The sequence below is a fragment of the Vigna angularis genome, chromosome 8 (genome assembly GCF_016808095.1).
Source record: "Vigna angularis cultivar LongXiaoDou No.4 chromosome 8, ASM1680809v1, whole genome shotgun sequence".
In the NCBI taxonomy this organism is placed as follows: domain Eukaryota; kingdom Viridiplantae; phylum Streptophyta; class Magnoliopsida; order Fabales; family Fabaceae; genus Vigna; species Vigna angularis.
Window position 1 is genome coordinate 5,860,949 of NC_068977.1, and position 63,639 is coordinate 5,924,587.

General features: G+C 33.0%; 6 protein-coding genes and 1 non-coding gene across 19 annotated transcripts; 2 read left to right on the plus strand and 5 right to left on the minus strand.

The window, feature by feature from the left end:
- Positions 1-3,408: 3,408 nt before the first annotated feature.
- Positions 3,409-6,888, minus strand: LOC128193451 (uncharacterized). Its single transcript, XM_052866711.1, has 2 exons — positions 5,763-6,888; positions 3,409-3,525 (listed from the first exon to the last, which is right to left on the minus strand). The coding sequence occupies exons 1-2, from the start codon at positions 6,035-6,037 to the stop codon at positions 3,480-3,482; spliced, it is 321 nt and encodes a 106-aa protein (XP_052722671.1). The 5' UTR covers positions 6,038-6,888; the 3' UTR covers positions 3,409-3,479.
- A 2,548-nt stretch (positions 6,889-9,436) lies between these two features.
- On the minus strand, positions 9,437-12,279 carry LOC128193578 (uncharacterized). The gene is made up of 2 exons (XM_052867344.1): positions 11,770-12,279; positions 9,437-9,553 (listed from the first exon to the last, which is right to left on the minus strand). Exons 1-2 carry the CDS (start codon positions 12,042-12,044, stop codon positions 9,508-9,510), a joined length of 321 nt encoding a protein of 106 aa, XP_052723304.1. The 5' UTR covers positions 12,045-12,279; the 3' UTR covers positions 9,437-9,507.
- Positions 12,280-16,967: 4,688 nt separating this feature from the next.
- On the plus strand, positions 16,968-18,686 carry LOC108345208 (uncharacterized). The gene is made up of 5 exons (XM_017583787.2): positions 16,968-17,177; positions 17,410-17,499; positions 17,626-17,775; positions 18,082-18,282; positions 18,401-18,686. The coding sequence occupies exons 1-5, from the start codon at positions 17,010-17,012 to the stop codon at positions 18,503-18,505; spliced, it is 714 nt and encodes a 237-aa protein (XP_017439276.1). The 5' UTR covers positions 16,968-17,009; the 3' UTR covers positions 18,506-18,686.
- Positions 18,687-27,746: 9,060 nt separating this feature from the next.
- On the minus strand, positions 27,747-27,819 carry TRNAA-UGC (transfer RNA alanine (anticodon UGC)). Its single transcript has one exon. It is a non-coding gene; the product is annotated as a tRNA-Ala (tRNA).
- Positions 27,820-28,081: 262 nt separating this feature from the next.
- LOC108344814 (pentatricopeptide repeat-containing protein At5g15340, mitochondrial) lies at positions 28,082-30,597 on the minus strand. The gene has a single exon (XM_017583316.2). It carries the CDS (start codon positions 30,378-30,380, stop codon positions 28,179-28,181), a length of 2,202 nt encoding a protein of 733 aa, XP_017438805.1. The 5' UTR covers positions 30,381-30,597; the 3' UTR covers positions 28,082-28,178.
- A 430-nt stretch (positions 30,598-31,027) lies between these two features.
- Positions 31,028-35,023, minus strand: LOC108343772 (vesicle transport v-SNARE 13). 3 transcript variants are annotated; one of them, XM_017582147.2, is made up of 6 exons: positions 34,831-35,023; positions 34,491-34,606; positions 33,329-33,387; positions 33,055-33,243; positions 31,647-31,817; positions 31,028-31,438 (listed from the first exon to the last, which is right to left on the minus strand). In XM_017582147.2, the coding sequence occupies exons 2-6, from the start codon at positions 34,582-34,584 to the stop codon at positions 31,286-31,288; spliced, it is 666 nt and encodes a 221-aa protein (XP_017437636.1). In that variant the 5' UTR covers positions 34,585-34,606; positions 34,831-35,023; the 3' UTR covers positions 31,028-31,285. The 3 variants fall into 3 exon arrangements, with proteins under 3 accessions (XP_017437636.1, XP_052723039.1, XP_052723040.1); XM_052867079.1 differs by having other exon boundaries at positions 34,491-34,609; positions 34,831-35,020; XM_052867080.1 differs by having other exon boundaries at positions 34,704-34,835.
- Positions 35,024-49,198: 14,175 nt separating this feature from the next.
- On the plus strand, positions 49,199-59,809 carry LOC108345652 (CSC1-like protein HYP1). 11 transcript variants are annotated; one of them, XM_052866820.1, is made up of 13 exons: positions 49,261-49,349; positions 50,402-50,469; positions 50,567-50,948; positions 51,513-51,662; positions 52,701-52,764; positions 52,859-53,068; positions 54,197-54,385; positions 55,048-55,346; positions 57,223-57,499; positions 58,258-58,533; positions 58,725-58,760; positions 58,911-59,144; positions 59,417-59,809. In XM_052866820.1, exons 3-13 carry the CDS (start codon positions 50,668-50,670, stop codon positions 59,570-59,572), a joined length of 2,172 nt encoding a protein of 723 aa, XP_052722780.1. In that variant the 5' UTR covers positions 49,261-49,349; positions 50,402-50,469; positions 50,567-50,667; the 3' UTR covers positions 59,573-59,809. The 11 variants fall into 11 exon arrangements, with proteins under 11 accessions (XP_052722782.1, XP_052722785.1, XP_052722788.1 ...); XM_052866826.1 differs by having other exon boundaries at positions 58,258-58,449; XM_052866821.1 differs by having other exon boundaries at positions 49,272-49,349; positions 50,402-50,441.
- Positions 59,810-63,639: the final 3,830 nt, after the last annotated feature.

Below are 63,639 nucleotides of genomic sequence, written 5' to 3' on the forward strand. Positions count from 1 at the left end.
GCTAAACAAATTAAATTGAATACAGAAAGGAAAGAAGAAATTGCACAAAGAATTTTGCATTGGTTCAAACACAAACCGACAAAGAACACAGATATTGTATCTTACAAGATGAATACCTAACACCAATAATACCTTGTTATTGAACTACTACTATAAAAACTCTATCCAAAAATAACTACACAATACAAAAAGAAAATTTCAACGAACAAAATCACTTCATCAACAAATACAACCAATAACAACACAATCTTAAGTGAACAAAACTTGAGTTTCCCTTTTCGCAGCTAAATGATCTTCAAAACACCGACAAAATTACTCCAAGAACTTTGTTTTTTATCTAGTGTTACTCTCTCAAAAGTAAAAGTGACTCGAAAAAATCTGTTCAAAAACAGTATTTAAAGGAAGCCAAAACGAGAGAAATATAAAAATTTAAAAATTCAGTTTTAATAGATTAAAACTTTATTTTAATTTATTATTTTAACTTACTTGGGAAATTCATTAAATCTACATTTGAACAGATCATAATAAAGTATCCTAAAACCTTATGAAATCATATAAAAGTTTAATCTAATAAAAAATTGTTTTAACATATTACAAACTTTTATTTAGAACTAATCATGATTGTAAAAAGTAATTTTAATTGATTAAAAAATATTGAATTAATTAAAATATTCTTTATAATTATAATATATATATATATATATATATATATATATATATATATATATATATATGGATATAAGTAGCGGACCTTCAACAAAATTTTAAGAGTGTTAAAATATTTATATAGATAGATAAAAGATTTTGAGATACTGAATATATAAAATATATTAAAATTTTAAAAAAAATAGTTTAAATTATATATGAATTTATATAAATATAAATAAAAAAATTGGAGGGAGCGCCAAGGTCTTTCTATGTTATGAACATTTTAACAAATTAAAAAGATCTTTTAATTAAATAAAATTTTCTTAATACCATGTTAAGTTCTAAACCAAATTCAAGAAGTTTTCTAACAATAATGACAAGATCAAACTATGGAAAAAAAAAACTAATAAAAATACAATCTAATCAAAACACACTCCCTAATCAACCAAGTCTTTAGTCTTCGAGGTGAGATAACATGATTGGATTATCAAATCTATATGCAACACAACAAAAATATCAAGAGTACTCATCCCTATTTTAAAACACTAAAAACATCATTAATTTATTAGATAGGAAAACAACTATTTATACTATTTTCCTTAGTCCTTGTCTCATTTCAGTTTAATAGCATTTTTTATGTAATTTTTTATTTTCTACGATTAATGTATTCACAAAATTTACTTGTATCTAAAGGCAATTACATTTTTTTTTTCACATTTGTGTAATTTTGTTTAAATAATGTATTACATTTAAAAAAAATACAAATCTTTGATTAAATCATTTTTAAAACACACATTTAATCATTTGTTTTTATTTAAATATTTTTATTTATTATTTATTTTTGTCACAAGGAAATATCTTATTATTAAATTTAAGGATTCAATCGTGAAACTATTATTTAATACTTTATTTTAAAATTATACAATTATAATTTTTATCTTAAAATTTGAAATTAAAAAAAAATACAATAAATCCTTTTACATTAAATTTTTTGTAATATATATTTTTATTGTAATTTTTATTTTTTAAATAATTTAATTGATATCCAAAACAATACAAGAATATATATATATATATATATATATATATATATATATATATATATATATATATATTAAACGGAAAGAAGTTTGGGGATCTAACTTAGAATTATTTCTTATATTGCATAGTATGAGTGGTACGCTAATAATGATGACTTTTGTCTGCTTGTTAACACATGTGTGTCAGATCATACTTTACCATTTTCGTTGTTGCCAACTCGCAAGAACACGCCACACCTTATAAATAACCAAATTAGGGTTTCCCACAACACGTATTTCCACTGCTGTTTGTTTAATAAGAAAATTAGTTCTACCAATTTTAGATATAATCAATACAAAAACTGTTTCCTAACATTTAGGTAGGATATAGATATATGAATACGGAAACTTCCACATAACCTAGAGTGGTCACTTAGAGTGGTCATCACATTATAGTTTCAACTAGCTTACCCTTGTTTTTGTTTGTCTGTTTTTGTGTGTTTTCTCTTTTGCAATAATCGTCTTAATGGGTGTGAGCTTAAGGATGACATATTTCAGGGGATCCATCAGTTTATTGAGAGAGAAGCAACCAGATGGAGAGTTTTACTCTTCAAGGGTAGAATCTTCTACTCTTGTAGTTTGTAATTTTCTGATACGTTATCATCTATGTAATGTTTTATTTTGGTAGTTTTATTCTACTAAAATGGGATGGTACATAAAGTGGATCTTAAAATAAATTGGATAGTCTTAATCTCTCAATCTCATCGGATTTATATTTCTTAATGTTTTCCTTAGGATAACATGGTTTTTTTATTTTTTATTTTCACTACAAGATGAGAATAATTTTAAAATATAGGAAAATATTAGAAATCACTAGTATAAAAATAGCTTATAACGTCACGCGTTCAATGTCCAGCCATTGAATAGCCAACGTTAAAAATGACCGGTGACATTTTTGAAAATAAATGCAATTATTAAACGTCGTTTAGAATTGTAATTCGACGTAAAAGGATATAAAACGTCGAATGTTCTAGCGTTAGACATCAAAAGGTTAGTGAATTCAATAAAAATTTGTGCGGGAGATTGAAAATTCATTAACTTTATTTTAGCGCGCGAGACCCTCTTCTCCTCTCAAACTTTTCTCGAACGAAGTCTGACGACCATCACATGTAATATTTCTTTCATTTGATACAAATGTATGTTAATTAACTAATTTATGTATGATTTTAGTTTGTTTTAACCGATTATTTTCGTGCTCTTGTCCTTCATAGGCGCATTCTGCTTTCTCTCTCACATGTGATGACACTTTATTCCACGAACCCACCTTTTGAAGGTTAGTTTTCATTTTCGTTTTGAAGAACTTATTTGTTGAAATTGTTTGCTGTTTTTTTTTGTTGAACTTGTTTGTTGTTGTTGTTTGGTTGAAATTGTTTTTTGTTGTTGTTTGATTGAACTTGTTTGTTGTTGGTTATTGTTGTTTGTTGTTGATACTACACTATACATTCATAGTTCATGCTTTATAAAATATCAACAAATACTGAAATTTGTTGTTTTTCTGCTTTTCAGGTCTCGTAGAGTTGTAAAAAAGGATCACAATTTGTAACATCCCGATTATGTAATAGCCAATATTATATAATAAAGATGTTAACATCCAAATATAGAGAACAGTTGGAGTATGACGTGTAATTAAATATGAAATTACAGTCATTCAGAAATAAAAGAAACAAAAAAAAAATTTAAACTTGAACAGTTGAAAGGATTAAACACTACAAGTGTTCAATCAGGAAACTCTAAGAAGACTACTCTGCGATATCAGCAACCTCCAGCTCTTGCTCCAAGGGAAACTCCGCGACAACATCTGCTCCCATCCAAGTGGATGATCATCGCCAAAGAAACATACCCAAACAGCACATAACAAAAACAATGCAAGGGTGAGCTAGATATAAAAAAAAAACATGTTATACATATAGCATAGATAATTCATATAATCATACTTAGATTCGTATAAAAGAACAATTAGAGCATACTCATTAAACCACAATTCACCCACTTACACGACATGCAAAAGTCATTCAAACGTGGTAGACTAACATCACAATACTTGTTACTTTATACTCCGAAATGTTATTTTATAGACCGACTCGTCCGGACTAGAATGTATGTAGAGCTGGGGCGGGTTCTGCACTTGTGATGGACTCTACTGCTTTGCAAAGCCATTGCCGAGGGGTTTCACCCGACCATACACAAGGTTAGTCCGTTACCGCGGAATAGACCTCCAGTGATAGCGTCTACCCTGGGACCTCCCTCTACTCCCACCACACGCGTCAATCCTCTCTAAGTGAGAATGAAAGACCGTTGGAGTGTAGGGATAACCCCCCATATGGAAGCCTCTTACATTCATTCAATACACCAACTGATCCCACCGAGAGATCTAAATTTCCGATTCAATCCCACCATTTTAAATCTCATGATATTTCTTTTGGAACCATGTACCTCATAAACCACTTATATCCATACCCCAATTATGAATAATCAGATACCACCATATTATCCCAACAATTCCAACATATTTCATACACTCACATAATTCATGTCATAAATAATATTCCAAACATTTGTACACATAATTCAGTCCAAAAGCAAAGGAACTTAAAATTCAACATTATACAGAACACTATTCATCCGAACACTATTCACATACTTCCCACATAAATCATATCATATCATGCATTCCAAACATTCCTCATACCAGCAAACAACAATAATCAATCCAATACACCTTACCAGACAATAACAGTCCTAAAAGAACCACTGAACAACACAAAACCCCGTAACTCATACTTAGACAAAGAAAATGGCTTTGAAACCATCACCAACAGTTCCGGAAGGGTCCAAAACCTCCAAAACGACTTAAGAAACGTCCAAAACGGACACCCGGAACCCCAAAAACTATCAAACACAAATTCTGCAACTTGCTGCTGCGTTTGGGCGCGCTGGAGCGCGACCAAAGGGCGCTGGAGCACCGTATCAGCTGGCAGCAACTACGAAAATTGGACTTTTAAGCACCTAGGGTCTGTTCTAATGACTAAAAGGGTTCCATAGACCTTGGTATTGATAGAAAACCACATTTATAAGTTAAACCAACACCCATTTGATCACTAGATCCAAGACTAGGTGTATCAAACCACATTAAACTCCAAATTCACTTCTACAAGTTGCCCAATTTCATTTCTATCCTTTAAAACCCTCAAACCAGTTTGCAACCTACATCCACAAGTCTAATTGCACTTGCTAGTACTCTCTAAAACCATAGAATACTTCCAGTAGTCCTACTTCTCATTTTCACCCCTTAGAACCCCTAAAATGGGCTAAAAACTCAACCTATGAAGCCATTTTCTCTTTTAGAACAGATTTTATCAATTTAACCATCTGGACAAGTCCTAATAGGTGTGATAACATATTCCCAACTCTCCAAATCAATGCAGACCTCTTACCTCACCATTTCACTACTCCACTTCCTCTTTTTGACTAAAACCATGCACATAAACCCTCACAAGGCCTCTACTTCAATGTAGATTAAATCTTAATGTTTTAAGAGTTCCAACAAGTCTAATATAATTCAAAAACAGTCCCTAAACTGCCACTGTTATTAAACCATCATTCCCTCTAAAATTCACCTCTCAAAACCCCTCCAATTTCACTCTAAAACATCAATTTTCACAACTTAGGTGTCCAAATTCAATTCTACTACTTTGCAACTATTTTGATCAATTTAGTGACTCAAATAAGTCACAATACAGTGGCTAAGACTGTCCCAACAACCCAATTTCGTTTTAGGCCACAAATACCCAATTTCACTACTTCACTTCCTCCAATTTGTCCTAAAACACTATAATTTCACAAAATTTTTCCTTCATTCAAGATATGGCAAATTTATCACTTCAAGCACTTCCAACACACACAATTACAGCAGCTAGGTTCAACCAATTCAATTTACAAACCTCACTCTACAATTTCATACATCACACCCATCAAGAATTTAACATACCTACAATTAATGCAAACAAATTGAACACAATATCAAGCTCCCCTTACCTCTTGAAGACCTCCTTGAAATTCTTGAAATACAGTGTGCGGATCTCCTTCCAAATCCACGAGCTCTCCACTTCTCTGGATGCAGCATCCAACACCCCTCTTGAATCAACCTTCCCAAGGTTTGTAGCTGCAGCTCCGGACGCTCTCCGTTTCACCTCTCCCAGATCTTGCAGCAACTCTTCCAGATTTTTCCAGCAACTCTCTCCCTTTTTCTTCCATGGTTGTAATGGCTGGACTTCTTTTGTGGCAGCTACGTATGCTTGTTGGTCTCTCATGGTTGCCTTGGTGTCTTTACTTGAAGCTCATCAATAGAAAGGAAGAGAAGACACTTCGGTGCAGCTAGAGAGAAAAACCGTGAGGTGCTTCTCCAAGTGGGGTGGTGGTCCCTTCTCTTCATTATGTTGTCTCCACTTAAGAGAAATAATTGAAATGTGATTTCTCCATCTGCTGGATGCCGAGAGTTGTATGATGTGCTCCTTCCATCCACTTCTTTCAACACTTCCTTCAATCATAGCCAACAAAAGGAGGACCCTCCACTTTGATGTGTGCAGCCCAATAAATGAAAAATATGGTGCCCACCATGTCCCCACCATTCCCAAAATTTACGGGTCTTACATTCTCCCCAACAACAAAAATTTTCGTCCTCGAAAATTAAGGCTATCGAAACTAGTCAAGGTAAGTTTCTCTTTGTTCAAACCATCTGTTAACATAACTTTACCTCTAGATTGCCATTATAACTCAAAACCACAGCTCGAATAGTCTCCTTCGCCCATTGACCCACTCTTCCGATTCCAAAGCCATTAATACTTTCTCACTTTAAAGTTGACCCTGTAGCTTGCAACCGAAGGCTCACTTAACTTCCCTGCCTGATACATGTTTCTTTCACACCTAAACTCACTTCTGACTCTTGAAGATGACCAAACACTCCTAACTCATGCTCATATAACAACACCAATACTATTTCAAAGAACTCGTCCCTCACAAACCACCAATCCAGAATTTTGAAAGCTCTTTATGCATACCTATTACTGACAATAACATGCTCACCATCATCTGCTGCGCTACTCTGATCCTTATACTTCCTTACTCACCAATTTACTTAAAATAACACTTCTTTCATGACGACTGAAACCAGCAAAAGATCACCCTCGAAGAACCATTTCTCAAAACTTTTATGACCTTACAAAACTCTGAAAACTCTTCCCTTCATAATAGCCTTGTCATTCCATTTCCTCAACACTGTTTCTACTCCACAAAACGACCATGCCCGAAATCACTCCTGATTGTTAAGACTTATACTAGACTATGCCAACATGTCCTCTATTTCTCTTCTGCGATTCTTCAACCTTGTAGTTCTCCCTATGATTATACTGAGTCCAAATATTATTGCTCTAACTCAACCTCTGTCTTCCTCTTGCACTACACGACTTAAACAGGAACCACCCAAAAATTTTGGACGCTGGTGTTGCCTATGACCCCATTCCAAAGTGAATTCCACTTCTCCAAGTTATAAAATCTCATACTTGTTGCAGAAAACAAACCAAAACTTTTACACCATAAAGATTTATCTTCTCTTTTTCACATATTCATGCTAACCTCTTTTGATTCTCACTCCCCTTTTTCTTCACTTTCTAATTTGATCCACAATTGATATATATAACCGGTGACTTTTCTTCTTGAAATACGAAGCTTCTTTTAAAGACTATAAAGCACTAGAGAACTTGTTTGAAACAACAAACCTCCCTTGAATCACACCTCAAACTTACGAAAGAACAACGTCATCTCTTCTTCATTTGCAATTTACAGACATCTTGCATTCTCATAACACTTGCTTCCATCTTTCGCTCAACTATACTTGATGCACCACCTTCGTTCTCCTTCCCTGTCAAGAAACCACTCTAAATAAACTTCAAACTTGAGCCCTTAGATTAACTCCACAAACGCCACATCACTCATAATTCTTCTTGCACTCATCCCGTCCAGATTAACTTAAAACCTTCTTCTTCAAGAATTGCCCTCTTCAACTCGGAATCGTCAAAATACAAACCCTATCTTTAATCCTCTAAACCTCAACATACTCTCAACTAACAACACCAATCCTCTGACCTTATCTGAACTTACCAACTCACTGCCTTCTGCAATCCATCATTCAACATCCACTTCTCTCTTGATCAAACTCAGCCGAACACTGAACATCACCATAAAACCATACCCAAGAAAATTAACTTTATCACAACATGCGACTTCATAACTTTAAACATCTCAACCAATCCAAACTCCTCTGATCAATCTCGATACCCTCTTTAGCAATTTATACTACAGCCACCCTTTATCATCTGTTCTAAAACCCTTTTTCTCCTTTCTTCATCCACTATGCTCTTAATTCTCTGACCTTATACTTTCTCACCAAACTGGCATTCTGGTGTACTCCTTCCTTCAACATTTGAAATCTCTCATCTCAGCCAATGATCAAACCTTTATTTTATACGAACCACTAATCTTGAAACATTCTTCTGAACTTGACTATGCATTCTCCAATAGCAATTAATGCTTAACCACTCCATTTGGTTATTCAACTCACAGTCCTATAATACTTCAATTCTCCTCACACACTTTATGTTCTCTCAACTTGGAGATCAGGCTTCTATTACACCCTCCTTAGATCCGTTCTATGTTTTACACATTGTTCCTCAAACCCTTCTTCTTCTATTTCCTATCAAAATAACGATTTCCCGTGGTCCACTTATTTCTTTCTTAACTTAAGCTTCAAACCATCTATCAATTCCCTTATTCAGATTCCAACCATCACTGATATATTGGTCCATGTTACAAATCTCACCCAATGCTACTCCGTCGCTCACCAATACTTCCCTTTCTTCTAACCTCTGACGTTACTGATACACTGAACTAAATTGATCTCTCAAACTTTGTCACACCCGTGCTTACCCAAAGCTCATCTTATTATAACCTTTAAACCCAACTCTTCTGGTGGAATACACGGTATCTGACCTTCTGACTTTGTTTTCTTGAAATTTTCTTCATCCATAACATTACTTCTAAACTTCAATATCTTACCTCGACCTCCGAAGCTTAACTTTTAGTCTTCAATCTCCTATCTTCAAGGCAAGAACTTGTCTCAAAGGCTCAACCCAATTCTAAAAAAAATCATACAACTCAAGTTGTCCTTGAATATGCATTCCAATACTACTATAGAGCACATAACGCTACCACAAAACAAGAACAAGACAGGAATTTCTAAGGGAAACAACACTGAAACTCTAACTCTTTCTTACCTCAAACCTTCAGAATTAAGAAAGGAAAATCATCTACGGTAAAAGTCATGAGTGTGCACCCCCATTACTCTTATCAAGACGTTTTCTGTTCTCAAAACTTCTAGTTAGATACACACATTACTATATAGACTTGAAAGAAATGGTAAATCATACCATCTACACTCAAGTCTTCATAGAGAAGACACGGTAAACCCACAACACAAGGTCATCCTAAGGACGAACTGCTCTGATACCATTAATGTAACATCCCGATTATGTAATAGCCAATATTATATAATAAAGATGTTAACATCCAAATATAGAGAACAGTCGGAGTATGACGTGTAATTAAATATGAAATTACAGTCATTCAGAAATAACAGAAACAAAAAAAAATTTAAACTTGAACAGTTGAAAGGATTAAACACTACAAGTGTTCAATCAGGAAACTCTAAGAAGACTACTCTGCGATATCAGCAACCTCCAGCTCTTGCTCCAAGGGAAACTCCGCGACAACATCTGCTCCCATCCAAGTGGATGATCATCGCCAAAGAAACATACCCAAACAGCACATAACAAAAACAATGCAAGGGTGAGCTAGATATAAAAAAAAAACATGTTATACATATAGCATAGATAATTCATATAATCATACTTAGATTCGTATAAAAGAACAATTAGAGCATACTCATTAAACCACAATTCACCCACTTACACGACATGCAAAAGTCATTCAAACGTGGTAGACTAACATCACAATACTTGTTACTTTATACTCCGAAATGTTATTTTATAGACCGACTCGTCCGGACTAGAATGTATGTAGAGCTGGGGCGGGTTCTGCACTTGTGATGGACTCTACTGCTTTGCAAAGCCATTGCCGAGGGGTTTCACCCGACCATACACAAGGTTAGTCCGTTACCGCGGAATAGACCTCCAGTGATAGCGTCTACCCTGGGACCTCCCTCTACTCCCACCACACGCGTCAATCCTCTCTAAGTGAGAATGAAAGACCGTTGGAGTGTAGGGATAACCCCCCATATGGAAGCCTCTTACATTCATTCAATACACCAACTGATCCCACCGAGAGATCTAAATTTCCGATTCAATCCCACCATTTTAAATCTCATGATATTTCTTTTGGAACCATGTACCTCATAAACCACTTATATCCATACCCCAATTATGAATAATCAGATACCACCATATTATCCCAACAATTCCAACATATTTCATACACTCACATAATTCATGTCATAAATAATATTCCAAACATTTGTACACATAATTCAGTCCAAAAGCAAAGGAACTTAAAATTCAACATTATACAGAACATTATTCATCCGAACACTATTCACATACTTCCCACATAAATCATATCATATCATGCATTCCAAACATTCCTCATACCAGCAAACAACAATAATCAATCCAATACACCTTACCAGACAATAACAGTCCTAAAAGAACCACTGAACAACACAAAACCCCGTAACTCATACTTAGACAAAGAAAATGGCTTTGAAACCATCACCAACAGTTCCGGAAGGGTCCAAAACCTCCAAAACGACTTAAGAAACGTCCAAAACGGACACCCGGAACCCCAAAAACTATCAAACACAAATTCTGCAACTTGCTGCTGCGTTTGGGCGCGCTGGAGCGCCGTATCAGCTGGCAACAACTACGAAAATTGGACTTTTAAGCACCTAGGGTCTGTTCTAATGACTAAAAGGGTTCCATAGACCTTGGTATTGATAGAAAACCACATTTATAAGTTAAACCAACACCCATTTGATCACTAGATCCAAGACTAGGTGTATCAAACCACTTTAAACTCCAAATTCACTTCTACAAGTTGCCCAATTTCATTTCTATCCTTTAAAACCCTCAAACCAGTTTGCAACCTACATCTACAAGTCTAATTGCACTTGCTAGTACTCTCTAAAACCATAGAATACTTCCAGTAGTCCTACTTCTCATTTTCACCCCTTAGAACCCCTAAAATGGGCTAAAAACTCAACCTATGAAGCCATTTTCTCTTTTAGAACAGATTTTATCAATTTAACCATCTGGACAAGTCCTAATAGGTGTGATAACATATTCCCAACTCTCCAAATCAATGCAGACCTCTTACCTCACCATTTCACTACTCCACTTCCTCTTTTTGACTAAAACCATGCACATAAACCCTCACAAGGCCTCTACTTCAATGTAGATTAAATCTTAATGTTTTAAGAGTTCCAACAAGTCTAATATAATTCAAAAACAGTCCCTAAACTGCCACTGTTATTAAACCATCATTCCCTCTAAAATTCACCTCTCAAAACCCCTCCAATTTCACTCTAAAACATCAATTTTCACAACTTAGGTGTCCAAATTCAATTCTACTACTTTGCAACTATTTTGATCAATTTAGTGACTCAAATAAGTCACAATACAGTGGCTAAGACTGTCCCAACAACCCAATTTCGTTTTAGGCCACAAATACCCAATTTCACTACTTCACTTCCTCCAATTTGTCCTAAAACACTATAATTTCACAAAATTTTTCCTTCATTCAAGATATGGCAAATTTATCACTTCAAGCACTTCCAACACACACAATTACAGCAGCTAGGTTCAACCAATTCAATTTACAAACCTCACTCTACAATTTCATACATCACACCCATCAAGAATTTAACATACCTACAATTAATGCAAACAAATTGAACACAATATCAAGCTCCCCTTACCTCTTGAAGACCTCCTTGAAATTCTTGAAATACAGTGTGCGGATCTCCTTCCAAATCCACGAGCTCTCCACTTCTCTGGATGCAGCATCCAACACCCCTCTTGAATCAACCTTCCCAAGGTTTGTAGCTGCAGCTCCGGACGCTCTCCGTTTCACCTCTCCCAGATCTTGCAGCAACTCTTCCAGATTTTTCCAGCAACTCTCTCCCTTTTTCTTCCATGGTTGTAATGGCTGGACTTCTTTTGTGGCAGCTACGTATGCTTGTTGGTCTCTCATGGTTGCCTTGGTGTCTTTACTTGAAGCTCATCAATAGAAAGGAAGAGAAGACACTTCGGTGCAGCTAGAGAGAAAAACCGTGAGGTGCTTCTCCAAGTGGGGTGGTGGTCCCTTCTCTTCATTATGTTGTCTCCACTTAAGAGAAATAATTGAAATGTGATTTCTCCATCTGCTGGATGCCGAGAGTTGTATGATGTGCTCCTTCCATCCACTTCTTTCAACACTTCCTTCAATCATAGCCAACAAAAGGAGGACCCTCCACTTTGATGTGTGCAGCCCAATAAATGAAAAATATGGTGCCCACCATGTCCCCACCATTCCCAAAATTTACGGGTCTTACACAATTAATTTAAAAAAAGCAAAAAAAATTGATTAATGTTGTATATTGACAAAATTTGACGTTAAGTTAACGTCGTATATTGATAAAATTCAACGTTAATTTAAAGTCGAATTTTTTAAATTTGACGTCAATTTGACGTCAATTTAACGTCTCCTGATATGACGTCGTTCGCGAATTCGTCGTTAAAAGCCCAAAATATACAACGTTGTACGTGATTTTTGTACTAGTGAATGGGAGTTTGAATAATGTTTTAAAATTTTTTGCAAACTAATGTTTAATAACTATAGTAGGAGTTGGACAATCTGCAATAATTATTAGATGTATGTTTTAATAAAATATTTAGAAAAACGTTTTAAGCAAGAAAAACAATAGCATAATATTTTTGTACGAGTTTGTACAAAGATTATAACGAGTACATACCACTATTGGTATATACCGAGTATTATCAACCACTTATGGTTCCAACCCTAGTCAACCTAACTAGAACATATCCACACTAGACAACTCCATCTAGAACATTTAACTTCACTGAGTTAAACAATACAAGTATTTGAATTCACTTCTAAATATAACACAACAAGTGTTTTTAGTTTCCTTACAAGACAGAATACAACTCTCGTAGAGAGGATATATGAATAATACAATGAACTTCTAAAATCGTGTAAAAGTTCTTTCTCTTTAAACGAAGGTTTTAGACGATAGGAACTTAGAGATAGAGCAGTGTAATGATTCAAGGACTTGTTCTCTTTTCTTTCTTTTTCTTGTATTTCTTTCTCTTCTGCGAGTCCTCTTTATATAGTCTTTCTCGAGAGACGATCGTTACTCAGAACTTTGACTTTCTTCTAGGTATGTAGCCTTTATGATAGAGTCAAAAGCTATATTGTTTTCTTGTAGAGCAATTGTGCTATGTACGAATGAGATAGACAAAAGGCATGTATGAAAATTTCTTTGAATATACTTATGTCTCTAAACATTCTTTTGATTATGAGTAGGTTTTTGAATAAAGTTGATAATCTACACAGAAAAAGATAGCACAACACAACAAACAAAAAGTACTTGAACATACATGCATTCAAACTGTTAGTGTCTTCAGACGCTTTGTCTTTTTGTTCAGACATTATGGCAATTAGGTGTTCTGTTAGGAGCTTTATGTTGGGTCTTTCGAGAAGGAGGTTTCCTGTGGGTTACACAAACACCAATAACATCTAAGCCAACTATATAAGGGATCGACACCACTCTTTACCCAAAACCTTAAGGCAATGGGTCTTTCATCTTTATATACTACTGCTCTACTTTCTCATTTCTATCCAATGTGGGACTTGGACTCACACTTGGATACCCAACATCTCCCCCTCAAGGGTGAGTCCCTTCCACATAGGTACACTCCCCCTCCAGCGGAAGCATTCCCAATCAACCACAACCACGAGTAGCCCTTTCCAAGGGTCGTATCTTAACGGAACTTACTTACCTGAATACCCTTTGCCAGGAAGACTTTCGATATAGGGATCATTATACTCGTCTAAGCCGGTCACCAAGACAAACCATCGGTTTTGATACCATTGTTGGGTCTTTCAAGGAGGAGGGTTCTCGGTGGGTTACACAAACACCAATAACATCTAAGCCAACTATATAAAGGATCAACACCACTCTTTACCCAAAACCTTAAGACAATGAGTTAATGGGTCTTTCATCTTTATATACTGTTCTACTTTCTCATTTCTATCCAATGTGGGACTTGGACTTACACTTGGATACCCAACACTTTATAGCATTTAACGCTTTTTAAGTTAATGCATTAGATGTAGTTGTGATATCATATATTCATATATCATTTGATAGTTATAGTGATATCCTAAACGATTCATTCCATTTAGACGTTTATTTGGGCTTACTACTATTTGGATAATAAATCTTGATATTCAGTATTAAGTTAAATGTTTACTTAAATGTTTTCGTTATATCATTGTTTATAATTCATGTATGTTAAACAATATATATGCTAAAGTATTGTAAATTATTATTTCGTTCAAAACACTTTAAATAAACAATTGTATTGATAAATACTTTATTTACTATTATTCTTTAGCCAATACAATTTGTTAAATACTTTATTTAATAAATAATATTTCATTGAATTGTACGTTAAATTTTAAAATATAATTTAGTCTCGATTTTGTTTAACAAATTTAATATGTATATGAACATAAGAAGAAAAAAATTGTAGTTTTAATCTATTAGTTTCACGAATAAGTGAAAATAATAAATTAAAATGAAGTTTCAATTATACGTAACTTTTCATATATTTTTGTGGAGAAATTTTCAAGTGGATTAATGTTTTATTTTTATGAGTTATTTATATCTTTTCCTAATAAATATAGTTTACATATCTTTCACATGTAATTTTTTATATTAAAGGCTTGTTGTGATTTTCATGCTTTGTATTTATATTTTTATTTTAATAAATTTTTATATAAATAGATTTTAAAATATAAATATATCTCACACATCAAAATTTATTATAATGTTTAACAAAAATTTATCTGGAATGGTAAACATAATACTCTGTAATATGTGAAAAATAAATTCTAATGTATATAAATTTAACATTAAAATTATATTTACTTTTAAAATAATAGTATATTCATTTCAAAATTACTAATTAAAATTCGTCCATATCCTTAATAATATATATTACAATCAGAATTTTATAAAAATTATAATAATTTTGCTTATACAAAATAGGGTATGTGGTCCAAATTTGGGAAGATATTTGAAAGCGAACACGATCTACCAATCTTGCAAGCTTTTGTTACCATTCTAGCAAAGCTACGCGATCCCTTAACCAACCCGTAAGTAACTCTGAAAAGTCTTCGTTTTACATTTTATTTTCTAGTGTTCAAGTCACAAACTCTGAATATATATATATATATATATATATATATATATATATAACCATTTAATCTGTATGAAATAATATATACAAAAAAAAGTTTATTTCTCTAATTACATCTTATTATTTTGACAAATAAATTATTAATTTGGTCAATAAAATTGTATTTCTTTGTTATATTAAATTTTTAAACTAATAAAAAGGGTTATTAACTTTGTAAATTAATAAGAAGGTCTTTCGAGTCAGAAATCAAACATTGACAAATTTCATGAAATTATTGTTTTAGTTTTAAAGAAGAATAAGGTCAGTAGGATAAAGCTAATATTATTTTCAAAAACATGTTATTAGCACCAACTTGTTGAATCATTTTTAATAAATCAAAAAATTAAAAAAATCATATTAAATAAATCTTACAAGATCAAAATACCAATTAAATTTTAAATTATTATTTTATTTTAAAAGAGTTAATATATCTATTTTCATTTATTTTGTTTAATGTAATTATTTTTTAAATATTTAATATAGTTCTAATTTTGATAATTTATGTTTAATTTTATAATATTTATGGTAACAAAATTCAAGTAAGTAACCTGGTGATCAAAGCATAAAAGAGTTCTGGTAAAGAAAATTAAGAATGTTACTTGTTGAAGTGTAATGACCGACAATTATAACTAATTTCCGTATACCATCTATTATTAACAATTTAAATAACATAAAAATATTAAATTAAATATAAATTACCAAAATTAAACATTAAGAAAAATCTCGTCTTAAACAAAATTAAATAAAATATAAGTTAAATCTCTTTAATTATTTCTATTTATTTTAAATTTTTTATTTTGATTTCTGTTTTTTTTAATTTGACCTCCATAATTTTAAAATTTTCAATTGAGTTCTAAATAATGTTAATTGAACATTTGTAATGATTCAAATTAACACTGTTTAAAATTCAATTAAAGATTTTAAATTAATTAATATCAAACTGAAAAAACCTAACAAAGGACAATTAGTTTAACCTAAAATATATCCAATTATTTAATACCGTATATTAATATATGAGTGCAACTTGGCGGCACATGTTCCCAAAAAAGAAAAATTATCGTACTACGCCTGAGATAACACGTGATTTGTATGCAAGGAGGGTCAGTTTCACTTTTCTTTTTTTTGTTTTAAAGTAAAATTTCATAATAGTCCTTTTAATTATGAACAATAAATAAAGCTTCATATTTATTTTCATTTGGGTCTTATTTCAATTTTCTTGAATAGTGGTTATATTTATAGTTTGATCCTTATCCACTTAAACATTCATTAAATGATATTTAAAAGAACAACAAATAAATCTAATACTACCAAACGTTCAATATTAAAAAAATACGTCTCTTCTTCTCTAAACGTTAAATAATAATATGAAAGAATTATAATTATATAAACTTCAAAATAAAATATCAAAAATTAAAAATATGTTAATAACTTTAAAAAAAGCAAGATAAATATATAAATATCCATTCCTACTAAAGTTAGGTAGACAAATTGAAACCACTCCATGTACTTAAATACCATTATGTGTGTACACACATCAACAAAGGCAAAGAGTGTAAAATAGAGAATACTTTGCTGTGTTGAAGAGACATCATCTGATATATATATATATATATATATATATATATATATATATATATATATATATATATATAAAGCTTCATTTATTCATTCATTGTGTGAAGTCATCATTGTTATGGCAACCCTTTTCATGGTTCCTTGCCAGCATCAATTGCTGAAGAAGTTGCAGAGCCATTGCCATCCAAAGCCAGCAGCACCATCAAACTCCATTATTAGGAGTGAGAAAAGTTCTTCATTCAGTTTCAGAAGCAATGCCAATGTTCCTTTTCATGAACTTCCTGGGGTGACATATATATTCTCACAACTATATGAACATGAATTTTTAATTTTTTTTTGTTGGGTTTTTCTGTACTATGTTTCTCCTGTATCTTTAAAATATATTAATAGATACTGAATTTGGTATATATTTTAAAATAATATATCAGTATTTTTAATGTTCAGCTAGGACAACATTAAAAAATTCAACAAAAACTTTCATGAAGAATCTAACAGGAAAGTGGCAATGTTCTTTGCAGGCTTCCTTTGATCAATACATGGATGACAAGCACAGAGTTCTGAGAGCTGTGTTTTCTGGTGACAAAGGAACAACTATACAGATAAATGAGGTACTTGGACAAGTTTCATTTCAGATGAACTTTTGAAAAAACAATGTAAGAAACATGAATGAGATGGAAAAATGGATTTGAGTGATGATGATGAGAAAGTGTTTATGGTGTTATACATGTATGCAGGAAGAATGGAGGATAAACATGCCTACCATACAATGCCTATTTCTGAGTGTGAAACCAGTAGCAGATGTGAGATTAACATTCAAGTCTAAAGGGGAAGATTATCCCCCTCACATTCCTCATCATGTCACCAAAGTTCTTGAGCTTCACTTTGTAAGCCCTTTTCTAGATCAACTTCTTCTCAAAAAGTACTTACAAACAAAAGAAACAAGATTTAGATCAACTTTTCAATTAAGTTATAAACATTATTATTGTCGTTCGAAATTTCAAATGTACTAGAAAGAAGACTAATTTATAATATATAATACTGACTTTAACTTACAGGTTGAGTTAGGTTTAAAATCTACTTCTTTTGATTAAAAAGTTTCTGATAAACTAATTTTGGCTTGATTTATTCTTGTTAGATATTTTCTTGTTCTTCTTCTGTAAGTATTTATGTGGAAGTTTATTGAAATGCAGACAAGGTGGAAGCTAGAGGGTCTGAGTGCCCTTTACAAGGACCCTTACCAGATAAACCTTGATGTTAGAGGCACCATATACCCAGAAAGGAAGGGAAAATATAGTTGGCTCAAGAATCAGATGGACATGGAGATAGCATTTTGTGTTTCTCCAGCAACAGCTTTCATTCCTGAAAGCGTCTTGCATAATGCCATAGAGCTGGTTAGATTTACGTTTAAGATTTTGATCAATTAAGAAAATGATTCCAATCTTTAATATGAATTATGAATTGAATTAAATATTTTTAGGAGGTGTTGTTGATTAATCAATTGATTAACAGGTTTTCAAAACAGTGTGGGATGAAATGAAGAAGGAATTCCATGGTAGATTACTGCAAGATTATAACAAGTTCAAGATAAACAAGAACAAGAAGATTTCTGTATAAACTTAGTGTTCTATCTTTGTAATTCTGATAAACTGTCATGAATCTCTCTGTAAAGGAAAAAGAGAGATTCAGATTTCTCTGTCTAGCTTTCAACATTTTCAGTCTGCACTTTGTACATATGCATGGATTATTTTTTCCAAATCATTTTTCAATAAAATAAGTAAATATGCTATTAAAATTACTCTATTAAATTGAATTTCTTTTCTCATTTCTTATTTTAACAAATCAGAATACGATTATTTTGTTAGAACAACTTAAGAGTTCAAATGAAATGAAATACTTATTTAGTGATAGTCCTTTTGTTTTTCTTTCCCTCAAGTTCAAGCATACAAGCAACATATTTTGGTAGGTACTTTCAAAGAAAAATTGTCATATACTAAAATAATAAAATAATTTGGTATTATCATTTAATCATAATTTATTATGTATTAAGTTTTATAATAACTATTTTAAAAATTAAATAAAAAATTATATGTAATTAAATGAATATATATAATTGATTAACTCTGTTTTTTCTTACTTAATACAGTTTGGCAAGCAAGAAATTTAATTAGTTGATTTTGTCTAAATATTTGTGATATAATCGTTGGATAATAAACAAAGAACATGGATATATACCAAATGGTCCAAGACGTGTCGGCAGATACATAGATATTGCGTGTGGTTTTAACAAATCACATTCACAACGCGTTTTTGTTTTGTTTTGTTTTCTTCCTAACATGTTTTTGTTTTTATTTTCTATTTCGTATTAATTTTAATTTTGGCGTAAATACTTTTTGTTCGTGTGAACACGCAATTTTATCCCGTATAATACTTCAATTACATCTTTTATTTTCTAGCTTTTAAAATTATGAAACTTTAATCTTTTGCTAATATATCATTAGTATGGATATATATATATATATATATATATATATATATATATATATATATATATATATATATATATATATATTCGTCATATTGATTACTTAAATTAAAGAGACTAAAAAGTGAGTTTTCCGATTCCTTATGGATTGTGTAACATCTCAAAATATAGTATAAACTACATAATATAATATTTACATAAATTGATATGTTAGATCAGTTATTCACTTAGTAATAAAGAGTTACTAATACAGTTATCTCAAAATATCTATAAAATTTAAAACTTTGAATCAGAGACCTATTTTACTCAAAACTATATACAAGATCGAACGGTCTGTACTAAACTTCTGCTCACATCCATCGGATGATCATTGCAAAGGATAAACTAAACGGTAACCATGGCAAAAACATAAAAGTAGGGTAAGCTAGTGTAATTTAGCAATCAGGTTAACTTACAATTCAATAAACAATTCCAACACTTATACATATGCATAAAACACATACAAACATATTGACCGACCCCTCTACTTTAACTGTCCGAACTGGTATGAATATGTAGTTATGGCCGTTCGTGCACTCGTGGGTGTAATAACTGGAAACCCATCAGCTGCCACACGAGGTTAGCCCATTATACCTCACCTAAGGTCTTCTCCCTTAGACTAGAACCTCCTGCTAATCTCACGACCTGAATTACCCATCTCTACTTGAGATTTGGTAACCATTAGAATGTCAAGATGAACACCGTGGATTTCACTATCCATATTCATACCATACTATTACCTTGAAAAACCGACCACCGAGACATTCCTCCTTGGAATTCTCTTTCATATCTACCTTTAAAAATCTCATGCCAGATTACAATATCAACATTATTTCTCATGCATAATACATTTAAACACTGTAAACACTCACAATACAATATAACCATAATCCTTTACAGATCGAAAACTTATTATTAATATCAAACCGAACGATGACTACTACCACCCATGAATATGACCAAACGGTCAATTGAAAGCATAAGGCTTAACCTGAGCCAAATATGATTTGAGATGCAAACACTATGTTAAACGGACACTTAGAGGTTAGAACAAATGCTTATAACTAAAATCAAACACTTAGTGTAAGACCAAACGATCTTTCACTGTCTAGGACCTAACGGTCCATACTAGATAATGTTGAAGAAGTGGCCGAACATGCTTAGTGACCGACTACTAGAAGTGAGATATAATACTATACTATTCCAATTCTACACCAGGGCCAAAATAAATACTATTAAACCAAACACCCCCAACGAAAACCGAGTATTAATGTAGACCAAATTCTAAAAGGAAGTCGAGCTACACTAAGGGTCGAACTCTAGTGTAGAACCAAACGGTACAACAGTATAATCGAACGATATAGTAAGATGAACACCAACTCAAACCGAACGGTCATTAACTGGTACGGCCCATAAGAGACCGAACATAGTTAAGATCGAATACCCATATTGACACTAGACCAAACACTATTTTAAAATCAACTACCAGTACAAGACCGATCAGTCATTAACTGAAGTTTCACATAAGCAGAACTTAGTTAAGACCGAACACAAGGAGAAGGTCGAACGACCAACGAAGGACCCTCAGTGAACTGCATAATTCTGCAAAATAATTGCAGAATTATGATCAACACCAAATCTTTACCAATTTCTTTCATTCTTCTTAACTTCTAATCCTCCCAATTTATATATCCAAACCTATACACTTCTAAAGAATATCTAAACATTTCTCATACAGATCAAACTCATACTGAACACACAATCTCCATTTTTACTACGACACTTCCTCCCAATATCACTCGGCCACTGAACCAGACTTATGCAGAATCACAATCAACATAATTACAACACTTAATAGTCTTTAATAACAATACCGAACACATAATCATTCAGTTTCACACACATGCAGTACCATCAAACATCAATTTCATACATCGTAAATCAAGCAATTAAATTAACTAGCTTCCCTTACATTTTTTACCGAACCGAACTATAAACACAGCAGAACCCGATTACCACCAGAATTCCTAAGAACCTAAAATTTACCGATTCATAAGAATAAACCCACCAAAAGATCATATTTATGATCAAAAATGGGAAGAGGAAGTGGATGAATACATGCAACTAGAAAATTGACTTGCATGTGTCAAAAGTTTTGGAATTTCACAAGAACTCAAGAAATAGAAACTTACCAGCTCTAAACAGGACTTTGATTGGGTGAAAAGGTTGTTTTGGACTCCGAGATGACTTAAATTTGGTCTGATTAGAAAGTAGATGAAGTAAGATGAGAGATTTTTAGAGAGAAGGAGGAGAAAAGAAGATATCAGAACTTTTGGGAGAGAGATAGTGCATGCAGAGAATGGAGCAAAATTTTGAAACTTTCACTTATATACTACCGTCAAAAACCGATCCTTCATTCAAATGCATACACCTGTCTTTCCACTTTCTATGAATTTCTCAGTTGACCTATTAAACTAAAAATATATTATTTTTGACTTATTTTGTGTGAAACATAAATTTTATAATTCAGTTAGATTTATTGTGAGTTTGTGAATTAGTTAATTGAAGTACTTAAGGATATTTTGTTTTTACTTATTTTATATTTAGTATAATCAAAGTATATTTACTTTATTTATTATTTTATAGCATTACAAATCATTATCTATTTCATTAAATATTATTAAAAAATAGTAGTTAAAAACTAAAATATCAATTTACATAACTTATCTATGTAAAAATAAATAAATCAAATATCAAAATTATTTAAATATTATTAACAACATTCTACTGTTTAAAAATTTAATATTTATAATTATAATAAAAGACTTATAAAAAAAGTAAAACTTAGGAAAAGATGATAAAAAACTAATAGAGATGATTGTGGTTGGTGGATTACATATCAATACACCTTCAATCTTGTTCGAAATCGTTGCAGATTAAATAAATCGTGTTTAGTTTAACTCACATTTAAAGAATTTAATTTTTGTCAATTCAACTTTACTCAAATTCGTGTGGGAAGTTGAGTTAGCTCAAAGTTATCTCTATTTAAATGTTTAAAATTTATTAATTTTAATGTTTTTTCTACAATTAAAATTTAATAAATGATTAAATTCTACAAACCTATTAGAACTAGAAGTAGATATAAGAATTTAATTTTTTTCTCTCCTAAATATGAATTATATATAGAGAGAGATTTTGTTTGAAGAAAATTACCCGCACTAAAATTATATTGACTTTGTAAATTAATAAGAAGCTCTTTCGAGGCATAAATCAAACATTGACAAATTTCATGAAATTATTGTTTTAGTTTTAAAGAATAATAAGGTGAGTAGGATAAAACTAATATTACTTTCAAAAACATGTTAACACCAACTTACCAGGCATTGAATCAATTTTAATTAATAAATTGAAAAAAAATAAAAAAAATCATATTAAATAAATCTCCTAAGATCAAAATACCAATTAAATTTTAAATTAATTATTTTATTTTAAAAGTGTTAATATGTCACATGTTCCCACAAGAAAATGAATAATTATACTACATATGAGATTACACGTTATTAAAGTAAAATTTCCAAGGACAATTTTTTGTGTGGTAGTAGCCTATACCTTCCCACAACCCCGTACAATATAAGTGTTTCGGTAGAGATTTTATGGGATCGAGACACCAACCTTTCCAAAGCTTGAATCACGTGCTTCACCTACTCCTTCTGCCTAGACCGTTCGGCTTTCACAGTCTGACCGCTCGGTTGCTTCCTTGACAGAGGGGGAAGGTACCTGCAAAAGGCACTCTGACGCCCAAGTTAGGCGTGTGATTGAATAGCCTTGGCTCTTGATTGAATATTTAGTAAATGATTATCACTATTTGAATATTTGAGGATATGAGTTTAGTGTGAGTAGACCCTCAATGGAACGTACCTGACTTTTGGCCCTGTTGTATTTATAAGTACATAATCAAATAAAAACAAACTTACCTGAAGATTCGGTCAGTTCCTCATAAATGATTTTATCAATATCTTCAACCAGATATCTTTGGTTATGAATATCTCTAATGACATATCTTTGGTTATTTTAACCGTTTGCTAGACCTGTGGCCTAATAATAATATCTTAAATGTTGGCCCAATTATGACCCGACATTGATATAGCGATTTGGACCGAACGGTTCCCAGTGTTGACCGTTCGGACCTGGGCCTATACCATACATATGCCTCCCAAGTCCAAGTTAACCCTAGTTAACTATAGGACTTATGATGAGGTATTTGGGGAGGTTGTGTTCGATGCTCCTTAAGCTTTCATTTCTCCTTGGGTGATGGCAGACTCTAGGGGTTAACTTAGAAGATTTCGTAGATCAATGAAACTTGAGTGAGAGTTCACGGAGAACGTTCCTCACTGAGCAGTTGCTCAAAGTTTATAGTGGTTCGACCGTTTAGTTTGGCACTAGGAGTTCCTGGAGAACGTCCTAGTTAGAGGGCTTTACTTCTCGGCTTTGAGCTAGGAATTCTTCCTAGTGAACGGGCTTTACTGTTTAGTTTTACGACCTAGGAGTTACGGAGAACTTCCTAGTGGACGAGAGTGATCGTCCATCGGGGACTGCCTTCACCGCTCGGTTTTACGACCTAGGAGTTACGGAGAACTTCCTAGTGGATGAGAGTGATCATCCATCGGGAACTGCCTTCACCGCTCGGTTTTACGACCTAGGAGTTACGGAGAACATCCTAGTGGACGAGAGTGACTGCCCATCAGGGACTGCCTTCACCGCTCGGTTTTACGACCTAGAAGTTACGGAGAACTTCCTAGTGGACGAGAGTGACCGTCCATCGGGGACTGCCTTCACCACTCGGTTTTACGACCTAGGGGTTCCTAGAGAACATTCCCTAGAGTAGGGGTTCCTGGAGAATGTCCCTAGGTTTCTTTCGATGGTAAGCTCTCGTTTGATCAAGAAGTCAGTACATCGGATATTTGAGGCCGAATGGTTGAATGCCTATGAGACCCAATGGCAGAATACCTGTGAGGCCGATTGGCCAAGCATTTGTGAGGCCAAGTGACCGAATATCTATAAGACCGAATACTTGTGAGGCCGAATGGCCGAGCAGTTGAGGCCGAAGGGGCCGAACATTTGTGAGGCTAAGTGGCCGAGTACCTGTAAGGCCGAATGACCGAGCAGTTGAGGTCGAAGGTGTCGAACATCTAAGGCCGAGTGCCCGAGTACCTGTAAGGTCGAATGACCAGGTTCTTGATCACCTGATTAAACAAAAATTGTTCGATATTATTTATTCTAACAAAAGAATTTAAACAATAAAAGTCTATGTTTTAAAAAATTGAAATAAAACGTGATAATAATTGTTTCGACTGAAGTAAATTTTGAGATGAATCGTTTTCCGAGTGTTAGGGCCAGCTTTCCCATTAAGTAACTCAAGCCAATGAATTCCTTTGACAAGGTGTCGAGATTATCCTGTAGTTGTTTCTGCTTCTCTATTCTTTTCAGGGGGAATGAAAGGTATGACTTTTAAGCTATCGATGTAGCATTTTCGAGCTGTTCGTTGATCCGCCCGCACAATACATATGATTCCTTTGCCGGATGGAAACTTCATGGTCAAATGAGGAGTGGAAACCACATCTCCGAAGGCGTTCAAACAGGGTCGTAGCATTTCTGCTAATAAGAATCTTATTATGAGCTCTTTCACTTCTTCGCCCATTCCAAGCCGAGTCTTCAAATCTAAATATCCACGAGTATCGACTCTTTCCCCTGAAAAACTCATAGTTTGTTCATTAAATGGGGCTATTACATCCGCGGACAAATTCATTCTCAGGAATGTCTTCCAGTACAGGATATTGATCGAGCTGCCTTGGTTAATCAAGATCTTGGTGATACTGTACCGAGCTATCTCGGCTGTGATGACCATGGGATCATCCTGATCAAGGTCCGGAGTATGAAAGTCAGCATCAGTAAAGGTAATGGGTGGCCAGGATTGGGGCTTTCTCTCCACCACGTGCACTGTTTTCAAATTCCTTTGGTGTTTTTTGTGGACGGAGGATGATGCACCTGCTCCAGCAAAACCTCGAGAAATGGTATCTATACACCCACGGACCAAGAGGTCATGCTCATGACTGCGACTGTGGCTACGATAATGACTCTAACCTCGGTCGTCCCTCTGATATGACCGCCCGGGGCTTCTTATTCGGCCGCTCTCCTGTTTTACATATTTTTGGAGGTGGCCTGCTCGAACGAGTCTTTCTATTTCATCCTTCAATGCGTAGCACTCCTCTGTGGTGTGACCACGGTTCAGATGAAACCGGCAGGTATTTCTCTCATCGACATTCTTGGGAGTATGCTTTTTTCGTACGGTAAGAAGTTCGGTACTGAGGGCTTCCTCAAGAACCTTTGTCCTGGGTGCATTAAGGGTGGTGTAATGATCATACCTAGGCGTTCGGACGGAATCCCTCTAAGGAGGACCTTCACTTTTCTCGTTATTGTTGAACGGTTGTTTTCCTTCCTTTTTGTTCCCGTTCGCATTCCTCGAGCATCTTATATCTTCAATACGAATAAACTCAACCACCCTTTCTTGGAGCTCGTCCATAGTTTTAGGAGGACGTGCATATAAGTTTTCAACAAAGGATCTTAACCTCAGGCAGGAAGGCAAATTGCTGATGATGAAAGTATGATTGACATCCTTGACTCGTCGAGCGATATCGTTGTACCTCTTCATAAAGGCTTTCAAAGATTCATCTTTCTCATGTTTGGTATTTACCAGTTCCGCGGGCGTTAACTCCTCCTGTATTCGACTTGATGCATACTGCCTCCCAAAAAGGGTTTGTACAGTGGAAAAACAATCTACTGTATTTGGAGGAAGAGTGTTGTACCACGACAACGCCTCTCCCTTGAGTGACAATGAAAAGGCTCTACACAAGACTGGGTCATTGTTGGAGTAAAATGTCATTGCGTTGATGAATGCTCTCATGTGATCATCCAGATCAGTTGAGCCATCATACTTGTCAAATGTGGGTGGAGCTTTATCTGGAATGAGTGCCTACATGATTGCTGCCATGAAGGGCAGTAGACCGATCGGTCTTACGGTCTACAGAGGTGGTGGCTCTCTTCTTCCTTGGCTGCCGTTCGGATTCCCATTCAGATTACCGTTCGAATTGGTATTATTGTTCGGGTCGGTGTGGTGAGACTGCTCCTGGTTATGACGGGTTCCATGGTTATTTTCACCATTATGACCCCATTGGGCTAACGACGCCGAGTGTTGCTCGGATTGTACCCGACAATCCTGCTCAGTTCTTAGCATTGCGATCTCTTCTTCATGCTTTCGCTGCATCTCCTTCTGAGCTCGCGTTTGAGCTTGCAGTTGTTCTTGCATGGCTCGTGCTTGAGACTGCATCTGTTCTTGCATTTGTTCTATCAGATCTCTGGTATTCTGTTGCTCGTCCATACTCCTTGTGGTCACCATCTAGGCTTTGTCTGCTTGCTCTCGGTCTCACGGTGGACGCCAAAATGTTTCGGTAGGGATTTTATGGGACCAAGACACTAACCTTTCCAACGCTTGAATCACGTGCTCTATCTACTCCTTTTGCCTGGACCGCTCGACTTTCACAGTCTGACCGCTCGGTTGCCTCCTTGACAGAGGAGGGAGGTACATGCAAAAGGTACTCTGACGCCCAAGTTAGGCGTGTGATTGAAGAGCATTGGCTCTTGATTGAATATTTAGTGAATGCTTATCACTATTTGAATATTTGAGGATATGAGTTGAGTGTGAGTAGACCCTCAATGGAACGTACATGGCTTTTGGCCCTGCTGTTGTATTTATAAGTACATAATCGAATAAAAACAAACTTACCTGAAGATTCGGTCAGTTACTCATAAATGATTTTATCAATATCTTCAACCAGACATCTTTGGTTATAAATATCTCTAATGAAATATGGTTATAAATATCTCTAATGAGATATCTTTGGTTATTTTAACCGTTTGTTGGACTTGTGACCTAATAATAATATCTTAAATACTAGCTCAATTATGACCCGACATTGATATAGCAGTTTGGACCGAACGATTCCTAGTGTTGACCATTCGGACCTGGGCTATACCATACAATAAGTATTTAAATTAATTTTAGATTGTGAATAAACTCATTGTATTATTTCTTATTTATATTTAATATAAGTGTTTCAACATATGTATTATATACCAACTGCTGAAAGCTGCATGTTAATTAAGCGAAATTGAAGCTTTAAAATAAATTATATGTTTTGAAAAACATTGAACAAAAATATGATATACATTTGTCAAATTTTCAACACGTTGGTCTTGTTTATAATAATTACAAAAAATTGGAGATGCGGGGGATCGAACCCCGTGCCTCTCGCATGCAAAGCGAGCGCTCTACCATTTGAGCTACATCCCCAGTTGAATTTATCTTTACCCTACACTTAGTTGATATCAGTTTAAAGTTAATTATGAGAGATATTAAAATTTGAAAATGGATTTGATGTATGATTTCGAATCTGTTTCTTACCATCAACCTGTTTTGTTTTAATATTTTCTAAAAATTATAAGTTTGTTGAACTATTTTGTATTGATAAAAAATTATTCAATAAAAATATTTTATTCAAAGAAAGAAAGAAATAGAAAATTATAAAAATATGTATAACATATCATTGACAAAATTACAGAAAACATTGCCCAGAAACTGTCATTCTTAGTCCTGATCGATAAGACTTAAATTTCCTGATCCAAATGGTGGCTTCAAGTTAAAAGTGTAATTCACCAATAGTCAGAGCAAGAACAAGAGCCTTGCTTGAAACTATGAAAACGATAACGATCTCGAACAACAATTTCACGTTTATATACATGAGAAGCAATCTTAATAGCAGAATGACAGTCCTGGCATATCCTCAGGTTCTTGAAAATACAGAGGGGAGAACCGAGTGGTGTGGTCATTAGGCCAAAACAAAGTGCAAGCTTCTCACTATGAGTGAACAACACTTGTTCTACCTCCTCCAATGCTTCCATGCAATCATCCCCATTGGAACAACCAAACAACACTTGACAATTCGTGTTGGGAACATAGCCAGCCAACCTCAGCTTGCAAATCATGTCATCAAGCTTCATGTAAATATTTGCAGTTCTTGGGTGAGATTTATCCCCAGCAATGAACCGATGAAGTTGGCCATCAACATATATAGAACTCATTCCTGGCACCTTTTTGATACCCCTATTCTTAAGAACCTTTCTAAGGGAATTTGCCTTGTCTGCTTTCCCACTCAATGCAAACATGTTTGAAAGCAGGATATGATATTCTGTGTTGAGGGGATCCATCTGAACCAATTCCCTCATAATCTTCTCCCCCAGGTTCAACTTACCGTGTGCATAACAAGCACCCAAAAGGGACCCCAAAACAACTTCATTTGGAGGAATTGGCATCTTCCTCACGAAAACATGAGCTTCTTCCAACAGTCCAGCTCGACCAAGAAGATCTACCATGCAAGCATAATGCTCTATTTCCCGTCGCACCCGATAAACAGACTCCATATCATGAAAACACTGCCAACCCTGTTGAACGAGACCCGAATGGCTGCAAGCACATAACAAAGCCATGAAAGTCACAGCATCAGGCTTCACCTCTTCCACCATGAAATCGAACATCTCAACTACAACTTTCCCCATCCCATGCATGGCCAACCCACCAAGTATGGCATTCCATGCCACCACATTTCTCCGTGGCATGTGCCTAAACACCATCAACGCAGCACTTACCCTCCCACATTTGGCATACATGTCAACCAAACTTGTCCCCACCATAACACCCAAATCCCACCCCATAGCCTTAACAGCATAACAATGAACCCACCTTCCCACACTCACATCGCCAGACTGAGAGCAAGCAGATAAAACAGAACACAAAGTAACCCAATTCAACCCAAATCCACAACAATAACCCATCCCCTTTTCGTTTTGGTTTTCCATAAGTATCTTTCTACGAAAGCAATCATGTTCAACATATTGTCGAATACTACAAGTAGACATCTTTTCCCGCGAAAATTCAATTCTTGATTCGCTACATCGTAGGAGGCTAGCTCTTTCCACATGACAAAATGCATCTTGGTTATCAAAAACCCGCTCTTTATCTTCTTCAAGCCATTGCCTGGCACTATCTGTGGTTACCTCTCTCAAAGGAGATTTAAACTTCGGTTCACCACGTTGTGAGAGACTAGATCCTTCTGCTAGACCCAACCCATGTTGATTACCAAAAACCATTTCTCTGAGAAGCATAAAAGCTTCCTTTGTAAAGCCATTTCCAACATAACCCTTTATCATAACAGTCCAAGCAACCTCATTTCTCTCAGGCATTCCATCAAACACCACTCTCCCACTCTCCACGCCCTCCCATTTCACTACACCTCCCAACACCACAGTCCAAGAAACAATACTGGGTTCCTCAATCTCCTCAAACACCCTTCTAGCCTCACCCAAAAGTCCACATTTAACATAACCATCCATCACAGCATTGCACACCTTGGTGTGCCTCAAAAACCCGAATTTCACCACACCCACGTGCATCTGAGCCACGGGGTTGTCCTCCTCAAGCCTGGCACACGCGCCAAGAGCACAGATTAGCGTGACCCCATCCACGGGGAGGGCGCGTTGGCGCATTTCGAGGAAGAAACGGAGCGAATCTTGGGGGTAGGAGCAGCGGATGAGGGCGGTGTAGTCCACAGAGTCCTTGTGAGTTTGGGGAATTTGGTCGAACAGTTTCTGCGCGTGGAGGGGGAGAGAGCAAGCAGCATAGAGGTGCAGGAGGGCGTTAAGGAGGAAGTGGGAGGGGGAGGATAGGAGGCCGGCAACGGTGGCGGCAGCGTGGAGCTGCTTGCCGGGACGAAGGGCAGAGGCGCGGGCGCATCTCCGGAGAATAGAACGGAAGAAGACAGGACAGTGATGTCTGATGAGTGAGTGTGACCATCTCATACCATACTATTACAATGACCGGAGTTAAGGCAAAGGAAATTATATGCATACTCGCTCTCTCGTCAATTTCATTCAAAATATTTAGATTTTAAACCAAAATTAAGGAAATTCAGCCAACAAAATTAGGTGCAATAATTATAATAATGTATGGTTAAAACAGTTTTAATCGTATTCAATTCGATTAGAATAGTTTGGATTATATGGAATATATATCGTCATTTTACTGAATTTTAATCTAATCTATTGATTAAGTTAATGAATAGCAAAAAATAAAAATTGTTTTATTGTTTAAAGAATATTTCTTTTTCCCTTTACCAAAATATTTATTTTGATTAAATTATAGATGGGAACAAATTTAATTCTATCTTAAATTAAAAAGAAAATCTGATGCAAAAATAAGAAATTCATTTTGATAAATCAAATTAAGGGAGAACATATATCCTTTAGGCAATTAATACGCATGATGATTATTTAACATTGTTTCCATTCACATTTCACATCATCCTTCTAATTAAACTTCCGTAATAGTTCTGAAGTTTTTATTATACAGGATGGTAAAATTGTAGTTGCATACTTTACTCCAATGGATTAGAACCAAAATTAGTCTATATTTGAAGACCATAACCACACAAAATTTGGTTTCATGATTAAAATCATGCAACAACTGACCATAAAATAAATCAAAATCAATACTCCATACATGCCAAACCCATCATTAGAGAGATACATACATTGAAAGAAGCTAACACAGTATGAAGCTGTATGCAACACTGCACAATGCATCATCTTTGACCAAAAACACTCACAAATCACAATCAGACGAGGAGGGGGCACAATGGGAAATAATAGTAATCATTGTATCTTAGTGACCTTTATGACCATTACAAGGAAAAGTCTGTGATTGGCTATTTAGAAAGTTTGAAGTACAGGATCACGATGATCGCAATAACCAGAACCAAAACAATGCCACCAATAATCCATTTGTTCTTGCTCATCCTTCTTGACATGTTGGTCAAAATTTTCTTGCTCTTGCCTATGTTATCATCTACTCCATGGAGCTGCATGATGGAATACAACCATTAATAGATCAATGGATATGTACTTTTGTGGTCTTAACACTACTGTTACTACGCATTTGACTCAAGGAAAAGAACATTTTATATTTGACTTGAAATTCCTTTTAATAGAAAAGTAAAAATTCCATGTCACTAATAGTAAAACAATTATAAATATATGATCTTTTTAACAAGAATGAAAAAAGATTACCGTGTTATGTGCATGCAATAGAGATTGGCGCTGTGAATGCAAATCTTGAAGAATCGAGACACCAAGCTCTTCTGTTTCCAACATTGTTCTCCTACTATCCTTAACTCTATCACTGGTCTTATTCAACCTCTCAGTTGACACCATTAATCTTGTTCTCTGGTCAGCAGATGCCTAACGTATTTGCATTACAAGTTGATGTCAGCTTTAGGGTTGGTTCAGAAATGAAGATTGAATTCAAATCTGGAAATCAGAAAATAGGAATGCAATTTGGCCCTGGATGTAGCCCAGCAAATTTATAATCTAACATATATTAATCTTGGAGGTCCCACCACCAGTTCACCACAAATTTTATTAATATCAAAACATCTAGTAGAAGAAAAGTTAATTAGATTAAAAATCTATTTATCCATTAATGATCAGATTAAACCTTTAATGCTTAGCCTAATATAGTAATAAATCAGATAAATATGAATCTTATCAATAATTTAAATTGGTTTAAATTAGTTAAATATAATATCTAAAAAATACATTAACATTTCAAATTTTCAATTAGTATATAGTTATCTTAGTATTTCACGGGTAACAAACTAATATTGCCAAATGTTAATACACTAGTTTACACTGTACTTGAAAATGAACTAGATTGGTCATGGCAATGGAACAACCAATACTCAAAGAATCAATATGATAAAAATTGCTATGGTCATCCGATACTCAGAAAGAGTCAACTGGATACATATTGCTTGGCCGTTTCTTGATAATTAACCTTGTATTTAACCTTAAAAAGGTCTAATATTAAGGTTGTATTTGATATATAATAACTATCTGCCAACAAAATTATAACCTACTCTTCACAATTTATCTACCATTAAAGGTATAGTACTCTTCATGAAGTTTGAAAAGATACTGCCTAAACTTCATTCGCTTAGTTTGAAAATAAGATGGATGCATCTCATAAATGATGGGTTATTATCAAGTACATACATAATCAACCCAGTCAATGTATGGAATAATAATATAAACACTGTGTTGAAGAATAATGAATAAGGGTCATATACAATTTTGGTCTACATAATTTGTTCTTAATTGCATCGCTATCTCTAGTGTTCAAATAGCTTCAAAGAAGTCCGTCAATTGATAATTGGTGTAACAGATCCAGTGTAATCTAAACTCAACTTTTACTTGAATTGCCTAGAGAAACAAAAATGACTACTGAGGGAGGTACATGGCTTGCTTGAAAGGGAAAAGCAATATCACCAACAAGGCATTGCTTAACCCATTGATTTGACTAGAGAAGTATATATAAACAGAGGGAAAAGATAATGAAATTGCATACTTCTTATAGCTTCGTAACAAAATTAATCATCTTCAAGTATCAAAAGAGGATGCTAAAATAAATTAATCATACCGTCATAGCATCTGCCATGCCTGATTCCAACAATTCATCCCGTGCCGAAGGGTTTAAGTTACCAGATACAATTTTCTTCACTTCAGTTTTAAGATTGTTTAGATCTGATTTATACTCCCGCAACTTAGCAAGAAGCACACCCTTGACGTTTGGCTGCAAACTTCTTGCCTCGAGGTCCATTTTTCGAATCTACAGATTCATTAAATAAACCATATCTGAACCAGACTACAGAGAAAATAAATACAGCTTTCCAATGCAGAAGAAAAAGAAGTACCAAAGCTTCAGCTTCATCAATTCCAGTCTTTATGTCAGAAACTTTTTGTTTCTTTTGCTCTGAAAATAAACAGAAAGTTCAAAAAAATTATAATGAAATCTGCGTTGCTCCAAAATAAACATAAGATTCAACACTTCATCCTGATAAAAACTTTCAATAGTTTGACATTCCTATAGTTCATTACTCAAGAATTAAGATAATCTTCTATGAATATGTTAAGATCCATAAGAATTTATATTTATAGAGTAAAAAACTGTTAGCATACCAAATGTGTACAAGAATTCACTTTATTCTAATATGCATACTGTAGAATGCACTCCCCGCACCCATTCAACTGACAAAAAGTGCAAAAAAGAAATGCAGCAACAAACATAGAAGGGAGAAAACAAGTTCTGAAGTATCTGTTCCAAAACACAGCTTACATCATCAAGAAATGAAGAAATTGAAGATTGCAATTATGAAACGCTAGCAAGATCTTCGAAGTTGTCTCTCCAAAATTTATGAGACATTTCTAAAATGACATATAGAAGATACAAATAAAAGAGTGTCCCTAGTCATGACCAAAGGAAAACAATACTAGCTGTGACATCTTGGAAACTGTTGAGAGGAGAAATTTTCTGGACAGAATTTCAACTACCAGGAGAGAGCTACAACGAGTCCAAAGGAGCTATACACACCAATAAGTGAAACGATCCTAATTCATGATATGTGCCATCATCCAAATTCAATCAATGTAACTGAATTCAGTAATAAAGGAGGTTGGATCATATCTTTTTAGAAAAACTAAGATCTTGTAAATTTTTAGATCATATTCTAAAATAGAAAGAAAAACCTATAAACAAAATAAGCAAATGACCTAGACAAATTAACTGTACACACAACAATAAATTAAATGATCCTAATTCATGCTAAATGTCATTATCTAAATTAAAGCAATGTAACTGAATTCTACAATATATGAGTTTCAATCATATCTTAACAAATGCAAAATTAAGAACTCAAACTTTTGGACTATATCCTACAAAAGAAAGGAATACCAGTACACAAAAATACCCTTTAAAACCAAGCAAATTAACTAAATTTATACATTAAAAAAACAACAACACAAGACGGCTGGAAATTTTTAAAAAAAATGAAGAATCAAGTTAGAATTTTCCAGTACCTCCATTAAGAGCACCAGCAGCAGTGCACTTTTTCGTAAGATTCGCCGAGAGCTCGCAGTATTGGCGTTCGTATCCCTCGAACACGTTGCTCATCGTCCACGACCTTCTTCACTCGCTGCTTCAATTCACGATCAAGAAAACGACAGGTTATAAAACTGAGAGAACGTGGAAACGAAAATAGAGAAACGAAATTAGAGAAACGAAATCGGAACCCAGGGATCAAGAACCCGGCACCGAAACCCTATTCGAAGGCGTAAATGTAAGAAAATCGACGATGATCGGCGAAGCGAGAAGAGAAAAGCGTGTGTAGGAGCGTGAGATCCGAAGCGAAGGGGGTACCTGTGGTGGCCGGAGATAGCGTCCGAGGTTCGAAAACGCGAGAAATTGGGCGGAGAAAGGGTGGCGAAGTTTGGGGAAAAGGGGAGAAGGTGCGTTTTGTTTGAGGGAATGGTCAAAACGACAAGGTAGCGGAAAGTAGTGGAAGAGAATGATGAGAATTTGTCTGTCAGAGTCAGAGGGTTCAATTACTTTAGTATTAAACCAATTTTTGAGTTTAGCGAGAGAAATTGATTTATGGAGGATCATTAGGAGAAATTCTTGACTTTTTCTTATTATTTTATTAATTAATTTATTATTTAATCAGTAAATAGTGTGTAAAAGGTTTATATTTTCATTCTTAAAAATTCCTACAAAGTTATAAATATTGCGGTTGCAGTATTTTATTATTTAATAAAAAAATTAAATATATTTTTAATTCACAAATTTAACGCAAAATTATAATTTTTATGAAAGTTTAATACATTAATTTTCAAATTTTAGAAATAATTAAATATTTTTTTAAAATTTAACTTTAAATTAATTTTTTTAAATTAAAAACTATATTAAATTTTTTAAAATTTTGAAAATTAAAATATATTTAAAGTTTTGAACAAATACAAATTTTAAATTTGCACTAAAAATTTGGATTAAAGTTCAAACACTAAAATCATATTTAATCTGTACAAATATGATTTTATATTTATCATACATAAAAAAATATTTTTTTTCTTTATTATTATATTACTTTTGAAACTTTGAGATTCTTGAAAAAAAAAATCACTATATATTTATGCTTGAAAAAGATAGAAATCAAATTATTGTATTTTTTTACACTCGATACTTTTGGTTTTTTCCTGTCTTAAGAATACTTTTTATATTTGTATATTGATTTAATAGTTATATATTTATAAAGGTTTAATGTCTCAATAGGTTTTTATTTTCGTCCAGAATTTCAAATAGGACTCTTTCTTTTTTGGCGTCTCAATTGAGTCCTTATTTTTGCAAAATTGAATCAAATAGGGTCTTTCCGTCAAATTGATCAGACGGCGTGAAGTATTGTGTCACCTGGCATGTTGACAGTGTTGTTTTAACACACATGTCATTAAAAGAATGGATGAATCCTATTATTTTAAATTTTGAATTAAAAAATTAAATTAAAAGAGTGGAAATTCAATTACAGAATGGGCAAAATTGACAAAGTTGGAAATTCAATTACAGAGCCCCGTTCTCTCTGCAACTGCGATATGAAAATGAAATTGGGGAAAAGAGTGGAAATTTAATTACAGAAAGCCCGATTCAACTCCTCCTGGGTTCACTTTAAGCTCATGGACTGCATGGAGAAAGGTCCCTCTCCTATCAAACCCGAACACAATTTCGATAGTGACAACGATGACGACGACAATGACGATGATCAAGATCTGTACCAAGAGATCAACCAGAACGGCCACACTCGAAGCTTGAACAGGTTGTACAAGAATGGGTTTCCGGGTTCCTGGTGGGTTTAGGATTCGAATTCCCACCAGGATGCCCCCTACTCAACCCAAGTCTGGCTCCAAGATTTTTGGGAAGGTTGGGAATCAGAAATCCAGCCCTAATTTGAATCAAAACCCTAGCCCTAATTCTAATTTTGGGAAGAAGAGAGATGGTGGTTGCTATTAAGGTTTTAGGAGATGGATTTGTGAGGATGGAACATATGAAGATGGAGATGGCGAGGGATGGAAACTATGCACATGGAGATGGAAATGAAGCGCACTGAGATGATTCTAGAGAAGAAGAAAAAGGCGAGATGATTCATGGAGATGGAAATTAGGCCTTTGCCAAGGCAGTTTCAGAAAAGAAGAAGGCGAAGACTGTGTCTTCCCCTCAGCAGGTAAAAGAAGAAGGTCAAAATTTCCCCAAATTGTAGAGAGAATGGGGCTTTCTGGAATTGAATTTTCAACTTTGCCAATTTTGCCCATTCTGTAATTGAATTTCCACTCTTTTAATTTAATTTTTTAATTCAAAATTTAAAATAATAGGATTCACCCATTCTTTTAATGACACGTGTGTTAAAACAACACTCTCAGCATGTCAGGTGACACAATACTTAACGCCGTAAGTATATTATGTAGGTTTCTCATAATACAACAAGAACTTTTCATGAATTTTTTCAAAAACTTATGAGAAGTTTAGAATTAGAAAAAAAACTCAAAAGAGAGTAAAAGAATAAACTTATACTAAAAAAATGATAAGAAAAGAAATGAAGAAAAACTAATAACATGACTTGAGGAATAAAGTTTTGACTATTGGCATTTATAAACTTTAATGAGAGAAAAAAAATTGTTGGTCAACATTTAAAAAATTAGTGTTTCTTTTACAATTATTATTATTAAATAACATTAATTGCCAAATAAAAGTTTATTTAAAGATTCTCATTCATTAGTAAAGCTAAAGAACCTTTTTTCATCATTAAGTTTACAAGTTGAGTATTCAACAAATGAGATTATTGAGTAGAGAACTATTTTCTAAAGTATTATATTATGTAGCAATTAGACTATAGTCTTAATATGGATGCTTTAGAAATGAGTATTTACATAAGTCTTTAAATTTGAAATTTGAATTATTTCTATAGTATTGGTTGCACACTTCTTACTCTGTGATGTTTTGATCTTCACGTTGCTTCTAGTTTCTATTTGTTTAGTGTAAAGAATTTTCCAATCTTCTCAAATTGTTTGGGGTGTATATGTAGAAAATACTCTAATGCTTAAGTCGATAGATGTTAGAGTACAAGGTATATTATTATAACCCACCTACCTTACCTACTTTATATTCATATTATTTGTAACAAGTTTTTACTTACCATCGACTTAACCACACCCCAATCATGTCTTAATTACAATTATTTGGCTTATTTATGTTAAACTGCATTTAGATTAGTTGATTGTGATAAACATCTACCTATCGGAATAGGCTTATTTATGTTTTTAGGAATAGGTTTTTGTTATTTTAAAGTGATTTTGAGTATTAAGTATGAAATGAGAATTGATTGAGAGAATATTCTCATACACTTAAATTAACATATATTTTTTGAATTTTTGAATTAATAATATGGCTAAAAGAGAAATTAATATGTATTTTCCTTAGGTTTTGTTCGTTTTTGTAGATTCATTATTGGGAGAGATTACCAGAGACAAATATGTATGTAAATATTGTGTTCCTATCAAACGATTTCAAGAGAGTGAAAGGAAATATTTGTGAGATGGAGGAGGAATGAGATCTTCACATATAGGAGAGGATTTGAGGGTGAAACATTTGCGTTTACGTTTATACCCCACATACGAGTGAAGTTTGTATGGGAGAATGTTTTTCATTCTCAACAAATCATGACAAACAAGAAGGGTGAAATAAACATTATGAGGTTTTGGAACCAATTCCGTGAATTATGGAACCGATTATGTCATTTGATGTGTGAGGAATCAATTATCTTATGCATGGAACTGATTCCCATATACCTTATTATGTTTAAAATTTGAGATAGGTTCTTTAGATTAGTAGGATATTTACTTTGAAGTAAAAGTTTTCACTTTTTATTATTTAATAACTTTCCATTTTCATTCTATAGAATAATGCTTATAATACATGTTCTCTTTATTAGTACAATAGTAAGTGATAGCAACCTCCTTAAACTAGGTTGGGTCAAAGCCTAAAAGGATGCAAGGTGATGGTCCCTATGGTGGATATGATTGCGGAAAAGTGGTGGAATGAACTAATATGATGTGCAATGGTGGTAGTGGTGAAGATAGGTCAAGGTTTTGAGCTAGGTGGTGAAGATGAAGTGTAGTTTGATGGTTCAAAGAGAGGTTAGGCCAACTCCATGAGGTAGGTGACTAGAATGACCTTTATGGTTGTTCTAGTCTTGACCAAGGAAGTGTATCGCTACAATTTGGTAGCATAACATTACTTAAATCCAAGATAAAATACAAGGGTGGAGACACCTCTATTTATAGGTCAAGGATGTCTTCTTCTAATCCTAAAAGCATGATCTTCCACCTTTGCTCTCATTGGCCAAAAATGAAGCCTTTTAAGGAGTGGACAAATGTCTACGAATCCTCTCTAATGATGGGAGGACATGTCCAATGGCCAATTCCTAGAGTGTCATGTGGTCACTACTAAAAGCAATTCTTTTCCAATAGTGGAGAGACATGTGGCCACTACCAAAAAGAAATTCTCTCCACTCTTAGGGTGTCATGTGACCACTTCTAAAAAGTAATTTCTCTCCAATGGAAGCATGACACATGGAACACACTTTCCACTTGGTTTGAATGTCTAACTTAAGGAAAATTTTATTCTACTTAGGCCTTAATACAACCCTTAAACAAACCTACACTACATGGCCGAATACGATGGCCTAAATTCCTATACTACTCTTCAATCCATGCTTCATGATTGCTCCAATGGTAGTCCACAAGGTAGAGTTGACACCATCTTCGAGGATTACTTTCACTCTCTTGAAAATGTTTGACCATGGTTAAGGGATTTGCCATTAGTAAGACAGATTTTTTTTTTTTAACTTTTAGATTCAAAACTTGTATTTAAGACTATTTATTAAGTGAGAATAAATTAATAGATATTTACTCATTCAATGGTTTAAATTAATTAAGACAAAAGAGTGAAAATGAGCTTTTGTACATGTGCCTTGTCTTTTTCCTTCCTAATTAATTTTAATTAATTTCAACCTTTGTTAATGTCAATTTTAACTTTTTAATATTTATATAAACTATTCTTCAACGTTTTTTTAAAATTAATTTAAGCTATTCCAAAAGTAATTTTATATTACTTTTAGCAATAGGGGTAATTTTGTAATTTTCTTTTTTTATCGGTTAAAACTTTTTTGGTTTAATACGTATTTTGGTCCCTCTTTTTGTAGGGTCTGTTCAAAGTGGTCCTCCTTTTTTTCAAAAGTTCACTAACATCCTACTTTTCGCAAAAATGATGCACGTTAGTCCTTTTTGGTTACGGCGTTAAAAAGACTAACGGCACAGCTGCCCAGCTGGCACAAAACTGATGAGCTGTACATTTTTCGTTGAGGTGGCACTGTGAATTGTTGATTCATCCTGAAAGCAAAGGATTCATGGTTGTTTTTCCCAAATTAAAAAGCAAAGTTAGGGTTGTTGGTGATTCGTGCTACATTTGTTCTGAAATCTAAAAGCAAAGGTTAGGGTTGTTGGACATTCGTGGTACTGTTGTTCTAAAACTTAAAAGCACAGGTTTAAGGTTAGGGATGACTTCATCACAAAGTTGTTCTTCCTGTTCGAAGGCAACAACCAAAGGATTTTCGCAATCCTCACACGGTGTTGTTTCTAGGGGAGTTGGGATAACCCCTATTTGCCACTGTGGTGATATTGCTGTAATGAAAGTTGCTAGAACTTCAAGGAATGCTGGAAGGAAATTTTGGGGATGTCGTCATTACAAGGTGTTTTGAATACCGTAGTGACTTTTATGTGTTTTGGATTTGATTTGTTTTAACATTTTTGTGTTATTGGTGAATAATAGGGTGGAATTTCAAGTGGGATGTCATGTAATATTTTCAAGTGGTGTTCTAAGGACAATACTGATGATAGAGATGGTACAATTGTGAGACAAAGCAACAGGATATTTGATCTGGAAAATAATGTCAAAGAGTTGTAGAGAAGGATAAAGTTCTTAGTTGGAGTTGTGTTTGCTGTTATTGTGTTGAACATTATGACATTGTGGTTGTGTTTAGCTTGATCTTAGGTGTGCAATGTGCAATTTATGTTTTGTTCATGTAATGGCTCAAGTGTTTAGCATCATGTTTTGTTGATGTAATATTAGTTGTTGTAATATGAGTGAACAATCTGAGTTCGTGCAATAAAGTTCGTTTTAGTCCCCCCTTTGATTTAAAAATGTTAATTGTGGTCCCCTTTGCTTTTAAAATTGTTCACGATGGTCCCTTTTTCCTTTAAAAATTGTTCAAGGTGGTCCCTTACTATATTACTATAATACATATTAAGGATACCTAGCAAAAAACATATATAATTACATAATATCATTACTTCCAAATATCACAACATAATATCAGTACAACTATAATAAGATATTTAATTAAATTGCTTAATAAGAATTCAACATACACAATGAAAGTGTTTGATAAGAATTGAACACAGACAATGAAAGTGCTTAATAAGAGTACGTCATACATATTTATACATCCAAATTTTCATATAAATCTATGGATCTTTTCTTCTAATGTTTAACTTTTGCCTTTGTATTGGCTGACTTAAATCTCGGATGGAATCTTGACTTGGTTGTGGTGGTTGAGGAGATTGGGGACTTGATGGCTGTGAAGGTGCAATGGGTTGTGAACTTTGTGACTGTGTTGGTTCTGTTGGTTCGATGATGGCTGGACGTAAAGGGCACATTTTTTTGTTGTGCCCCAGTTCACGGCAGATACTACATCTCTTTCGCTGCCCACCAACACTCATCTGGGTCCCATCTTTCGTTAGCTCCCATGGCTCCATTCTTCTTTTTTTCTTGGGTCTCCCAGGCATGTTCCTCTTAGGTGGTGGCAGTACATCAGGAGAACTAGTTTTTTCCCATAGGAGGTGGTCATTCACAGGATAGATGATGGACGCATATGCTTCTTCATATGTGGATTTCCTGAAACAAATTGGTATAAAACTTTCTGGATCTACATTTGAATAGTTCATTGATGCAACTGCATGACAACATGGGATGCCACTGATCATCCACTTCCTGCAGCTGCATTCTTCATTGTCCAGGTCCACTGTGAACTTGTTCCCAATGATTGAAACATGCCTAACCTCAAAAATCCTTCTTGCAGACCAGCTGAATAAATGAACATAAATAAGGCACATCAACAGTTGGATATGAACATAAATAAGCCATAAGAACAACTGGATATGAACATAAATAAGGCATAAGAACAATATTACCTTGGGATCCAATATTTTGACAAATTACATTCCTTCATAAGTCTCTTTTTGATCTTTGGACAGACATTGAAATCCATACCTGCCACCTTCGTTCTGTTCGTGGCCCATCTTTTCATCAAATACAGTCTAATATCCTCCAGCATGGTTATTATGGGTTTTCCCCTAGACTGCACCAGAACACTGTTGAATCCTTCACTGATGTTGTTATCCAGAGTATCACACATTGCTTGAGTTCTGAACCTACTTCTTGACCAATACCTATTGCACGAGAATGAAGAAAATGAGTTACCAAACATGAGTAATGCAGAATCTTTGTGCATGTAATGGAAAGAATGTACCTTGGGGGAATGGCTATGAGGTATTTATATGCTTCTTCATATTCAACATCTCTCTCTCCCAAGCTTGGGGATATGTGCTTGTGGCAGCCCTCCACATCAAATTCTTCAATATCTGACCAGAAAATCTTTTCCTAAAGTTAGCATAAAGGTGCCTGATGCAGAATCTTTGTTCTGCCCTAGGCAAAAACTCTTGGATAGCTGGCACCAATCCCTGCCAACATCAATTATTTAATCAAACACATGATTAATAAAGTTTGCAAAATAAAATAATTAAAGTACTGCATGTACCTTTTGCTGGTCAGACATCCACGTGTATGCCTGACAAACTTCATTGCCCCCAAGGTCTTCAACCAATAATTGCAAAAACCAGGACCAACTATCTTTATTTTCGACTTCAACTACTGCATATGCAAGGGGTAGCATTTGCTCATTTGGATCCCTCCCAACAGCAGTAAGCAGCTCTCCCTTATAAAGACCTTTCAAAAAACACCCATCTAAACAGATGATGGGTCTACAACTAATAAAACTATCCTTACATGCTTTAAGACAAACATAACATCTCTGGAATATGGACTGACCATTATCACTGTTCACTTTAACCTTAACCGTTGACCCAAGGTTACTTCTCAATACCTCATGTGCATAGTCATAAATCCTTCAAAACTGTTCTTTAAAATCCCCTTCACGTTGACTTAATGCCATTAACTTTGCCCTTCTTGCTTTAGAAATTGATACATTGGTGTTCCATTTCCTTAATGCTTTGGTACGTATGTCTTGGACCTTTATACTAGGATTGTCATGCATAGACTTATCTATTTCATGACTCAACCACTTACTATTCATCAATTTTATGTTCAGTTGCCTGCTGCAAGAATGAACATCCACAATCTTCCTTAACTGCCAAATCTTGCGTGATGGCAAATACCCACAGTAAGCTACCCATGGACACTTTTTTTGCCCACCCATGCATCTGACCCTTACCCTACGGTTATCATTTTTTACAAACTTAAGAGCCCTCCCAGCATGAATAACATAACTTCTAATGGCTTCCTTAAACTCATCCTTATCGGTAAATATAGTACCAAGTTCCCATTTGTAATCTGACATTGACTTCTTTTTACCAAATGTAGGAAAGGGACCTCTACTTGGTCTGTCCTCAGTTTCATCCTCCTCACTTGCACTATTATCTGGAGTTAACAGCACATCTGACTCCCATTCATCATCTGACAACCCCCTAACATGTCCTTCTGTTTCGTTATCACTGTCTTCCATCCTGTATTCTGAATCACTATTATCCAAATTACCTACCTCCTCCAAGTTCTCTTCAATAGAAACATGTGCTTCATCCTCCTCAGTATCCACTTCCACTTCTTCCTCACTGTCCACTTCCACTTCTTCCTCACTGTGCATTTCCACTTCCTCCTCCCTATGCAGTTCTACTTCTTTCTGACTGTGCAATTCTACTTCTTCCTCACTGTGCACTTCCACTTCTTCCTCACTATGCATTTCTACTTCTTCCTCCACTCTACCTACTTCCTCTGTGTCAACCTGCACTCCATCATCTCTCTCCAAGTCACCACCACAGTTAAGAGGACCTTCCTTAACCTCCTGTTGCACTTCAACAAGACCTTGTACACCAACCTCAACACCACTACCCTCACCACTGTCTGCAGGCCCTTGGCAAAGGTAAAGAATTTCATCCTCATTTTCTACAACCACTGCTTCGCTCACTTTATGTACAACATACAAGTTGACTTTCCCCAACAATTTTCCCACATTCATCATGTTCAAAGCTCCTTTATCGTCATATAGCTTATATAAAACATGGTCAATATCGTAATATAACTCATGTACTTCAATGTAACCCAAATCCTTAAGTGAACCTACTACTCCAAAATAGCTCCATGTATCGGGGTCAATGTCCCAATAACATATTTCCCCACCTATATATTTAAAGGGCACTTTCTGTATCAAGGTCCCACCGTGGTGGACCACTACCTCAAACCTATCGTTAGACATCCCTACACTGCAAATGGAAAAGGGGGACCACTCATTAACTTAATTTAACAAACCATGGGACCAATTCCAACACCCAACGACAATACTTTTTCCATAAACCCCCCACCATGCCACAAATATAATCATATTTTAAACACAACAAATATAGAATCCACCCATTAAAGAAAAAGCAAAAACAGAATCCACCCATTCAAGACAACAACATAGTAACAACAGTAATGCCATCAATTACTACAACAACAACATAAGAACAGTAATGCGATCACTAACCTCGAAGTTGATTTCACCAAAAATCAGAATCTGCACTCTTGAAAACGAGATTGTTCAACCCTAAATCGCCCCGAAATCGCATGCAGATTTTACCCCAAATGTAATTGTCAAATTTTTTTAACCCTATCTTTTAAATCAATTTAAATTAATTTATTTTAACACATCAGCAATTCACAGTGTGACCTCAACGAAAAATGTACAGCTCATCAGTTTTGTGCCAGCTGGGCAGCTATGCCGTTAGTCTTTTTAACGTCGTAACCAAAAAGGACTAACGTGCATCGTTTTTGCAAAAAGTAGGATGTTAGTGAACTTTTGAGAAAAAGGAGGACCACTTTGAACAGACCCTACGAAAAGAGGGACCAAAATACGTATTAAACCAACTTTTTTTTATGTATCATATCAATCAAATTATTCACAAACTTCACATTCAAATCTAATTACATTCACATCCAAATCTCTTAAAAAACACAATACAAACTTTAGCTTCAAGTCCACTCAAATCCATCCATTTACTCTCTTCCAAATTCATCCTTGGATAAGAACACAACCTTAATATTTGTGTTTGGATGAGGTAATTTAGAAGGGTGATGAATTTATTTGAAGAATTTAAATTTTTTATACTAAATTGATTTGTCTGGATAAAGTAAGTAGAAAGAAATTGAATTATAAGAAAATTTGGAAGGTATTTCAAATGAATAAAATAAAGGAATTTCAAATATCCTAAAAAAAGAAATTTGGAATTCACTCCTTTTCACTCTTGTCACTCCAAGCACGAAGGTTGAGTCATGTAGGCTAAAACTAAGACTCAATCGAGTCAGCTTAGGCAAAAGGTTTAGTTTAATCGACTTGGATCAAAGGTCGAGCTAAATCAATATGGGTCGAAGGATAAGACGAAATGGTTCAGTTCGAAGTTCGAGATGGGTCGGCTACGACTGAAGGTCTTACTAGGTTGGGCTGGGTTGTAGGTCTTATGAAGTTAGCTGTACCAAAGGTTGAGATAAGCTGGCTTGAGCCGAACGCTTTTTTTTAAAAATAGACTTTTTGTTAGAAGAGAAGTTAAATTGCTTTATCCAAACAAGAAAATTAAAATATAATATATTTCAAGTACTCCATCAAAACAAACTATTTAAGAAGTGAAGAGAATTTAATTTTAAGTATTTCAAATAACATGTATTTCAATTTCTTTGTATTGTTAAAATTTCTTATCCAAACTCAAGGTAATAGTGTTATGGGGACATTCACTAGTAAGTTAAAGAGCACATTGCAACCTTTGCATCCTTGAGTTTACAAGTTTAGTTTTCAACAGATAAATTTATTAAGTACTGAACTATCCTTTAAAGTATTATTTTTCGCAATAATTAAACTATAGTCTCAATATGAATACTTTATAAGTGAGAACGTATACAAGTCTCTAAATTCGAAATTCGAATAGCTAATTTAAATAAATATGATTTTAAGTTCTTATTAATTTATCAAATTAGATATGCAAAATATTAGCAAGTTAAGGTGAGTTTGAAGTTTTATCTTGGATAAAAATGAGTAAAGATGAACAATATATAAACAGAAAAATCTATAGAGCTATTGTCTTAAAGTTTTGGATTGAAATTGATAATGTGTTATCTTATATAGGCTTGTTTACGTTTCACTGATATTGGATCTTCTTTATGTCTTCCTTCAAAAAATTAATAATGGTATCAAAGCTGATTGTTCGTTTTGGAAGTTTTGCATTAAGTAAAAGTGAGTAAGATGGTAGTATCAAATGATACATCACCTTATAGGAAGTAATTGATTATTTTGATGATAACAAAACAATGTCATATTGTTATTATATTTACATGTTTCATGTTGCAAAAATTATGCATCTTTACCATAAGCACTCTAGTAATATGAAAAGATCCAAAGATAGAACTTGAAGGATTCATATGATACAGATTAAACCATTAGACGACATGGGGTCTAAAGAAATAAACCATCAAATGATACAAGTTACATTAATAAGAAAAAAGAAAGATATGATAATTAGACAAAAGGAAGTTGCATTAATAAGACGTACGAAGAATTATACACATGAAACGATACAAGTTGAACATGTGAAGCTTACACTGATAAAATAATATGTACTTTAGTTCATTCAACTAATTTTCATATGTTTATAAGATCTTATACATATATTAATTGATAATATGTTATGAATATTTATGATTCTCATTTTGCATATTAAAGAAGTTGATAAGCATAGATTAAAGAAGTTGATAAGCATTAGTGATTAAGATGAACTTTAGAAAAAAATTAATTTTGTTAAGCAAACATCTTGTTATTAAGTTAACAAAATCATTAATTGTCAACAATCATTTATCTCTATATATGAAGATGATCTATGTACTCTTATTCATGACCTATATTAAATTATTGTAATTTGACTTTTGTTTCTAACTCAATAAAATTTGTAATTTTCCTTTTGCAATGAGAAAAGTGAACGTTGGAGAGTTTATAGATGATCATTGAAGACTAGAAGTTATGTGATTTTGAAGCATTCAATTGTCAAATTCTTAAAAGCAAATATATATTCAAATAATTCTAACAACATGATACATGAAAAACATAAATAACAACTAAATTATGTTTGGAGAGATTGTACTTGTAGCTGAAGAGGTTGATACTCATGTTATAATCAATTTATTTGATTAATGATCTTTTAAGCAGAGTACTTAAAAGAGGACTAGACATAGCCTCTAATATTTGGGTGAACCAACATAAAAATTTGTTTTATGCTTGATTTGTTTTCTATTGAGTATTTTAGATTTATTTAAGCAAAAGGTTTTTAAAACTCTATTCATCCAATCTTCTAAAACCATTTGCACCTATATCAGATACGGGTGGGAGAGAATTGTTTCTCATAATGAAAAGAAAGATATGTGACAATGCAACAAGGACAATTATAGGCATTTGTTATTTACTCATATTTGGTGTACTAGCAACTCTTATATATTGTTAGGGTTGACATTGTCTTAATTTAATTGCATACCACTTTTAAATAAGACAACATAAACTTTGTTTAAACAGTTGTTGGAGTTATGATATAAATATATAGTATAATTATGATGTTGCCAAGTTTATATATAAATTATGGTTCAATAATACATTTTAGTTGTGCTATTAGCACTCATGTTTAACTATGAACATGTATATACATGAAAAACATAAGGATGGTAACTTGTATAATCAATTATACTAATTAATATACCTAATGAATTACATGGTTATACTATTTGAATGATCAAATAAGACAAATACTAATTTTTTTTTTTAATTTTCTTGGCATCACACATTAATGTTAACGTATGCTATGGAAACCAATAATTTTAATTAGTCATTCATTTACCTACAAATCAATGAATTTTGACAATTAGTATACCAACACACTATAAACATAACGAAAAAATTATTTTATTAAATCAAATTAAAAATATTACATTTTCACGTTTTTTTCATATAATCACATGACTAAACAAATTTTAACTTTATTTCCAATTCATTGTATATAAATAATTTAACATTTTAAATATTTTTTTCTAAGTTATTTATTATTCAAATATCACTTATATTCTTTCTAAATAAAATACACTGATTGACATGGTAACAAATTTTAAACACCATTAATTTTTTTCTCCTATACTTACATTAATAATGTATATTAAAAGAAATTTACCCATTTTTTCTACATATTTTCTGTCAATTCATTTTTATTTTTTTTCTTTTGCTTTCACACTGTTCAAATAAAAGCTTAAAAGGGTTTTATAGAAAACAAAGTCTACCCTTAACATTTTACTATAAACAACTATTATAGTTTTAAAATCTCAAAATGAGAGAAATATACCATTTTGAAAAACTTTGAATTTTATAAGAGGAAAGTTTACTTTTTAAGTTATTACAATTTGTTTCTGTATATATTTTAGTAGGACTGAAAGATGCACCTTGACGTTGTAGTTTTCCTTTATTCTAGCCTCTGAATCTCCTGTTTCACACTCTAACGCTCAAGTTATGCGTTATTTAAAAAACTTTATCTCACAATTGAGTATTGAGATTTTAGCAAAATATCCTTACTTTTGTATTTTAACCTTGTATTTATAAGTTATTTTATGGACCTTAAGCTGACACAGATCCAATAAAACGAATTTACCTTTAAATCCAGTCGGTTATAGCTTCTTTATTCCATAATCTATTATTAATATCCTCAATCAATATCTTTAATCAATATCTTTAATCATTCTATTATTATTTTATTAACGGTTAAACTATTGGTTCAATAATAATAATTTAAACCCTGACCCAACTATAATCCATCATAAACAACTTAGATGTTGATCTATCCCAATGCTAATGACTTAAACATCAATAAAACCATTTACTCTATCTAACCTCTGTTGACTGAAAGAGTAGACCGAAAGGTTGCAAGTGTTAACCATTCGGCTACCCTCTATACCATACACAATTTTTTATATATCTTAATTTTTTGTTTAAAAACTTAACTTATTTTAGTTTTAATCTTTTCACTTTCACAGTCGAAATTGAGCGTTGAAAATGTGATTTCCAATTATATTTGCATCAAGACTATGTAATACATTTTATAATATATTGTGTTATTAAAAAATGAAAGTTAATTCATTACTAACATAGGAAGAATCATAAAAATAAACAAATAAGTTTTCACATGCAAGCATTAATTACCTTCTTGAGTTGAAAGCCATAACATACCGAAAATGCAATAAACAAAGTACAAAAAGAAAGAAAACCAACCGTAAAGAAAGAAATGAGATGGCTGCACGTGTCAGTTGGCTTTCCATGCAAGAGTGACACGAAACACTTTGTGTTGAGTTCAGTGATTTCCTATTACTTTCCTACTTGTGTTTTTTCCATCACCTCACTGCACACACGTTTCTCTCTTTTGCTTCATTTCCAGGTTCTCTTTCTCTCTTTCTCGAGTCTATTTTTCTATTCTCATATGCATATGATATTTGTTTGATAATAGACATAGAATTAGCAAATTTGCATGCTGCACATTGAATTCTGAAAGCAATAGCGTTTCTGGGTTGTTCTTGATTTTACCTTTTACACTCGATGCCGATGAATTGTAAGTTTATGCCTATATAAAAAATAATAGGAGCATTAGAAAGGAAACATATTTTACCTTTTGAAATTGAAACTACTGCAATTCATGAATCCGGAAATTGCATTCACTGGAATCTGAACTACTTGGGAAGAAAAACAGAGGTGTTGGATGAAGTATAGTACATTTAATTAGATTCTATTCCACTTTTATAGTTGTACTATGGTGACAACAACGTTTTAAACCTAGGACCTGGTGCAAACTACCCAAACCCTTCACTGCTATGTTGACTCTGGTGGGTTCAATTATATTCCACTTCAACCTATCATAAATAACTCAAATAATGGGAGCTAATGTTATTCTTTGTTGTCTCGTTCCTTGAATCCAAAATTAGTCTAAAAGTCTTCCGATAAATCCAACCAAATATACCAATTAGCAGGTAACAAGCACATTGCTGCCAGATCTCTCTGTTGTTTTTCCCCAAACCCTTTCCTTTCAAGGATGAATGGACAAATTTACAATTACAAAAAATAACACTGGGCCAAAACCCTTCTACCCGTTGATAATGAAATTGATCCGATAAATGAAACAAGAAAAGAACCTGGTTTTAAACTTCTACATCATTGAGATATGAGGAGCACTAGAATCTGGGAAGTGTAAAATATACCTTTGAAGTTTGCTGTTTAGAGGAAATACAATGTAGACACCTGAAACCCGAGGAAGAAATATATCAACATGCAGTTCTTCACAAACTTTATGCAAGAATCCATCACCTAGCTTTAATCCAACCAAGTAAAGTAGTGTACTTGAGAGCTTAATTTTTATAAGATTGAGGAATTTTCAATTACTTCAGGCATATAAACTCTCCAACTATGTAATATACAATGCTTGTCTTTTTTTGTCAGGTGCTGGTGCTGAAGTAGTGGCCTTTCTATATGGTTGTTGGTTGGTTGCTATGTTTGATTTCCAAATTGTCAGTAGTTTGCATTTTGCACATCATATACACACTAATTACAGAAGAACCTTATGTTGATTCTGTTCCAACTATTAATGGTTTATTATTCTTGCAGATTCATCCGTGAAGGGATCCAATTTGTTTGATTTCTTCTAGCGTACTGTGGTGTTATTGGGTGTAAAAGTCAATCTGCTGGTTCCAAACCAAGTTTCAACAATGATTCTTTCTGCCCTTTTAACTTCTGTGGGAATTAATCTTGGCCTCTGTTTTTTATTTTTCACCCTATATTCCGTATTGAGAAGGCAGCCTGGTAATATCACTGTTTATGCACCACGCCTAGTTGCTGAAGGAAAAGTTAAAGAGGGTGGCCATTTTAACTTGGAAAGATTGTTACCTACTGCTGGTTGGGTGAAGCAGGCATGGGAGCCTTCCGAGGACGATTTTTTATCATCTTCAGGCCTAGATGCTTTTGTTTTCATGCGCATATTTATCTTTAGGTGATAATATGTTTGGTTGTTTCTAAATTTGAAGATGTATCATGACATTTCTTATCAAACCGAAATCTGCTAGATAACTTAGGTTTTTGAGGTTTTAATAACTTTTTATGGAAATTCCTGCATTACATGTGTCAATGATCTATCTTTAAGCTTAAGTTTATATATATTTTTATGTATACGTAAATGAGCATAGATGATTTTCCATCAGAAGAGGATTTTCTATATTATACTATTATTGGTATACATTGCTGTATATTCAATTCAATTGTCTTAATTTTTTTCACCTGATTGGCACCAAGTTTTGCTGCTTGTATTCTTGAATGTCTAACTGAATGTAAATAGTAATGTTTTCAAGATGATACACATTCATATGCAACCAATTATTTTAAGTGACAGCTAACTTTTATCTTATTTTGGAGCCAATCGTATGTTCATTACAACTACTTGTTTTGCTGTAAAATATGTGCAAGTCTTTCTATTTTCTGTGACCTTATTCTGTTTATTTGAAGAACATTTTTACTTGTTTCAGCTAATTTTTTTCCATCTTTTTATTGTATTGTACAGTTTGAAAGTATTTGCTGTTGGTGGAGTTATTGGTATGTTTGTTCTTCTTCCAATAAATTATGCGGGGAGTCAACTTAGTGATGATTCGGATTTTCAACACAAGTCTCTGGATTCGTTCAGTATTTCTAATGTTAATAATGGTTCAAACAGGTGAATGTAATGGATCAAAATGGTCTTAACTGTTGGGAATTAGTTATTCATGATGCAGAACATGTATAAAATATTGATTTGTAATTCTTGAGTTAGTTTCATTTCATTTTCTCTAATGTTGACCAACTTTTATGTGTGAGAGAGGAGTTAGTTTTGTGTATGGTTGGCATTGACCTTATAGTGAATGAAACTGATGAAATCTGGAGCTGATGACCGTTTTGTCATCTTTAAGTCAATTAAATCCAAGTGTGCTCTCACTTGAGACGTATCTTCTGCTTTCATGGAACTGGATTTCCTGTGCTCACAAAAAAATAGTGAGGAATTCGTTTTGGAAAACTTTTCCTCTAGAACTATTGTGAGCAATGTAACTACTATATCGATTCAACTCAGTCATTATGTATTATTACCTACAAACATGATGGAAGATATTGTTCATTGTGTAAAACTCTATCTTTAAAGTTTGTAAAAATCAAAATTTATGCTAGAAATCTTATTTTTCACCTCTATAGCAAGTAGCTGGGACTGAAAGTGAAAATTTAGTTATTTCATGCATCAAATGAAATAGCCTGTCAAGGATCCTATATTAACCAGGCATTTCAAAACTGTTAGGATTTATGTAATCTCATGCATAATTTTTGGTTCCCATGTACATATAAATTCTGAAAGCAAGTCAATATAGTATAACATTCTGCACATTAAATTGCTTGCCTAGGGGTGGTGATTTCTATATAGTTCTATTAAATTGTCTTATTTGATGACTTTGGATTATTGGATATTTTCTCGAGTATCTTTTTCACTATTTGTTGTTTACATTTTTAATAGATAACATGATTTTCTTGAATTCATATCTTCATTTGATCTCTCCATTGTCTACCATGAGTGGGACAGGAAGCTTTGACTAGATTAAGAAGCCTGAATTTTCATTGTCATACATTTACTTTGTAAAGTCGGGGTTTCTAAATAATTCATTTCTTCACCCAAAGCCTGAACATGTAAACAATTCATTGTCATTTACGTGTTCATTTGGTCTTTATCCAGGTTATGGGTCCACTTTTCTGCTGCATATGTTTTCACTGGAATTGTTTGCTATCTTCTTTATTGTGTAAGTTTTATTGTTCAAGTTAGCTTTTATTTTTTCTCTTCTTTTATGAAGTTAGGGACATAATTTTCATCTTTAATGTTAATTCCTTATGCAGGAGTATTTGTACATTTCATCCAAAAGAATTGCTTATTTCTATTCATCCAAGCCTCAACCTCAGCAGTTTACCTTATTAGTCCGTGGTATTCCTATTCCACCTGGAAGTACATGTCATGATACTGTTGAGCGTTTTTTCCTAGAGTATCACCCTTCCACATATCTTTCACATTCGGTGATCCGCCGAAACAACAAACTTCAAAGTCTTGTTGTAAGTGTTTTTCTAGAGCTGCAACTGATTCAATCTTTTTCTCTCGATTGTTGTTTTCATAGTAAATCATTGGCATGTAATGCATCACTTTGAAAAGGAAGAGTATATCTTCCAAATACTTGCATGTCTAGTGTGAAACATTCATATTTTACCCTCTTAAAGAAGTCATTAAGAGAGAAGAATTACAATGGAGGAGGATCAGTGAAAAAGAACATTTGTGAGAGCAAACTAGTCCTGGGAAAATAACTTACAATCCTACTTGTTGTGGTTTTTTTTTATCAGCAAAGAAAAAATAAATAGAAATAGAGCACTTGTGGGGTACTCTAACCCTTTTACAAAAAATGTGCATGTTAGCCCTCTACATAAGATGTTTAAAGAGCCCAAAAGAGAAGCTTGCTTCAAACAAATAGCTTCCCACATGTGCCAGGTCAACATATATACCTGATTATGATTGAAAATATAAACCCTGCTCATGATTCAATACCCACCAAAGATACAGGAATGCAAAAAGGTGCCTAGTATGCAACTCACTAAACAAAACAAAAAGGGATAACCAAACTACACCCCAGATTCCTTGTGTTTTATGCTTGCCTTTCATAGTAACCAGACTTGGTGTTTCCTGTGCTTTCTCTTGGCTTACTTGTTGTGTATTGTATTGCATATGCGAAAAATCTATATCTTATTGTGTTATCCTTAATGCTTTGCATAACTACCTTAATATAATGGTTTTCATACTGAATAATGAAAATAGTATTGCAGATTAAAAGCAATTATTGATATATTAGATAACAGCTTAAACTTTGAAGTTGAAAGGTTTCTTGAAAAGATAAAACCTCTTTCCAATATTGTTGAGATTAGACATTGACCTATTCTTAAAATATTTGAATTTCTATTGATATGCTGGAGACTAGACAACATGTTCCTTTTTCTTGTTTTATCCCATTGTTTTTACTTCCAAATAGCCTCTCTTTTATGAGAGGGGAGGAATGGTGCATATTTTGTTTGACTTAGGCATTATGTTTCTTCAGGAGTGAAGTTGAACTTCCAATAAATTTTTTTTCTTGTAATTTACTCAGTTTTTTCTTCAAATATTCCACTTTTTTGACTATTAAAGTTTGTTCTTTGAAGAATGATGCAGATAAACTGTACAAAAAGCTCACCAATCTGAAACAAAAGAATGATGCTCCTAAAAGGCATCGGCGAGATGGCTGTTTGGGAATTTGTGGCCGCAAAGTCGATATTGTAGATCACTATGAGAGGAGATTGGGTGATATAGAAGATAATGTGAGACTGGAACAGTCCTCTCTAGAAGCAAAGGTAAACTATCTTGTTCAGCCACTAAGAACCTACATTACTGGAATTCTGAGAAAATAATTATGTTTCCTCTTAAGTGTAAAGTTGTTTAATATCTGGTTTGGATTGTAAGCTGCCTAATAGCGAACTGAAATGCTTGGATTATCATTTGCATAAACCAGATTGGCTCTTACAGCATATTTAACTTGATTTGTGATATTAAGACTTGGTTTTGTTTATTATTGGCAATCTGATTAATAATACAATACAACGTGGCAGGAAGCCAAATGAGATTGGAGAAAGAAAATATGCTAGGGAAAGAAACTCAAATGAAATTGTTTCCAGAATTCTCAACCATTAACTATGATTAACTATGTGCTGAACTAGAAAACATTTTGTTTTGTTAGATAAAAGAACATAGTATACCCATTTATTACTCAACACCAAAATAAACAACAAATATATTATCTGATATACTAATGTAACAATGAATATGTTAACAACAGCAGTAGAACTGTAGTTCCGGTAAACAATATGTTGATTACTGGATTTGGATCTTAAAAAGTTCTGCCGTACTCTTAGATATTTTTTCCTACGATGGATATCATTTGTTAATACCTAGGTTTTTATGGTTCTTTTGGTGATGTCTAATACACCCTTATTCTGTAATCACTTTCAACTTAAAGGAAGTTCAAGCTGCCTTTGTCTCATTTAAGACACGGTTTGGTGCTGCAATAGCTTCGCACATTCAAGAAAGTGTCAATCCCACAGAATGGGTTACTGAGAAAGCTCCTGAGCCTCATGATGTTTATTGGCCTTTCTTTACCGTTTCATTCCTCAAAAGATGGATCGGCAAGGTGGTAGTTTTTGTTGCCTGTACTTCTATTACTGTTCTCTTTTTTATCCCAGTTGCAATAGTACAAGGTCTTACCCATCTTGATCAATTGGAGACGTGGTTCCCCTTTTTGAAAGGCATACTAAGACTGTAAGTGGGGAATTTTACCTTAATTTATCTTTCTCAATAAGGACATACATCGGAGTCATAATATAATATGGTACTCTTGCTTGCAGTTCCTTTTCTATTTCATGAAATATCTGGTTATATGTCATTGATAAACTAGTAATATGAAGCAAATGTTTCCAGCTTTTGAAATTAGGATTTCTCCTCTTCATTATTTAGAATATAGTTACTTGCTGAATTCCTTTGTAATTTTTAACAGACTTATATTTTGATCACCTGGGTTTGTCATTTTGTCTTAGTTTGAATTCTTACTTTAAATATGGTAACATGTTTTCATCTTTCATCTCCGGTGGTAGATTATCTTCGTTTTTTGTTTGTTATGAAGAAGGGCTAGTTAGATTTTAATGTTTCTTTAATTTTCTCGGGCCTTTTATCTTGAATTAATTTTTGTATTTTTGCATTCTAAACAATCTCCATTTAGTAGCTCTCTGTTGCTTCCAGGCTTTTCCAGATTGAGAAATTAATTAGGTGCATGCTGGCTGACGTTTGGTTTCCATTGAATCATATACTATGATTTACAATTTCAGACAAATATTAGGCATAAATATCTACTATTATAGTTCAGAAAGAATTGTTAACTCTGGTGATGTCAAGCAACATATTAGGTAAAAACCCATGTCCCGCATCAACTAAATATTGTGTCAAGATACAATATTAAGTGATGCTATTTTTATCTTACAAACTAGTTTTGTAAGGTTGAATTTATTAACTCAGAGGGTAGGATAGAGCTGTTGGCCGAAAAAAAGATTGTAAGTTGTTATGGAATTATTCTCTCTGTTGCTCTGTGGTGTATTTACCTTGAGCCCATATGCCACAATTTGTTCTTCAGCTTTTATAGATTACAAAATTATAGATTACTGTAGAGGTTCTGTTTCTATTATTTTCAGCATAAAAGTAATGTACACAGTAGACTTATAGGAACCTTAGGTGAACCACATCACAAAAACTAGCCATTGTATTTCGAGAGCCCAAGGCATTATAAGCTCCACAATAAAATCCTACACTTCTAATGTTGGACTCTCATATCTTTTAATTGGATCCTAAGACAGAATCCAAGCCTTATGTACAATGTAGGACTTGACTTGAATTCCCACCTAGTTGTGTTTGGCACTCATCTTATTCCTATTCTACCCTAGAATAAGCTATTCTAGGAAGCACTAGCCTGTGCCACTTTTCAAACAGTACTTTTACATGGAAGGCTTTCTATTGTATTTTTCACACACTTATACTCTTCAACTTGTCTTCTAGGAATTTCTTTTCCAATTTCTTCTTGAGGTGAAGACTTAATTTCCAAGATCCCATCAGAGTGTGAAGCTAGGAATTATACATTTAGTGACATAATATGCATTACATGTTTGTTTTAAGCAAAGTGATATAAGATTGGAGGAATTTGACTGGTTAGAGTTGAAAGGAAGAAAAAGGGAGAAAAGGGAAGAATTACATGCTTTCTTTGTTTGGTTTGATAAATTTGAGAATGTTAAGCATGCATTTAACAGCTTGAGTTTTTCATTAAAATGATTATCACCTTTGTGAAATTGGTTGATGACTTAAAACCTTGTTATTCCTGTTCTCATAAAGTAAATTAAACTTCTCACCAAATTATTCGTGCTACCTTGCGTAGATGCTTTCCTTAATAATTTGCTCATTTATCCTTTTCTTTCATTATAACTGTTTATAAATCCTTAATACCCAATATATGTGCAGAGTTTTCTAGAAATGTATGATTTTATTTTCTTTTCTTGAACAGGTGACTCTGTGTTTGTGTAAAAGAGTATTGTTTTCTTTTAGCATTGATAATTTCAATGTTTTTCAACTTAAGTTTCCCGATATTTGTTTTCAGGTCAGTTGTGAGCCAAGTTATAACAGGATACCTTCCCAGTTTGATTCTTCAGCTGTTTCTGTCATTTGTTCCACCTATTATGATTATGCTTTCATCCATGCAAGGATACATTTCATGGAGTCAAATACAAAAGAGTGCATGCACTAAAGTATTATGGTTTACGATCTGGAACATTTTCTTTGCAAATGTACTATCAGGGTCAGCTCTCTATCGAGTGAACGTCTTTCTTGAGCCAAAAGAGATTCCTAGAATACTAGCGGAAGCTGTACCATCCCAGGTGAGAATAGCTATTGTATCCCCTGAGACAAGTTCATGAACTTCCCAAAGCTATCCAATATTATATTAATTGAGATTGAATTATCAGCAGTTTTGTTTCTTAATTTTATTGAATTTTATGTTTTTATATTTGTCTATACCCAAAAGTGTAGCTTTAGGAATTATGTTTCATGTAATTTCTGTATGCATCGTGTAGGATATAGATCCCATGAAAAGGTGTTGCAGATAAATAATTTTTATCATAATTTTCAAGTTTGATGGTTAAGACCTGCCATTTTTTTCTAAAGAAATGCAAATATGTGGTTTATATGCACCATGTAGTTTGTTGTCTCTGGCTGCTTAGTCTGGTTGTCTTGGAATTTTGATACTTTTTTAAAGCAGGTTTTCATAAGGTGTTTAAAAATGGAGGAATCCACTGGTGCTGAAGTTTTGGGGTTGATATGCTATTATTGAGATGGTTTCTCTTTTCTACGTGACTATGTACTTGTAATAGTTCATTAACATTGTATTAGCAGTGATAAAGCTGATAAAACAGTGAGACGAGCTTCCTTGTTGTTAGAGAAACTTATGAAAGAGAGAATATATTGTTCTATCGAAATCAATGATCAATTATAATCAATGCTCACTATCTAATATATAACTTTTGATTTCAAAAATACTTTTACGGGAAAGCACATATATTATGATATTTATTAGATATTATTCCACAAATTTGAGGACATCAAGTTCATTTTTTAACAATTTATATATTTGGTGCAGGCATCCTTCTTCATAGCATATGTTGTAACTTCTGGATGGACCACTATAGCATCAGAACTGTTTCAATTGACTACACTTCTTTCCAATTTTATGAGCAGAACTTTTTGTAGAAATAGTGATGGTGATTTTGATCCCCCCTCAATACCTTACCATAGTGAAATTCCCAGGATTCGTCTCTTTGGTCTTCTTGGTGTAACATACTTCATCCTTGCTCCTTTGATACTGCCATTTCTCTTAGTCTACTTTTGTATGGGATACATCATTTTCCGTAACCAGGTCTGCAAATTGCTTCTTTATCCCTCTTAAAAAGGATTGATTTGTTAATATGTTTCTCCTACAAATAGTAACTTTATTGTTTTTTCTACTTTTGGAAACTGTTGATGGGAAATATGAATTTGGTGATCATATTGCCATCTGGTGTTGAGAGTTTCATCCATAAAATTTAAACATTTTAATATTATTTGCAGCACTCTTTGATCTATACGACTTTAGAGTGTAAAAAGGTCAGCTGATGGGCTTTTAGAGTTCAAAGTTGGAAGCAGGAATTCATGGTGTCATGGACAAATTAATGAATTAATTAATTATATATATATATATATATATATATATATATATTTAACTCTAATGATGTCTTAAATATCTTTTGATGACAGCTGTCGAAAGTTTATGTGCCAAAGTTTGAGACTGGAGGAGAGTTTTGGCCTACAGTGCACAACTCCACAATTTTTTCTTTGGTACTGATGCATATAATAGGCATTGGTATTTTTGGCTTGAAGAAACTTCCCCTTGCATCCATATTGACTATTCCTCTTCCAATTCTCACACTCCTATTCAATGAGTATTGCCAGAAACGGTTTTTCCCTATATTCAAGGATTATCCTGTAGAGGTATGTTAACCTTTGATAGTTAATGATAATTTATCTGATTCTCCCTTATGATAATGTAACCTATATGCATTCCAACTGCCCCTAAAGATTAGTAGACATGTTACTTCCAATGGTTTTTCATTTTCTTGTTTGGTTGGTTTCATTTCAACTATGTTAACCTTGACAAATCATTGCCATTTCTTTCTGCTTCAAAGGGGCATGTTTTTCTATTGAATTATTGTCTTCTATTTCCACTTCTGTGTTCTTATGAATGGATGTCTTGCCACATGCAGTGTTTGATTAAGAAGGACAGAGCAGACCAGAACCAGCATAATATGATAGAATTTTATGATGAATTGGCCAATGCATACAATGATCCAGCTCTGATGCCAAAGAAGTATTCTGAGAGATCTGATAGTCAGAGATCTCCACTTCTGAATACTTCATAGCTACATTCCTATGGCCTTGGCTAAAACTCCTAACAAGTTTATTTGATTGTCTTTTGGATGTCTGTAGTATTCTTTGTAAAATGTTGGAGTTGATAATGTTTGCAGTGTTCTTGTAATTTGTTAGAGTTGATAATGTGTGTTTGTAACGAGTGCAGAAACTTGTAATATCAGTATAAGCAATTGCAAGACCTGTGAGTTTGTAATAATATGAGTTTTGATTTTAGTCTCTAAACAAAATTCTTTGGTTTTTGTTTTAAGAAAATGTTATGGTATCATCTATTTTTAGAATTATCAATATCTATCGTATGTTCCAGTTTAGAATTAGAATTATGAATTTCTGACAAAGCTAAGTTTGTAAAGTGCTTGAATTATTATATGATATGGCATTAAATCTGCCTAAATAAGATCTTGAACAGAGATATAAAAAGTGATTCTTGGAATAGATCTTATTAAATATTTTAAAGTACTTAAAGTACTTAAAGTACTTAAAGTAAATTTTAATATATTAATTATCTATGACATAATGAATTAGAAGATAATATTTATGAAAAAACAAAATTTAATAAGTTTTATAAAGGTGGCAAAGTCATAATCCTATTGCAGAGATATGCTAGCCATCAACCCATAAATAATTAAGATCAAGTTATTTTCAATTTCGTATCTATAAATTATTTAATTAGTTTTATTTAGTTTATATACTTCAAATATTATTTATAAAGGCATAAAAAGATATACACAGCTATTTAATTACAAATTTACAACTAATAATTACGTTGATCAAGGTATGGTGAATTCTTGTTCAAAGTAGCTTCCATGTGGCAGAAGATAAGTATAGCAGAAAGAACATCTTCTAGAAACAACATCATGTAATAATTACATCTAACATTTTTTCTTCAAATCCTTGCAAAATTGAATAATAAACAGTTGTGAATGACACAAATGGAAAATAATAAGAGCAAAGAAACAAAAATACATTATAAATTTAACATAGTTTTACACTTATACTCAATAAAAATATTATTATTTTACATTTGAACTCCAACATAAACAATTGTTAATTCGTCATTGAATGCTAAGCAAGATGAAGCATATTCCATATTATGCTGCCAATTATTCATTCTACCATTCAGAATATGAAAAGAATAATGCAGAGAAGAAATTGTGTGCAACTTGAGTTTTGATATCAAATGAATATACTATTTTCTTATTCTTCATATGTCATGCACTTATTTTCTTCCGTTCGTATGAAGAGATTTTCATACAAAATAAATTAATCTGCATAAAGCAAAATTTTGTCAATGTAAAAAGGATTTTGTCACTTAGATTGATATGTTGTAGACTTCTCAACACTATGTCTTGTCATTTTATATTATCATTTTCATGGTTTTGTTCATCTCATATATGTTTCAATAAGTTTAAAACTCTCACTTTAATTCGGATTAAAATAATTTATAAACATTTTTTTTATAATTTCTTAAGATGTATTTTAAAAACAAAATTGTGATGAAAATATCAAATTTCACAACTGATAAGTTAATGCTAGATGAAAATTTCCCATTATTAACTATCTCATAATTATATATATATATATATATATATATATATATATATATATATATATATTTATTTGTATGTATGTATATGTATATATATCTTCTTGATTTATCTAATAAAGGTATTATGAATTCTATGTATTACTTATAATGTGTCAGATGTTTTTGGTGAAGTAATGATTCAGAATTCAAATAACATATTTGATTCTATTTAGTAATTTATTCTTATGTTATTTTATTTATTTTCAGTTTAATATTAATTTTTTGGATGCTTTATATTTATATTATTTAATTTAAGTTTAGATAATGATCTTCTTTCTTAATTTTATATTTTTCATTTAATTTATTTACATACTTGTTCTTTGCTGCTTTAATTATATTTATGTTTGATTTATTTCAAATCATCACTCCTCTTTTATTTATTTACCCTTTTATCATTTAATTTACCTGACTCTTGTAGATTATTTTATGTTGGTATTATTCATCAATAGCATGTTGTCTTTTTTTCTTTAATTCATTTACATTTTTTTTATTTCATTTGTTTTCTTGTATTAACTAGAACTTCTAATTCAAGTAAAATAAGACTATTAAAAGATAATTTCCTCTCCAGAAAATAATCAGTTAAATTACCACTAATTAAATTACGAAATATGATGTTGTATTCTTTTTTAGATTTTTACCCTATGTTTGCAATAATAATTTATGACTATCTGAATAACATAAGTCAAACTAATAGTTAGAAATAGTAATGGTAGGATTGAAAAGCAAAATTAAAACGTTAATAAATAGCAAAAAAGGTAAAGTTTGTATGTTTGTGCACATCATCATGAAATTTATTATTATTTCTTAGTAAAATATAATAAACATTTTATTTAACAGATTTTAACTAAGTCTATAGGTTCAAAAGTTATTATTTGTATATATTTGATATCTTCTTAAAACAAGAAAGTGATAGATAAATCTTAAAAATATATAATAACTTAACTTGTAGAACACATTTATATAATAGAATTGCATGTGTATGGAATTTAATTGATCAAACAACGAACATGATTCATATTCAAACGTTATTTTCAGCAACAAAATTTTGAAACATTGTCAATTTTTACGAAGTTCGTAAACAGTTAAATGGAGACAATTCATTCGTTAAGAGGCTGCCACGTGGAAGAAGAAGGGAGAGGATGGACTGGTCAATGTTTGAATACAGTCACCGTTTGGTTATAAATTTAGGGTTTAATTTGATATGTAAGCATCATTTATATTATATCCATAAAATAATTTATCACTGACTTAATTATAGGTTTGGTCACTTCTATTTTTAATATGTAGTTTTTTATTTTTTCTGATTTTAGTAATCACATTTTAGAGTATTTGAAATTTTAGTTCAGAACACGTTATTTTTATGTTTTAATTAATTAAATTATTGCTTAATGGTATTTTAAATTGACGTAGTTTAATAATACCAAATTGAATTAATAAAATGCACTTAAAAGTGAAGATTAAATCAAAATTACAAATTTTTAAAATTTACGGACTAAAATCTCAAACGAAAAATAGGGAGATCAATTCCTAAATTAAAAATTTAAAGAACCCGAAAATTTCAATTTATTCTTTTATCATTTCATTATTAAAAAGTTTCAACTATTCATATAGCTTTTTTTTTTCAGATAGGGTATATTTATTCATCTTTTACAAGAAGCAGACCTCATTAAATTCGTAGAATACAAAAATATAAAAATAATTAACTTCTCCTCATACATAAACTAACTTGTAAAATATATTTCATACCATTGTATCAAATTTTTAGTTATAATTTGTATATAAGCTAATTTTAGCTTTTTTTCTTTTTAATAAAATTCTCGTTAGGTATATATCAAGCTAATTTTAGTTTATAAATAGGTTAATTTTAATTTTTGTCATTAATACTTTTCTCTTTATATCTTAGTATATATTTTTTTAAATATTTTTGTCGTCATTAGGAACAATGATAATGTAAAAATTTATTTTATAAAATTAAAACATAAGTTTAAATTAAATAAAGAATGAATATTTTGTTATTTTAAAGTAACAAAGGTTATATATATAAAATAAAACCATTTTTTTTATTTATTTAAAAACCTTTTATCCTTTTATATTCTAAAATAAAGCCAAATTACTTTTTGTTAGATTGTTTATTATTATTTTCTTCAAGCAAACCCTAAAATCTAAACCCTAAATCCTGAAACATAAATCATAAATCCTAAACCCCAAACCCCAAACCTCAAACCCTAAATCATAAATCCTAAAGTCTAAACCCTAAACCATAAATCCTAAACACTAAACCTTAAACCCTAAATTATTGGATATTCAAGCGACAAGTTTAGGCAATCATTACACCATTTGAATGAGAAAAAGATCATTTTTATTGATAAAACTTTTTTTTCTTTTTTTAATTAAAGTTAAATGGATATATGTTATAATAAATTGTGATGTTCATTATGTTTGATATAAGGTGTGATGCTTATAGAAGTTTTA

Excerpts from the sequence above, each read along its gene's own strand:
- LOC128193451 (XM_052866711.1), bottom strand. The coding sequence starts at position 6,037 with ATGAGAGACCAACAAGCATACGTAGCTGCCACAAAAGAAGTCCAGCCA. Across the intron at positions 3,526-5,762 it reads TTCAAGGAGGTCTTCAAGAG|ATGTTGTCGCGGAGTTTCCC; the intron begins GTAAGGGGAGCT and ends GGATGGGAGCAG.
- LOC108345652 (XM_052866822.1), top strand. The coding sequence starts at position 50,668 with ATGATTCTTTCTGCCCTTTTAACTTCTGTGGGAATTAATCTTGGCCTC. Across the intron at positions 58,534-58,724 it reads ACATCATTTTCCGTAACCAG|CACTCTTTGATCTATACGAC; the intron begins GTCTGCAAATTG and ends TATTATTTGCAG. Across the intron at positions 58,761-58,910 it reads CGACTTTAGAGTGTAAAAAG|CTGTCGAAAGTTTATGTGCC; the intron begins GTCAGCTGATGG and ends TTTTGATGACAG.
- LOC108345208 (XM_017583787.2), top strand. The coding sequence starts at position 17,010 with ATGGCAACCCTTTTCATGGTTCCTTGCCAGCATCAATTGCTGAAGAAG. Across the intron at positions 17,178-17,409 it reads CTTTTCATGAACTTCCTGGG|GCTTCCTTTGATCAATACAT; the intron begins GTGACATATATA and ends TGTTCTTTGCAG. Across the intron at positions 17,776-18,081 it reads AAGTTCTTGAGCTTCACTTT|ACAAGGTGGAAGCTAGAGGG; the intron begins GTAAGCCCTTTT and ends ATTGAAATGCAG.
- LOC108344814 (XM_017583316.2), bottom strand. The coding sequence starts at position 30,380 with ATGAGATGGTCACACTCACTCATCAGACATCACTGTCCTGTCTTCTTC.
- LOC128193578 (XM_052867344.1), bottom strand. The coding sequence starts at position 12,044 with ATGAGAGACCAACAAGCATACGTAGCTGCCACAAAAGAAGTCCAGCCA. Across the intron at positions 9,554-11,769 it reads TTCAAGGAGGTCTTCAAGAG|ATGTTGTCGCGGAGTTTCCC; the intron begins GTAAGGGGAGCT and ends GGATGGGAGCAG.
- LOC108343772 (XM_017582147.2), bottom strand. The coding sequence starts at position 34,584 with ATGAGCAACGTGTTCGAGGGATACGAACGCCAATACTGCGAGCTCTCG. Across the intron at positions 31,818-33,054 it reads GCATGGCAGATGCTATGACG|GCATCTGCTGACCAGAGAAC; the intron begins GTATGATTAATT and ends CAAATACGTTAG. Across the intron at positions 31,439-31,646 it reads TATTGCATGCACATAACACG|CTCCATGGAGTAGATGATAA; the intron begins GTAATCTTTTTT and ends TCCATCATGCAG.